Source organism: Citrus clementina, unplaced genomic scaffold (assembly GCF_000493195.1).
Source record: "Citrus clementina cultivar Clemenules unplaced genomic scaffold, Citrus_clementina_v1.0 scaffold_9, whole genome shotgun sequence".
Taxonomy (NCBI): Eukaryota; Viridiplantae; Streptophyta; class Magnoliopsida; order Sapindales; family Rutaceae; genus Citrus; species Citrus x clementina.
The window spans coordinates 22,186,203-22,258,291 of record NW_006261964.1 but is presented as its reverse complement, the minus strand read 5'-3'; the positions used below and the strand labels follow the sequence as shown (position 1 = coordinate 22,258,291).

General features: G+C 33.1%; 1 protein-coding gene and 1 non-coding gene across 2 annotated transcripts; both read left to right on the top strand.

Annotated features, from left to right (window-relative positions):
- Nucleotides 1-22,134: 22,134 nt before the first annotated feature.
- Nucleotides 22,135-22,241, top strand: LOC112101578. Its single transcript, XR_002907609.1, has one exon. It is a non-coding gene; the product is annotated as a small nucleolar RNA R71 (small nucleolar RNA).
- Nucleotides 22,242-41,828: 19,587 nt separating this feature from the next.
- On the top strand, nucleotides 41,829-53,340 carry LOC18031916 (SNARE-interacting protein KEULE). Its single transcript, XM_006421172.2, has 21 exons — nucleotides 41,829-42,025; nucleotides 42,273-42,331; nucleotides 42,417-42,498; nucleotides 43,974-44,052; nucleotides 44,915-44,965; nucleotides 45,073-45,169; nucleotides 45,337-45,369; nucleotides 46,245-46,370; nucleotides 46,468-46,659; nucleotides 46,756-46,839; nucleotides 46,933-47,031; nucleotides 47,117-47,193; nucleotides 49,021-49,117; nucleotides 50,201-50,326; nucleotides 50,408-50,503; nucleotides 50,679-50,798; nucleotides 50,907-50,984; nucleotides 51,878-52,068; nucleotides 52,643-52,733; nucleotides 52,814-52,903; nucleotides 52,983-53,340. The coding sequence occupies exons 1-21, from the start codon at nucleotides 41,953-41,955 to the stop codon at nucleotides 53,034-53,036; spliced, it is 1,995 nt and encodes a 664-aa protein (XP_006421235.1). The 5' UTR covers nucleotides 41,829-41,952; the 3' UTR covers nucleotides 53,037-53,340.
- The last annotated feature ends 18,749 nt before the right edge of the window (nucleotides 53,341-72,089 follow it).

The following is a 72,089-nucleotide window of genomic DNA, read 5'->3' as shown; positions in this document are numbered from 1 at the left end:
AGTAGAAAAATGAGTTTAAACCCGATATCTGGGACACATATCAGGAGAATTTCCTAGCTCTCAATCCCCAAGCGCGAAAAGCCAAGAATCTTTCTAAAAACCATCATGAGATTTACCCTGGGCGATTAAAAGGGAAGATTTAGCCCAAGCACGAGCATAATACCAACCCTTGATAGGGAGTCTTTATCACCAGAAAGGCTCATTAGTTGGTAAATTCTCTGAAACTGACTAAATGTGGGATCTAATAAACCCCTCAACTTCCATAAGATGTACATGCCAATCATAGCACACTAGACACTAGGGGAAAGCTGTGTCGGGGCACAGTTCAAGCAGATCAGCATATATCTCAAGAAGGGGTGTAGTAGCAACCTAACACCATAGCGAAAATATTCAGGATGAAAGGTAACGGCCCCAGAAGGGGGTTAACTGGTGAATTCACAAATTTAAGGATTCATAAGCTTGATTGAACTTGGAATCTCATACTTGGCTTTAAGAGATGGAATAGATTTATCAGAAATTGCATTCCCCACCCGATCAATAGACCAGTCGGGTTGGAAACGTGGTTGGCCATCAGGAACAAATGACACAGGAGCAAAATTGGTCAGAGGATATATGGCAGTAATAATCATCATCTTCAAGGTACTCATTGTAAAGAGGGTTAGAGTTGTTTTCAAAATCAGAAGACATTGAAATTGTTGAAAACAAGGAGAAAGAAGAGAAAAAAACACTCACTGAGTAAGTAAAGTGAAAACCAAATGGTTGAAGCTCCACGAGATGAGAAAATGTGCAAATGATGGTTTATATAGAAAAGAAGAGAGAGAAAAACCATTTGAGCTCTTATACTTAAGGTGAAACCAGAAGCTAAGAGCTGAGGAGCAGCTATTATAGAAAATATAAAGTAGTTAATAACACGCGAAGTATTGCCCCCAACAAGTATGCTCCTCCAAGAATGGGGAGTAGGGGTTCTACCTAAGGTTCCACCCCAGGATTGGGGCCTTAAAAAATATGCTCCCCAAAGAGTAGAGGTTTTACCTCTAGGAATGACCCTAGAAAGGGTGCTCCCCCAAGAATGGGGAGCAGGGATTCTACCCCCAGGATTACACCCCAGGATTGGGGCCCAGAAAATATGCTCTCCCAAGAATAGGGAGCAGAGATTTTACCTCGAGAAATGAGCCCCAAAAAGTATGCTCCCCCAAGAATGGGGAGTAAGGATTCTACCCCATGATTCCACCCCAAGATTGGGGCCCCAAAAAATATGCTCTCCCAAGAATAGGGAGCAGAGGTTTTACCTCCAGGAATGAGCCCCAAAAAGTGTGCTCCCTCAAGGAGCAGGGATTCTACCCCAAGGCTCCACTCTTAGAATTAGGGCCCCAGAAAATATGCTCCCCCAAGAATGGGGAGCATGGATTCTACCCCAAGGTTCTACCCCAAGATTTGGGCCCCATGAAATATGCTCCCCCAAGAATAGGCAGCAGAGATTCTATCCAGGCACTAGTAAAAATGTCGTCATTTGCGACCAAAATACTGGTCGCAGAATATACAATTTTGGTCGCTAAAACTTATCTACGATAAAAAAATGGTTGTCGCAAACTCGCCACATTATGTCTGTCGAGGAATCTTTTCCGTGACCAATCTTTAAATCCGTCACTGGTAATGTCTTTCTGCGACCAAAATACATCGTCACAGATTAATTCGTCTTTTGTCGATTATTATATTTTGCAGCTACTTAATTGGTCGCTGAAAAGTTTTCTACAACCAATAACTATTGATCGCAGTTTTCATGTTTCTAAGACAAAATTTAGCTGTCGCAAAATCATGTTTTCTACGATGAGCAATTTTTGGTCGTAGATTAATTATTTTCAAGGTAAGGTAATTCATTCACTTTAGAATATTTTCCGTGGCCATTTACTTTGTGGCTAAATCTTTAAATGTTTGTTTAATTTCTTTTGAGACCACCTATAGTGGTTGCAGAATATAAAATTTTGTCAAATTAATTTTATTTTTTGCAAAACGAAGCAACATATTGAAAAGAATAAATGTAATCAAATATGTTAAATCTTACATAATCAAATTTAAAACATTAATGAAATTATGAAGAAAAAGTTTGACTAATTGAATAACTGGAATAATAATTACATATATAATGTTGGATCATGTTTCTCTTGTCAAATGACATACAAAAGAAGAGTAGTTTGGCAACATATGACCAAAATACAAAAGAAACCAAAAGCCAATGATCATTGACAAGTTACTTCCACTTTAGAACACAAAAAAGAGATACCAAGTAACTAAACTGAAAGTCATGGATCAAAAGCATGCAAGTTAGGTAATCAATTAAGAGGCAGTGAACAAGAATTTCTCAATACGATCCAAGCGCTCTTGTTACTTTTTCATGTGCTCCTGTAGCTTATCAACTATTGCACGTGTATCGGTTAATTCAATTTGGCATTTTTTCAACTCATCACATGTCTTACCCAACTCAATGCGAGTACTTTCTAATTCATTACGCTTGCTCTCTAACTCTTTTGCTTGACTATCAATGATCCCTTGCATTTCACTTTCTACTTGTGATGATGTTCTAGATCCAGAAGTAGGTACTGTAGGCCTAAATCCAAAGCCTCTAAAGTTCTTGCCAACAACAAGTTCAACAATTTCTTTAGGTGACAAAGGTGTACCATCTTCATCAACAGGTTCTTGTTCCATTTCTTTCATCTTTTCCTACATATGAAATCAGTCAACCATATAGTAAAAGAAAATAAACGTGTAGTATAGATTTCTTAGGCTTCTTTTAATATTTATAGCCAAAATGAAAAAAATAAATAAGAACTAATGTAAAACAATTGAACCACATTACAACTCATTAAATAAAGATAAATTTTGCCAATAGAAGTCTTTGAAGCTTTTATTCTAATTCAGCATTCCTTACTCATTTATAATTTGTATTCTATTTTATATAATAAACCTATCATTAAAATTTCAGAACTAATTAAAATATATTAAATATCCAATTAGAACAATGTTATTTTCATTTTATCATTCTTTCGATTTTAGAGGAAAAATGTTTCCAACATATATGTATTACAAAGAGAATCATAGCTTATTATACTTACATAGTCATGTTGTGCTTATGCATTGCTCCAACCTTTCTTGATGCTAAAATGTGTGATATAAACGAGTTCAATCTCATTAGGTTGCTCTCCAATGGCTTTCCTCTAGTTTATTATGCAACAAAATTAAAAAAAAAAGAGAAGTATCTACACTTTAGTAGAGGTAGAATAAAAACACAAATCATTATTCAAGTAACAATCACCATCAAACCACAAATACTAATCTACAGCTGATAATTTCAAAAGTTAATTTCAACCCATTATAGGCCATCATCAGCAATATCATCCAGAAAAAAAATTGTCTAAAGATTTATCAACTACTCTCAAGCATTAACACATACATAAACCATTCTAGAATTCTATAACAATAGCCTAATAGTATATTAACATAAATCAGAAACTAGAAAGTGTAAGACCATCCAAATTAGAGTGTAAATACAATCTTTAACTTACTTTTTTTTCATGATGGCTAAGAAATGACAATGATCCACCTCGGTGATTGTACTTGAGTTTTTTGCGATTACCAATATTTTTTCTTACTCTTTCCTTCATGTAAGATTTTTGTCTTAAAAACAAATCATTCATAGCTTCAACAAAATTAAAACTAATAACAAAAGATAAGTTACCTTAAACTCGTCACTCTCAAAGTGATTAAATAAGCAGGCTCAATCTTGTTGAGAGATCTTTCTATATGCATGTCGACGTGCTTCAGATGGTGTTGCATACTTTTTGAAGTGTTTGTGACAATTATATCTATGATATGAATATCGCTCAGCCATAGAACTATTCACATAGTTGAGTATGTGTGGCATTGACATGTCAAATTCAAATTTTGTCTAAAAAGGACAATAAAACAAGTCTCTCAGCTATTAGAATATTCACTTATTTAATCCTTAGATAAAAGCTATTTGCTTATAAGTTTAATAGTTATTTATATTAAATAAAATCTTTCAAACTCAATTTCACTTACCAATAATCGCTCACACACAACCTTTTTTTTTTATCAGGAATCGCATCCCAACTCTCATATTGTATTGGAGAAAACAGTCTCACAGCAACACCAATCTCATTAGCAAACCTAGAAGCATGATTACATATGGGTCTCTCTTCTTTTTCTGTAAATGATATATGAATCCTTTCTCCAGCTTATAATAATCGATCCAACCCCACTCCTCGAGACGCGCCACGTCCTTTTCTTTTGGTTGTTAAACCAACTGCATTATAATAATAAAAAAAAATAAAAAGACTACAATTAGATGAAACATATTCGTCATAACATTTCTACTCATAAAAATAGCAATACCTTCTAGTAGGACATTAGAAGATGAGTTAGAAAATGGAGGAATAATATTGGCAATGGTCTGATGCCTCCCAGGAGCCATGCAATCTGCGTACACAATAAAATATTGAGATTATATAGATTATAAGATAAAAGAATGAAAGAACAATTTAATTTATGCACATAATTCATTAAAAGTAAAAAATTACTTACTTGAACTTAGCATCACATAACTAATTATCTACACTAGTGTCATCATCACTATTTAAAGTTGGCTCATCATCATGATTGTCACTTAATGTTTCATCTTCATCAATGCAATCATCTATGAATTCAGAATCATCATTATGTATGATATGTTCTTGAGAAGGCACAAAATTTGCTTCCAAAATAGTTGGCTCTGCATCTTGCCTACTAAATTGTTGTTTCAAAATTAACATCTTCTATAACAGTATGAATTGGTGTTTCAGTATTGTTTATATCACCTTCTTCATTCCCTTCTATCTCTGGGACATCCCATATATGTCTATGTTGTGATTTTTCCACAACTTTCCAATGAGATCCAAATTTAAGGTTATTCATATAAAAAATTTGTTGTGCTTGAGTTGCCAAAATAAAAGGATCATTCTTATACCATTTATGGGACACATTTATGCAAGTTAAGCTAAGATCTTTCTGAATTCTTTTCCTCTTAGCATTTGTGTCAAACCACTCACACACAAACAATATCACTTGATTTTGAAACAAATATTGCAACTCAAGCACATCAACTAAAACACCATAAAATTCTATTTCTTTATTGTCATGTTCCCCAACCACAACAATACTATTATTTTGAGTTGTCAATCGATTATCACGGTCAAAGGTGTGATACTGAACTCCATTAACGTCATAGCCTGAGTATAACCTAATACGGAGATCAGGTCCACATGCTAGGGCATACAATTCATTAGTAGCTGCAACTGACCTTTCATAACGCAATGATATCATCTACATGGCAAAAGAAGACATAATCATATATATAATCTACCTTAAATTATATAATCTATTTAACTTAAGCATACTTACATGCTCTTTAAACTACCTAGGAAAGTGCTTCTGTTGCCTTTGTAATAAATTAGCATTACTTTCCATCTTCAATTGTTTAAAGTGTTCACTGCATGTACTTATTAAATAAGAGTCAAAGCTACGAAAATGATAATTTCTTAGAAATAAATAAGCTATACACTCCACTTACTTCAGGTATGGTTGCAATTCTTCGCAGTTATTTAAGATATACCAATGTGCTGCTTCATGTTGTTGTTGAGATAGTTCGAGAAAACTTTTTCCCCCAAATGGGCAAGCCTTTTGAGCAAAAACTAATAGTCTATTATTATTTTGCACCTCTTGAGTTTCATCATTAATATGCCCATCATGATAAACTTTGTTTCAATATCACGAAGATACATTGAGCAAAATGTCATAGACTCATTTACAATATAAGCCTCAGCTATTGAACCTTCCGAATGAGCTTTATTTTTCACAAAATTCTTCAAAAAACCCAAAAATTTGTGGTGATAATAATAAAAACAAACTATTGATAAATATATGTGTATGGGAAAAGTAAATACTTAGTAATCATGTAAACTTATAGTTATTACCTTTCAATAGGGTACATCCAACTGTAACCAACCGGGCCGACAATTTTGGCTTCACAAGGCAAATGAACCGGCAAGTGAACCATCACATCAAAAAATGCTAAGGGGAAGATCCTTTCAAGCTTACAAAGAACTAAAAAAATCTCTTTTTCTAGTTTGTTCAGATCTGAAAATTTTAAGGTCTTTGCACATAAATCTTGAAAAAATTTACACAGCTCTACTAAGGCAATACATACATCATTCGACAAAAATGCACGTATGCCTGTTGGAATAAGTCGCTGTAATAAAACATGACAGTCATGACTTTTTAAGCCAGATAATTTACCATCATTTACATTAAAAACATATGCTGACATTGGATGCGTAGCCTTCAGGTAATTTCACCAACTTCAAGAACTTACAAAATTGTTTTCTCTCATCACTTGTCAAAGTATAACATGTTGGAGGTTTAATATATTTATTTCCTCTAAGCTGCAAGTGTAATTCCTTTCTAATATCCAGGATTTCCAAGTCTAAACGGGCTTTGTTTGTGTCTTTTGTCTTTCCCTCTATATTTAATAAAGTACCCAAAAGACTATCACATATATTCTTCTCTATGTGCATAACATCAATCTTGTGTCTTAATTTCAGACTCAACCAACAAGGCAGCTAAAAAAAAAATACTTTTTTTGGTCCAATTAAGGTCATTAGGTGATCGCTTCCTCTTCCTATCTAAGTTGTTTTCATTTTTTCCAAATTTAGTACGAGGTAGCTGCTGCAATTGGCATAAAATATCATCTCATGTTAACATTCTAGGTGAAGACCCATGTTCTGGCTCGCCATCAAATTCTCTACTATTTCGCCAACTATAGCCAACACGTAAATAACGACAATGACCCATATAACAGATTTTGTTTATTAATTTTTTTGATTTGGTGTCTTTATTACAAACAGGACAAACCTTGTACCCTTTCGTACTCCATCCAAACAAGTCACCATAGGCAGGAAAGTCATTTACAGTCCACAACACTGCTGCATGCATGCGAAAATATTGTTCCTTCGAGACATCATATGTTTGTACACCCACATCTTATAATTCTTTCAATTCTTCCACCAATGGACGTAGATATACATCAATATCTTTTCCAGGTGCTTTAGATCCTGGAATAAGTAATGACATCATAAGAAAAGGTTCTTTCATACATTTCCAAGGTGGGAGATTGTAAGGAAAAACCAAAACTAGCCACATACTATATGAGTTATTCATATTTCCAAAAGGATTGAATCCATCAGTTGCAAGTCCTAGCCTAACATTCTGAGGTTCTTGAGCAAACCAACGATGTTTCTGATCAAAATCCTTCCACCCTTCAGCATCTGCAGGATGTCTTAGAACCCCATCTATGTCAATACGTTTTTCTTTATGCCATCGCATATCAACAACTGTGTGCTTTGACATAAACAACCTCTTTAACTTTGGTTTCAATGGAAACTAACGTAACACCTTTTGCGGAACATTTTTACCGTTCCCATCATTATTTTTATATCTTGACTCACCACATTCTGGACAGTGATCTCTACCTTCATGTTCTTTCCAAAATAGAGCACAATCATACTTACACACATGAATTGTGTCATATCCTAACCCCAAATCTCGTAACATTTTTTTAGCATCATAATGAGATGCTGGAATGTTGGCACATGCTGGAAAAGCCTTTTCTAATATTTGCAACAACATGTCAAAAGATTTATTACTCCATCTATTCAATACCTTAATGTGCATCAACTTCACTAGGAAAGTTAAGGCTGAAAATGTCTTGCAACCAAGGTAAAGTTCCTTTTAAGCCTCATCAAACAACTCACCAAATTTGTCAGCATTTATATGAACACCAGATGCATTACTATTATTTAAGTCATCTAAACCACAATCCATTTGCATGGGCCCCCCTATTTCATTCAACATCTCTAACATCTCATCATCTTCTACCTCTTCAATATGAGAAGTATCATTAATTGAACTTGGAGTTTGAATATAACTTGATAAATCAATTTCTTCACCATGAAATACCCATATTTGGTAACTAAATGACATACCATGTCTATACAAATGTCTTTCGACATCATCCAATGATTTCAACTCCATATTCTGACAATTTCTACGTTGACATCTAGTTTTCCCTTCTTCATTTAAATGATTCTCAGCCAAATTCACAAAAGCCCTGACACCATCCACATATTTCTTACACAAACGATTTGAAATTCGCATCCAACTTTTATCCATCTGTGTGTTCTGTTAATATTATTTTAGTTAAAGGAAATATTTAGTTTCAAGAAGCATGCAACGATGATACATTACTCAAATTAAACAACTGTGAATTGATAGATATGTTTTTATTTAATTATTTCATAAAGAATTAATTATAAAAAAAATAATAAAGAAGCCTATAAAAAAATAATAAGGACACAATTCTTCAAAGTCTTATAAAAAAAATAAAGATTGAATTTTTCAAAGTATCGTCATATTACCTGACTGAGCAAAGGACTTCAATTTTTGGCAGTGAAAAAACAACTATTCCATGTGAAATTTTACTCTTATGATAACAGAACAAGACCCAAAGTTTATTTGCAAACAATACAAATAATAAAAAAAATAATCATTTCATATTATGCAGCCATAAAAATTACTAAAGGAACAAAATAACCCAACAATCTAAGCCTAGCAATTTCAACCAAAAAAAAAATTCATGCAAAATAAAACCTTAGGCGTCCTTTGTTTGGTCTGCAGAAATTTGAAGCTTTGTCCCCTCCTATTTCAATAATTGCAGCAAAATTATCTTCCATAATGTGTAGTTACAAGCTAATTTAAAAGGTTTGGAGTTACATTGTTAGAGATTTTGGTTCTGAATGTGTAACAAAAAGCAAAAAATTGACTTTGTAGTTTAGCGAGACAAACAAGTGAGGGAAAGTAATTTCAGGGGATTAGAAGAGGAAGACGAAGCTGTGACTTTTGTACTTAAGTTTTGTCCTTTAACATATCTTTTTATAAAATAATAATATTAAGAGGAAGGCAAAGTTGTTGCTTTTGTACTTAAGTTTTGATCTATAACATATCTTTTTATAAATAATAATATTAAATTTTCTCTTCCTGAGACTAAAAGTGGCGGCACCAAATGTCCACAATTGATTGTGAAATAGGGTAAAAATATATGGCGGGTATTACACTGATTCTCCCGCCAATTAAATATTTGCTAATTTTATTTATTAAAAAAAACTTATTTTGCTAGCTTACTGATAATTAGGATTTCTTACAAAATAATAGGACAAAGATCCTTCTTAATTATTTTTTTTCCTAATCACTCTTAGTTTAATGAATGGTCAATATTGATTTTAAATTTTCATGTTGATAATTACACTAATTTTTTTGTTAGATTTAAAAAAATTAGGAAAAAATCATAATTTTAAATTAATATAACTTTATATGATAATGTTTTAATATGAAAATTGATTATAATATTCTCTCAAAAAAATGTATTTCATGTAAGATAACATATATATGACCATTTATTCTATGCAAATTACAATAGTATTTGTGGACTATTAAATTAACTCTTTTGGAATAATTGAGATATATTGTTTAGTATATAATTAAACACAACCAACCCGCAGATTCAAAGTCAACAAGGCTGCTAACCATGCATGTGCATAAAGCAAAAGCACCTGGGGGTGTGTGTACATGTATATCATGAGCAAGCATAGTAATGAAAAAAAAACATAGAGTTTGTGTTTAAAAGAATATATTTGTGAATAAAAATAAAGAAGTAAAAAAATAATTGTCTTTTGTTCTATAAAATAATGATGAATTATTTATTCTTACAAATACAAATAATATTTGAATATTCTACAATGGAATCATCAACTTATCCTAAATGTTGACTTCAACATTATTTATCATATGCTTGTTTTCTATGACAGTAGAATTATTGCTTTCCGATCAAATGAAATTCCACTACAAAAATATAATTCGTTGCAAAATATGAACTTTCTGAGACGAAATTGATCTGGCCACAAAAACAATCTCTTCGGCTATAATCCTTTTTGCGACTAGAATAATATTTGTCGCAAATTTATCACTTTTCTCGACCAAATATATTGGCCACAAAATCTTATCGCAGAAAGTGTAGTTACTACAGCCAAATTATTGTGCTGTTGCAAATATATGACATTCTGCGACCAATTAATATTTGTCTCAGATAATATTATCTGTGGCCAAGACATGGTCGCAATAGATGAAATAATTGTCGCAAAAAACTTTACACATTTGAGTTTACCCATCCTTTATAATCCATGACCATTGATCGGTATGGTCGTTGAAAATAAGATTTAATGGCAAAAATCATGTAGTCGCAAAAAGATTGGTCGCAAATGACGGCATTTCTACTAGTGAAGATAGGGGCCTCAGAAAATTTGCTCCCCGAAGAACGGGGAGTAGATGTTCCACCTCTAGGAATGGGCCCCAGAAAGTGTGCTCCCCCAAGAATGGGGAGTAGAGATTCTACCCCAGGATTGAGGCACTAGAAAATATGCTCCCCGAAGAACACGGTGCAGAGGTTTTACCTCCAGGAATGAGTCCTAAAAAGTGTGCTCCCTCAGGGAGCAGGGATTCTACCCAGGGTTCCACTCCTAGGATTAAGACCCTAGAAAATATGCTCCCCCAAGAATGAGGAGCATGGATTCTACCCCAGGGTTCCACCCCAAGATTAGGGCCCCATAAAATATACTCCCCCAAGAATAGGCAGCAAAGATTCTACCCAGAAAGTGTGCTCCCCAAGAATAGAGAAAAGGGATTCTACCGCAGGATGAGCCCCAGAAGTAGGGATAGCAATTTTTCTCGACGGAATGGGATCCCATCCCATTTGGGATGGGATTGGGATATATTTTTGTCCCATAAAAAAATTTAGTGATGGGAGTGGGACATTTTTTTATTCCAATTACATATATGGGACGGGAGTGAGATTGACAAATTCCATCCCACCCTATCTCATTGTCGATTAAGAATAAAAAATTTTCCAAGTGGGATGGAATCCTCCAGGATCCCATCTCTTTTGGGACGAGATTGAGACATATTTTTGTCCCAAGAAAATATAGGGACGGGACTAGCACATTTTTTCATCCCACTTGCATATATAGGACGAGACTGAAATTGGTAAATCTCATCTCATCATGTCTCATTGCCAACCCTACCCAGAAGCCATGCTCCCCAAAAATAGGGAGCAGGAATCATGTCCCCCCAAGAACATGGAGCAAGAATTAGGCTCTCCAAGAATGGGAAGCAGGAGTGGAGGATGACAGAAGTCATGGTTCCAGACAACCCTTGACCCAATTCTAGATTTTGGATCACACAAGAAAAGTCAAGTCCAAGTAGAGGAGCTATCGTTGAAGGATAATAGAAGGTCATTGCTTAGCCCAAAAGCAAATTAAGTAGAGTTTAACTCATATACAACTTATGGAAAAATAGAAATACTTTGTAATTAAAGTCCTAGAAGATAGAGGAAATTTAGATTGAGTTCAAGTTAGAAAAGGACTTTACTATAGAAGGCTATAAAAGCAAAGGTCTCTCATAGTGTAAGGGATCGGAAAAAAAAATAGCAAAGAGAGAGAGAGTCAAGTTGTAAGTGCGATCTTAATAAAATATTTGCCTTTTTCTGCCCGTGGACATAGGTTAAAGGCTGAACCACGTTTATTCTCTGTGTCTTTTCGTTATATCACCCCGCGTAAATTAATTTTCTAAGTTGACTAGAGATATGCGTCAACAATACCAATGGAATCATGGATGCAATAAACTCTATAACATAATATGCTGAAAGCATATCCCTAAACGAACCGATTATAAAACAAAATCGTGCTTACTATAACTACCTCTACGATAGCAAGGGACACAGCACTCCAAGTAGCTCATCGAACTGCTAGTGGATTCCCAGCTCCTAGTTCATTAGAAACCCTCGTATTATATATATTGCAATTAATATTCCATTCAATTCTAGCATATAAAGTTGCATAATGTTGTCAAATGTAATTGATAATTACTTAAAGATTGAAAATACTTGGCAGCTGCTTCAATCCCATTGTTGGTAAATTTTATAAGCAATATCTCTCAATGCCAATGTTCAAGTATACACAACAAGTAATAAAGTGATAAGTACTCAAGATCGTCTCCACAGGGATTGATGTTATTCAAAATGCTATAGCTCTCACAATAACGCGACTCAACTTGAAACCAAAGCAAACAATTGTCAATTAATTTTTATTGTAATCAATAATTGAAAATAAGAACTAATAAAACAATACTATAATGAAATAACATAAGTTGAATGTGTTTAAGATTCAGTTGAGAATATAGTAGTTGAATGACCAAATTCTCCTAATGGGGTGACTGTTGTTTACCAAATTAGCACCAGTTGTTCAATAAGCGCTGCAGTAATGGGTAGAATTAATCTGCATCCGCAGCTATCGCATGTTGGAAATCTCATACCATTAAATCTACTAACAATAACCAGTTGCTTATATATTTATGGTACGACATGATAACCTTTAATCTCTTTACCCTACAAGGTGAACACCTATGTCTAGAGTGTCACAAATCTTCACTTCAAGTATTGCCCTTATGGGATTCAAGATAACCTAATCCAGGAAACTCAACTTAAAATCAGGTAATACTCTAATAATGTCCGCTAAGACATGCCTTTTTGCTACTCTATCTTAACTGTAACTATTAAATGGGTGGTCAACCAAAATAACAGTTATAATCATAAAACTATTAGAGTATATTGCTACAACAATACCATAACAACATATAAAAACAGTCAAGAACTCATTGGATTATTTGGCACCCAACTACGAATACTTTAGTTCATAATCTGAATGAGAAAAGTAAACATAAATATCTTGGTCTCAAAATACATTAAATCAATAAAGGAAGAAGACAAATACATGTTGAGCACAATGAAAATCAAAGTCAAATAATTCTGCCCGATGGTCCAAAGTTGCCGAAGCAGCTCTTCTTCAATTCTGATCTTCTTCTCGTTCGTTCCTTCTAATTGTTCTAATGATAATTCCTTACCGCCCTTCTATGTGGTGCTCGCCTCCTTTTTTATATTGCAAACTAGGTTAAACCAAGGCCCGTGAGCATGTATGTGTTTGAATTATGAAACATGCAGATCGCGCTTTTATGGTTGTCCCGCGCCTAAGTTTTCTCCCACATTATTCCCAGATTGCTACAGTACTAGTTGCTCTAACAGCGGCCACAACACTGCTTTACTCTCAATTATGCTTTGCTTATTTTGTGGTCAACTTCCTTTCTCCTCTTGTTCTTCTAATGCTTCAACATCCTTTCATGAATTTAAAACCTACAATTTAAAACCTGTTTTTAGCACAAATTATTATGATTCAAGCAAAACTTATTAAAACTCAACTAAATGAATGTTTATGCAAAAGGTAATCAAAATGTAATGAAAACACTTTATTTGTTCTCTAAGTGACCTAAATTTAAGTCTAGAATTGATGTAATAACTCTCATTTCTTATAGTTATCACACCCCCAAACTTGAACCATTGCTTGTCCTCAAGTAATGACACTTACTAACATTTCCCGCAAACAAATATGCACATATCTTTAGCTCTTTTATCAAATTTGTAAGGATTCTTCCACCTTCAAATCACAAACCCAATCATACAAAATGCCCATAGTAAATCGGTTCTAGACTTAAGTTTCTTTCCATCCATAGTGTGTGTGTGCTCTTTCGGTTGAATTCCAGATATGCTATAGCATTACCTAGGGATTGTATGAATTTCAGCAGTGAGAATACTTTATTCATAAATGGGGTAACAAAAACTTTCACATACTCAACTGTGATAAATTTAGGATTTTACAAACTAGGGAATATTCAACCTCCTCACTGTACATTTATCTTTCATATGAATGTCAATCAATTGTAATGATGACACCCAATTACTCAAACCATGCCCAGATAAGAGTTTCTGCAGCAGTACTATCATATAATCTTATCTAGAAGTATCTTTCACTCAAGGCTGGACATGGGGCTCATGAACATACCTGGCTATTCAATGCCTTAGACAGAGGATTGCTCTTTTTTTTTCTTTTTTTTAATATATATGCTACAGCATTGCTCATAACTCTTGCTACCTGTGAACATAATTTTGCATATGGGGTTCATACTCAGACCTGGTTACTCAGCAACTTGAGCCATTGGGAACAAATTGTATTTAATAGAAATCATGGTTAATCAAACTTGCTTCTCCCCCCCCTCCAAACTTTAGGATCTACTCTATTCTTCTGGCTTTGCTCTAGCAGTCTCATACAATTCAACCAAAGTCTAAGTGTCAAGACAGAATTTCACTTTTATCTATAACTTATCTCTATTTGGCATGTACATACTGAATATCACTCAATTTATCTTCATTAGGTTTTCAAATCCATACACAAATACTAGATAAAGAGCTTCACACCACACAAACATGAACACATGCACACAAACATAAATATATGTATTCGGAAACACAACCCCCCCCCCCAAACTTGAGAGGTGATATGTCCTCACAAGCACACAAAAAAAAGGCACACACTGGACAATGATATGGGAGACTTTAAGAAAATACCACACAAATAAACCAATAGAAATTTATTTTTTAATGAGAAAAATGAACTAAAAATGATAGAATACTCCCCTGTGGTGGGGATTGCAGCACATAACGGGATGTTCTCAATGTTTCTTGGAGGCACTGCGCAGCTTATCTTTTGGTGAAGTTTGTGGGGAAGTAGCTGGCAATGTCTTTGTCTTTTTCGTTGCGGGGCTAGTGAGAGGAGTTGTAGCTGGGGTTGCTGTAGCAGGCCCTTTAAAAGTACTGCCTTTTCGTTTGGTGGACTACCGCGGGCTGGTGCGAACAGGCTAGCTAGGAATTTGCTGGGGAGAAATTGAAGTGGATGCATCAGCTGTCTGGCCCTCAGCTGTGATGGTTGCAATCATCGCCAATAGTTGCTTGGCTTGCTCAGGTGTAGGCGTAACTTTGGCTGCTGCAGCAGCTAGCTCGGCATCAACTTGCCCCATGTCATCTTCAGAGTCTGGAGGTGTTGCCATTTTTGCTTTACCCTTGTCTTTTCCCTTGCTCGCTAGGATCGGAATAGATGGTTTCTCTTCTTGGTCTTCCTCATCTTCTTCTTGAATAATGTGTTGCTTCCTAGTTTTAGACTGGGCTGGGATGGTTGGTTCCTCACGTTCTTTATCCGAATTGTCCTCTGCCTCTGAGGGTGAGCTATCAGTCTCCGACTTGTCACATTCGTCCTCAGGTGGGTCAGATGTTACAGTATCTTCTGAGTCTACCGTTGCTTGTGGTTCAGCTGTGGCTTCCTCTGCTGGTGCATTTGTGGCAGTGGCTTCGTCACTAGCTTCAGCTGGAGCATCTGTGGTGTTAGTGTCAAAATTGTATTACTGGAGCAGTGAATCAGGGAAGTTCTGGTGAGTGCGTTTCATATACAGGGCAAACTGGTGTAGTTGGTTGTCCAGGTGCTGGAGGTAGTTCCAAAACCGATCGTTCTCCCACTGCTGTGCTTCCGCACATTGAGTTATACTTTGGCTGAGTGCCTGGATAGTCTGTTCTAAGCCAAGAGCTTGTCTTGTTCCTATCACGGCAGCTGGTTCAGTAATTGTTCCAGCACTCTCACCAGCAACTCTCTCAATTGTGCGTGCTATAAAGGCACCATTATTCTTAACATGATCATCTCTGGCGTCAAGACGAACACCTGAAACTACACAAATGCTGGTGACAAGTGAAAGAAATAGCAAGGCTGTAGTTCGGTGAGTTTTGACTGCACACTCTCAGATTTCTTTTTCGATGATGCTACCCACATCTATAGGCAGCCCTCGAACCGGGACATATAGCAAAACCAATCTCTCTTGTGACACCGTAGTAGTGTGAGTGGTGGGCATAAGCCTAGATTTCAAAATTTCACCCATACCTTAGCAATTAGTTTCAAATATATCGTATTAACTACACGCCCTTCCTCGTTAGCCCATGATGCCCCTTCGATGGTAAGAGTTGTGAAAATGGTGGTCCACTTTTTTGGGGTTAACTTATCACGCAACTTAGCATACTCACACGTGATTTCAGCAGGTAAATTATAAAAAGCATTGATAACTCTGGAATCTAATGGAACAAGTGTGTTTCTTACCCAAATGTTGTGTTGATCAGGGCTTACCAAATTGGCGTAAAATTCTTTCACTACTTGAAGCACAAGATCACGAAGGTGTTTGCAGAACTCTAAACATCCTCGCTTTGCTGCAGTATTATGAATTGTTTGTACAACTCCAGTGAGTTGTTCTGGGAATTGAAACCCTTTCTCTTCCAGAATCTTACGCGGCTCTATGAATTCTTCATATTTTTTTTCGGCGTGGTAACTCTGGAAGCGTGATGGATCTTTGAGGCGGCTGGCTATTTTCTTGTATCTCGGCATTTCTGTAGCAGTAACAAATTGATGCTACTATTCCTGAGAGTAAAAAGAGAGGAAAAGGTTTAAGAATTAAGAGAGTTGGACTTGCGAAGGAGATGGAAAATAGTGGCGTAGAGCGCTAAGTACAGTGACTCCTTTTTATAATGGACTTTAATTTGAAGATAAATATGGGAAGTAGAGATAATTGATGGAATAAAATATTTGAATTAAAAGTGCATAGCCCCAAAATTAGCGGCCATTGAAATTAAAGCTTTAATTTCGGGAATTTGTTTCCATAATTGCTATCCGTATCCATGCGTCCATTTGTCACGATTTCATCTCCAACGGTAAGTGAAAGGCTCCAACTTTAATTTACAATAACAGTAAATTGAGTTGCGGCATCACCCATTCGCTTAGTCTAACAACAAATACATACTCCACAGTAAGGCTTCTGACATCTGGCTCACCTCCACGGTTTGCCATCATACATTCTCACTTGTCAATATGGAATGCAATTATCCCACTTACTTCAATCTAAAATTAATTCGAAAAAAAATAAATAGATTAAATTAAAACAAAAATAAATAATGCAATAATGTAAAAAGATAAACATAAGTAGTGAATATGAGAAAATAAAATAAAATAAAGAGGTAAAGAGGAATAGCTGTCTACAAAACCAAAGGATATCAAAAGTGGTTTGAAGTGGCTATCTCCTCAATGGGCTGTCTCCCATGAAGCGCTTGATTTAAGGTCCTTCAACATGACCTTCTTTCTTTACTCAATAGTTGGGTTCTTTAAGGAGTAACACCTCTTTGGAACATGCTGCTACTGGATGTATGTAGTGCTTAACCCTGTGTCCATTAACCTTGAATTCTTGACCTGTTCGTTCATCTAAAAGATCAATAGCTCTATGAGGATAAACTTTGAGCAGCTTAAACGGGCCAGACTACCGTGACTTCAGTTTTCCTGGAAATAATCTTAGTCTTGTATTGTGGAGCAACACTAATTGACCAGGGTGGAATTTCCTATGCTGAAGATGCTTGTCGTGCCATTATTTTGTCCTCTCTTTATAGATTCTTGCATTTTCATATAGCCGTAATTCATCGAGCTCACAAAGTTGAAGTTTTCTTTGATCTGCTACAGCATGCGTATCCAAATTTAATTTCTTTAGTGCCCAATGTGCTTTATGTTCTAGCTCTAATGGCAAATGACAAGCTTTGCCATAAACAATTTGGTAAGGGGACATGCCGAGTGGGCTTTTGTATGTTGTTCTGTAGGCCCATAGAGAATCATGTAAGTATAGGGATCAACCCTTCCTTTTTGGGTTCACCACTTTTTCTAAGATCTTTTTAATTTCTCTGTTGGACATTTTAGCTTGACTATTAGATTGAGGGTGATATGTTGTAGCTACCTTGTGTCTAACTCCATATTTTACCATTGCTGCAGCAAAGACTTTGTTGCAAAAGTGTGTACCCTCGTCATTGATAATTGCTCTAGGAGTGCCAAATCTGGAAAAAAAATGTTTTTATGAAGAAAAGCCACCACTATTTTAGCATCATTGGTTGGTAATGTTGCAGCTTCCACCAACTTAGATACATAATCCACAGCAACCAAGATATATAAGTTCCCAAAAGATGGGGGAAAAGGTCGTATGAAATCTATTCCCCAGACATCAAAAACTTCCACTTTCAGAATGTTGGTCAATGGCATTTCATGTCTGCTAGTTATGTTCCCTGTCCTTTGACACCTGTTACAAATTTTAACAAACGCATAAGCATCTTTAAAAATAGTTGGCCAGTAATAACCTGATTGCAGTACTTTAGCAACTGTTCTGTGACCACCACAATGTCCTCTATATGCTGTAGCATGACATGATTCTAGTATATGGGGAATCTCTCCTTCTGTAACACATCTTCGTATTATTTGTCTAGGCACAGCTTATATAGATGGGGGTCATCCCATTGGTAGCTCCTGACATTATGAAGAAATTTCTTCTTCTCTTGAAACTTCAGCTCGGGTGGTAACAATCCACTTACTAAATAGTTAGCAAAATCTGCATACCATGGAGACTTTGACTGCTGCAGCATCTGTGCGTTCTGTACCACTAACAGTTGTTCATCAGGAAAAGTTTCAGTGATGTCTTTCCTGGTCAAGGTGCTTGTGCCTGCTTCCAACCTTGACAGGTGATCTACTACTTGATTCTCAGTCCCCTTTCTATCTTTGATTTCCAGATCAAATTCTTGTAGTAATAAGATCCATCTGATTAATCTTGGTTTGGCATATTTCTTCGAAATTAAGTATTTGATGGCTGCATGGTCTGTATATACAGTCACTCTAGTACCTACCAAGTAGGCTCGGAATTTGCCAAAAGCAAATACTACTGATAGCAATTCTTTCTCTGTAGTGGTGTAGTTGATTTGAGTTTGAGTAAGAGTTTTGCTTGCATAGTATATGGAGTGAAAAACCTTATCCCTTATTTGCCCTAGTACTGCTCCCACAGAATGGTCACTAGCATCACACATCAATTCAAATGGTAAAGTCCAGTCTGGAGATATGATAACTGGAGCAGTGATCAAAGCTTTCTTTAATTCTCCAAATGTTTGATGGCACTCTTTGTCAAAGTGAAATGGTTTGTCATGCTCTAGCAATGAACACAGAGGCTTGGCTACTTTGGAAAAATCTTTAATGAATCTTCTGTAAAATCCAGCAGGGCCTAAAAAACTCCTAATACCCTTTATTGAAGTTGGAGGTGGCAGTTTATCAATTACCTCTATCTTGGCTTTGTCTACCTCAATGCCATCCTTGGATATCTTGTGGCCCAGCACTATTCCTTCTTGCACCATGAAATGACACTTCTCCCAATTGAGTACTAGGTTGGTCATCTCACACCTTTTAAGAACTTCTTCCAAGTTGTGCAAATAATTACTGTATGTTTCCCCAAAAACTGAGAAATCATCCATGAAAACTTCCAAAGTCTGTTCCACCATATTAGAAAATATAGACATCATGCACCTCTGAAAAGTTGCTGGAGCATTGCACAACCCAAATGGCATTCTTCTGAAGGCAAATGTTCCATAAGGACAAGTAAATATAGTCTTCTCTTGATCCTCTGGAGCAATAGTAATCTGGTTGTAGCCTGAATACCCATCTAAGAAACAATAGTATTGTTGTCCAGCAAGTCTGTCCAGTATCTGATCTATGAACGGAAGTGGGAAATGGTCTTTCCTTCTGGCTTTGTTGAGCTTCCTGTAATCCATACACACTCTGCATCCAGTTACTGTCCTTGTAGGAATAAACTCATTTTTCTCATTAGCCATTACTGTTATTCCTCCCTTCTTTGGGACACATTGAACTAGGCTCACCCATGAACTGTCTGATATTGGGTATATGATTCCAGCATCCAGTCACTTGATGATTTCCTTCTTCACTACTTTTTTCATAATAGGGTTTAACCTTCTCTGGTGCTCAACTGAATTGCTGGAGCAATCTTCTAGCAGGATTTTATGCATGCAAATTCATGGACTTATCCCCTTTATATCTGTCATGTTCCATCCAATTGGTCTTCTGTATTTTCCAAGCAAAACTACCAAACTCTGTTCTTGACCTGCATCCAGAGTAGACGAGATGATTACAGGGAGTGTGTTATTTTGACCAAGATAAGCATATTTTAAATGTGAAGGTGACAGCTTTAATTTAAGACTAGGAGGTGATTCAATAGATGGTAAAGTTATTTTTACTTCCCTGTCTGAAAGATTCAGATGCTCAATGAACCTGGTGTGCCTCTCAGATTGCTTTTCTTCCATCGAATCTATCTGAATTGCTGCAACATCTTCCTCTTCTACATCATCAAAGGTATTGATTCTATCAAATGTTGTACTGCAGCATCTCTCCATTATGTCTGCTACAACAACATCCACTACACTCAAGAAATTGAAGTCTTCTACTTCATCAGGATTTCTCATGGCCTCTAGTACATTGAATGTGACTTGCTGATCATTCACTCTCATGGTGAGCTCTCCTTTCTGAACATCTATAAGAGTCTTTCCAGTTGCTAGGAAAGGTCTGCCAAGTATAATGGGTACCTCTTTATCAGCTTCAAAATCTAGTACAATGAAATCCACTGGAAAGATGAATTTATCAATTTTCACCAGTACATCCTCTATTTTTCCTTCAAGGTGTGCATGAGATCTGTCAGCCAATTGTAGGGTGACTGTTGTTGGTCTGCATTCCCCTACTCCAAGCTGCTTAAATACTGATAATGGCATTAAATTAATACTAGCCCCTAAGTCACAAAGTACTCTGCCAGCATACCTGGTCCCTATAGAGCAGGGTATTGTAAAACTCCCGAGATCTTTCAATTTTGTGGGGAGTTTACTTTGGAGCATATGATTGCTTTCTTGTGTTAAAGCAACAGTTTCAAACTCTCCCAACCTTTTTTTTTGTGCCAAATATCTTTTAGAAATTTCACATAATTTGACATTTGTTCCAAGGCTTCCACAAAAGGTATATTTATATGCAGTTGCTTCAGTACTTCCAGGAACTTGCTGAACTGCTTGTTTTGTTTTTGTTTCTGGAATCTTTGTGGGAAAGGTGGTGGGTGTTTAAACTGCTGGTTAGATTCAGGAAGTACCAAACTTTGCTTGTTTAAGTTGGTGCAGGTTGTGTCTACTGGAGTTGCACCTTCTTTGTCAGCATGTTCTAGTTGAATTTCTTTTGAAGTTGTTGTAGCTTGGCCCATGTAAGCAGTGTCTTGATGAGAAGTTTGCTGTAACAGGCTTTCTTTTTAGTTGGTTTTTGTGCTGAATTGCATTCCATCCCATTTTTTGTCACCTCAACTGGGATATCAACATTCTTTCCAGATCTCAAACTAATTACTTTGTAGTGTTCTTTGCTCTCTCTCCTAGGAACTTCTACATTGCTAAATAGGCTTCCTTGAGTTCTGCTATTCATTGTTGTGGCTAGTTGTCCCATTTGATTCTCCAGATTTCTCAATGATACAGCTTGACTCTGCACAATTGCTTCATTCTTTGCAATATACTCCTTAATCAGTGTTTCCAATGAAGTGATTGGATCCTGACTAATTTGCTTTTGCCCTTGATTCTGCTGATGAAACCCAGGTGGCTGTGTATTTCTATTTTGTCCATTGAATGCTGGAGCATTTCAATTTTGATTGCTCCATGAAAAATTTGGGTATTGCTTCCAGCCAGGGTTGTAAGTATTAGAATATGGGTTGTTCTGAGGTTGTCGATTGAAATTACCCACATAGTTTACTGAAGCTGGATTCCCAGGACAGTTATCAAAGTCATGTTCTTCACCGCAGTATACACAAGAAAGTGCAGTAACTTGCTTTACTGTTGCTGGAGCAGATGTCATGGCTTTTACCAAATTAGTTAATGAAGTAACTTGTGCTGATAAAGCTATGATTGCATCAATGTTATGTACCCTTGCTGATCCTCTTGCTGCTGGTTGCTTGGCTGAAGGCCACTGGCAATTATTATTAGCAATTCTTTCCAGAATTTCATAAGCTTCTGTGTAGAATTTGGATAACAAGGCTCAATTTACTAAAGCATCCACCATTAACCTTGTACTTGGATTTAACCCATTATAGAAAGTTTCCAATTGCATGCAACAAGCAATACCATGATGGGGACACCTTCTGAGCAAGTCCTTGAATCTTTCTCAAGCCTCATACAAACTCTCATCTTCCAGTTGATGGAAGGAAGTAATCTCATTCCGCAACTTTGCATTTTTTGTTGGTGGAAAATATTTCATTAGGAATTTATCAACCAATTCATTCCATGTAATGATGGAATCAAATGGTAACGAATTTAACCATACTCTTGCTCGATCTCTTAAAGAATAATGGAAGAGCCTTAGCCTTAAGGAATCTTGTATTGCTTCAGCAATCTTAAAAGCATCACTTACGTCCAAGAATAATTTTAGATGAAGATGAGGATCCTCATTTGGCAATCCATTGAATTGTCCAACTGTTTGCAACATTTAGAACATCACTGGTTTTAACTCAAAATTTACAGCGTCTACTTTAGGTCTGATAATGCCAAGATGCACAACTTGAGGAGTTAACACAGCATAATCTCTTATGGCTCTGTCTCTGTCATCAGCCATGTAAATACTATTGTTGTTGCCTGGCTGTCTCCCGTTAGCATGTTCATTCTGTTCTTCTTGAATGTTGACTGGTTGTAAGGGCCCGTGAGGATTTAAATTTCCTTCATCTTGCAAATTATTCATGTCTGAAATAGTCTTCGAATTTCTTTGTTCTCTTAGCAATCTCCTGACAGTCCTTTCAATCTCAGGATCGAATTGGAATACCACAGATCCGTCTTTGCGCATGCACGTACTGATCTGCCAATCAATAGAAAGAATCAAGTCAAATTTACTTAAAATGCTATAGCTCTCACAATAACGCGACTCAACTTGAAACCAAAGCAAACAATTGTCAATTAATTTCTATTGCAATCAATAATTGAAAATAAAAACTAATAAAACAATACTATAATGAAATAACCTAAGTTGAATGTGTTTAAGATTCAGTTGAGAATATAGTAGTTGAATGACTAAATTCTCCTAATGGGGTGACTGTTGTTTACCAAATTAGCACCAGTTGTTACAATAAGCACTGCAGCAATGGGTAGAATTAATCTGCATCCGCAGCTATCGTATGTTGGAAATCTCATACCATTAAATCTACTAACAATTACCAGTTGCTCATACATTTATGGTACGACATGATAACCTTTAATCTTTTTACCCTACAAGGTGAACACCTATGTCTAGAGTGTCACAAATCTTAACTTCAAGTATTGCCCTTATGGGATTCAAGATAACCTAATCCAGGAAACTCAACTTAAGATCAGGTAATACTCTAATAATGTCCGCTAAGACATGCCTTTTTGCTACTCTATCTTAACTGTAACTATTAAATGGGTGGTCAACCAAAATAACAGTTATAATCATAAAACTATTAGAGTATATTGCTACAACAATACCATAACAACATATAAAAACAGTCAAGAACTCATTGGATTATTTGTCACCCAACTACGAATACTTTAGTTCATAATCTGAATGAGAAAAGTAAACATAAATATCTTGGTCTCAGAATACATTAAATCAATTAAAGGAAGAAGACAAATACATGTTGAGCACAATGAAAATCAAAGTCAAATAATTCTGCCCGATGGTCCAAAGTTGCCGAAGCAGCCCTTCTTCAATTCTGATCTTCTTCTCGTTCGTTCCTTCTAATTGTTCTAATGATAATTCCTTGCCACCCTTCTATGTGGTGCTCGTCTCTTTTTTATATTGCAAATTAGGTTAAACCAAGGCCCGTGAGCGTGTATGTGTTTGAATTAGGAAACATGCAAATTGCGCTTTTATGGCTGTCTCGCGCCTAAGTTTTCTCCCGCATTGCTCCCAGATTGCTACAGCACTGGTTGCTCTAACAGCGGCCACAACACTGCTTTACTCTCGATTATGCTTTGCTTCTTTTATGGTCAACCTCCTTTCTCCTCTTGTTCTTCTAATGCTTCAACATCGTTGCATGAATTTAAAACCTACAATTTAAAACCTGTTTTTAGCACAAATTATTATGATTCAAGCAAAACTTATTAAAACTCAACTAAAATGAATATTTATGCAAAAGGTAATCAAAATATAATGAAAACGCCTTATTTGTTCTCTAAGTGACCTAAATTTAAGTCTAGAATTGATGTAATAACTCTCATTTCCTAGAGTTATCACCCATACAGTATCATGAAGTGCATTCTGGTGATTGCAAGGCTGATCACTAATATAGTAACAAATAAGACAAATGGTCTAAAAGAAAAAACAGTTAATCAATTAGATGTTGAAATAGGAGCTAACAATATATATATTGTTAATGATAAAATCAACATTTGATACAGAAAGTCCCAAAGTTTCTAGCCTATGATTAGGTTGATGGCCAAATGATAAAATCAATATTTCTATGGATCACCATCTGAGACTACAACCACAATATAAAAGACAAAGAAAAGGATAAGAAAGGAAAAAAAAATATATAAGAAATTTTAAAAGATTAAGAAATAATAACAAAAAATTACCAAACCAATAGAGCATAAGGTAGCCCAAAGTGAAAGAATTTTTTTATTGCAAGAAATGCTTCTTGGATAATCTTGCACGAGCTTCTTTGCATCCAAAAGAATACATGATGTACGATAAAACCAATATCACATTTAGCCATTTAGTTTAGCTAGGGCTGTAATATATGACACGATGAGTATTTGAGCACTTTATCTGAGACTGATGGATCTTGGCCTACTACAAGTAACAGTTTATCCATTAAAACCAAGGGAACCAGAGTATATGAGAAATAACAATCAAACTAGAGCCAACAGGCCAGGCAACATGTGGCATAGTATGGGCACAACACGTGTCCGTCCTGCACTGCACAATATGAGCACGTGTCCGTATACATGACATAAATGAGCAGGTGTCCGTACAACATGACACAAGCACGTGTTTTAAAGCACGCACTGCACAAGCATGTTTGGCAGGGCATACAGCATGACACGACATGCACATGGGTTAGGCTGGATTGAGAATTTTGGGACTGTGGGCCTTAAAAGGACAATATGATTAGAAAATGGGTTAAACACGTTATGTCAAAAAGCCAGCAATAAGTACACTTCTTTAGTGGACTAGCACGCGGCCTATAAGACATAAAATACCAATGAGCTATCAATAGCATGCAGGTTAAAGTATATTAAAATAAAAAATTTTAACGAAAAACAAACTTGAAATTTTATAATTTTACAAATATGTTGAAATTGAGTCTTTTAATGTATTTTATTAGTATAGATTTTTTAAATTCATTAATGTCTTAGTTTCAAAAAAAGAAAAACTCTAGTTGTTTTAGTTTTACAATTTATTAAATGAATAAATGATATCATGATTTTAATAAATAAAATTATAAATATTATTATTTTATAAATGATAAATCTGAACTTGTACGACTTTAATATTTCATTTATTAAATCATAACTTAGTCAAACGAATATGTTTCATTTATCAACGAAATATTTTTCACTGTCTAGACGCAAAAAATAAAATTGTGAATGAAATATGTTTTATTAAAAAATCAAAAGTTAATTGTTAACAATTATATTTTAATTTGAAACTTTTAAACATTAATATTTCTATTTATTGTAAAACATTAGAGTTATTTTTTATAAATTATTAATTTATTATATTTATTTTAATATTATTTTTCTATTTATTGTAAAACATTAGAGTTATTTTTTTTGAGTTAAAAGAGTTAAAGTGTGTTATAATTAAAAGAGGGTTTTGATATCCTTTATTAAACATTTAGGGGGTCTACATGATTGTCTTCCTAAAGCTTGGGGCATAGGTGTCTTTTTCCTTTTTTATTATTATTATTATTATTATCATTATTATTACTATTATTATTATTATTATTATTATTATTAATTATTAAAAAAGAAATAGCATAGGTTCTAACTTATTAATTAGTAACTTAATAGTTAGTTATATTCTCTTAATATTATTACTCTATTATTATTGAATGTTGAGTTAAGTTTTGAATTTTTTATTCTATTAAATTTGAATAAAGGCACATGAGCTAAAAAAAGTAAATAATTTAAAAAAAAGCACACCAACAACTTGACATGTCCTCTTAAAAAACTAAAAAGAAAATAAAAAAGCTTGTCATGCTTTTTCTTGGGCACGATCCACCATGGCATGTGTGAGCTCATTGCCATGTCCCATATTGAGCCCAAGCCAAAACAAAAACAAAAATTAGGCACAACATGACACAACCCATTCACTTGGTGGGTTTTGTTGTGCTAGCCCATTGTCCCTCATGGTTCGGTAAGATCCACTGGCTATCTTTACTTTTTTTCTTAAATGCCTTTTTTATGTACGACAATAATGCATCAATAAAAAACTTTCTTAGAAGCACTCCAAAAAATTCCTTTATTTGATTAAAAAAATTTTTTTTTTAATTCTAATAGCAACTAAATCATCCTCTTCCTAATATTTTCTCTTGTACCACCTCAAGAGATTTTACCAATTAAAGTAGATAACAATAATGAATATACAAAACATATTTGCTAAACCCCAAATCAATTTTTTAACACTCTACCTCCCCAAAATTTGACTCAGATGGTCAGTCAAATAAAGTTATTTAAAAGCTACTCAAAGAACCTTGGAGCAAAACATTTTTGGTTTTTGATATATGTTTATTTGATTTTAGATATGTGTACATGTAGTCTACTTTTCTTGAATCTTTTATCCATTTTGAAAAATTGATCAAAATATATTTTACGGCTATACTGAAGTTATAATACCTAATTATCCGGGAAGTTAACACTTTTTCCCCTATATTTCTTAGGTTTTAGCACTTGCTCTTCTGTAATTTTCATAATACCTTTGTTACTCCTTTGATGTTAGAGTCAATATATTATTTTAAAGAAAAAAATTGGTTGTTTTCTGGCTCAGATGATTTTTTTTTTTGTAAAATTTGACATTAAGGGTCGGCTGGATATAAAGAGTAAGTGCCTATTTGATATGACTTATCTAATGACTATAAGTACTTATTTAATCCGATAACCACTTCTTAAATTTTTATTGGTATTTGTTTTCTCAGTAGAGTTTTTTAAGTTTAAATAAGCTAATTTACATAAGAAAAGCTAATTTGAGCTTTTGGGAGTACATGTTAAAGAGCTTTTCTAATATATATGTAATATCAAAAAAACCCTAACAACATTTCACTAATTACATAATACTTTTATTTATATACAAAACCTACACAATAAAAATTATTACCTCCATTTGATAGAAAACTAATTACTGCCGCTTCACTTTTTTTTTTTTTAATGTGATTGCCACCACATTACTATTATATACAAAACCCTATATTATATAAATTATTGCCACCATTTGATAGAAAACTCATAGCCACCACTTTGGTAAGGAGCATGGTAGGCACGAATGTTTTCTTCATAATGTTAAAATATATTTACACAACTAAATTATTGCCACCACTACTATTTCATTTTTCTTTTTAGGAAAATTATCTACCGTCCACCCGTTTTTTCTAACTTTTTCAAAAATACACAATTCTTTTTTTTTTTACTGAAATCCACCTGAAGTTACATTTCTTTTCATTTTTCCACTTCCATTTAGAATCCGTTAAGGAAATTAACGGAATATTGCTTAAATAACTTTTTTACCCTCAAATGTAAAAGATAATTTATCCATCGACCACATGTTTTTTTCGTATTTTTTCAGAAATACACAATTCTTAATTTTTTTTTCCAACCTCCACTTGAAGTTGTATTGTTTTACACCTATCCACCACTGTATCGTTGTGAAATGACGATTTCACCCTTATGATGTTAGCAAAGTTATAACGGTCTCCAAACGGAAGTGGAAAAGTGAAAAGAAATGTAATTTTAGGTGGATTCCAGCCAAAAAAAAAAGAATTGTGTATTTTTGAAAAATGGTGAAAAAACGGGTGGACGGTGGATAATTTTCCTTCTTTTTATTATCTTATTCAATAATACATGCCAATTATTAGTTTATGTTTGAAATGAATTTCATGTTTGTTTTTATTTGTGCATTAATTTTTTGATGTAATAATATTATATATCCTTTGTCTAGAATGACAACTGCTGTAGAATGACAACTGTTACCATTTCTTCTTTTGTTAAGATCTCTGTGAATGAACATTAGCTTGGTATCAACCAAGGGGTCACTTTAATAAGATTGGGTGGAAAAATCTTATTGTTAAATTTTATTCAGTGGCCGGTTGAAATTATGAACAAAAATGATTGAAAAACAAATAGGAAACCTTTTAAAGTGTTCTTAGTCATCATCTTCACCAATGGGTTGGCATAAGACATCAAATTCCTAAATGCATCATACTCTACAAAATTAAGTGGTAGCTCATGTTTTACAACCATTATCGCAATCTTTTGTCGAATAACAACCGGATCAAAATTTCTCATCTTAAGACAAGTTGTTCCATCATCTTTTTTCGTCACACTAAGAGTTTTTTGTAAATTGTCATCTACTTTGGGAACATGCTTTGCCTTACATCTTTTCAAGTGTCTATCCAAATGAGAGGTTCCGTTATTATTAGAGGCTACCAACCTTAGCTCCACAATGGTTACATTTCGCTTTCAATTCACCATCAATAGTTATCTTTGAGAAGTGTCCCCAAACATAAGAAGGTTCTCGCTTTCTTCTATTACTTCTTTGTTGTACACCATCATCATTAAAGGATGCCTCTTCCAACCTTTTGACCTCTTGAACGCCATCATTAAGGGATGCCTCTTCACCCACATGAACATCCAAATGTGAATTTGATCTCGGTGTATCAACTTTGAATTTTGAAATTGACATTATAAGCTAAATTAAATGTGTAACAATTCTAAGTTAATTTATAAATTTAAAATGTAATGAAACTAAATTTACATTACATAAAATAAATAAGCTACGAAATTGAATTAACTATTAAATTTAATTCAACAATTTAAATAAAACTACCCAAACATAAACAATTAACTCAAATATAAATGAAAAATAGCATGAACAAAAAAAATAACTAATTCATATCATATGATTAGGAACAAATAATTAAATATATGAATCATATGAATATAGATATACAATTAGGAAAAATTTAAACAAATAATAATATAATCATTTAATTATTTAAACAAATAATTAAATAAAAATTATTAAAGGCAAATATACAATTAGAGTGGCAGTATCAGTGTGGCATGAAATTAAAGGCAAATATACAATTCGGGAAAATTTGAGTGGTGTTGGTGTTCTGAGATGGTGGTTGGTGCGGCAGCAAGCGGTGCCGGTGATGGAAGTTATAGCAAGCCAACAATTGTTGGGCTCATGGCGTGGTGTGAGTCGCGGTGGCACAGTTGTGCTCAAATTGGTTGTAGGCTAGTGGCGTGAGCATGGCTGGTGGTTACTGGTTAGTAGCAGCGGCTGCCTGCTTCTCTTGCGTTGCATTACAACTTTGGATTTACAAATAGCAAATATTATGTGTAAGTGTGTTGTGTGCTCGTGACTACTGACTCTTGAGTGTGTGAAGTGTAATTGTGTGAGGTTGAGTGTGTGTGTTTTGTGTTCGTGTGTGCACTGTGTAGGCAATGTGTGTGTGATTTTTTTTTATTTGTTAACAAATCGAGGATGTTGTTTGGGGGAAGAAATGGAAGTATAATAATGAAGCGCCACATGTCAATTTTATCACCAGTACGATACCTGACATATACTAAGTATACTTGATAATTAAGCAGGTACACGACGTACACCACATCAAAACCAAGGTAGCTAAAGAAAATTTCCAAAAATATTTACTACATGTGATATCTCCACTGCCCAAAGAAAATGTTTTATTAGACAATAATAAATTAGAAATATCTTGTTGAAAAAAAAGGACAATTGGCTATCACACCTACATAAAGTAAAAAGTAGCACACAACTGCCCATACAGCTTTTGCAGAGATATCTTCGACCACCTATAGTATACATCATGTCTATAAAACAAAAAACCCTTCCAAATAACTGCCTCCTTCTTCTTTAAGTATGCTTCTAATAGCCTAAAAAGCATAATAAAGGTGAAATAGATGAAACTATCTCAGAAAAGAGCAGTACAATCACCACAAATCATGCACATATTCAGAGGATAAATATTGATCTAAAACAAAATCGATTTATTAAAAATAAACTTAAACAAACGCTTATGCAAAATGTAACTAAAATTGCAATAAAAACACATTATTTACTCTCTAAGTAATATTAGTGTAAATCTAAAAATATCATGATAAATCTCATTTCATAAAGTTATCACCTTGCAATACCTGTTCTTGAACATTGTCATTAGTAGAACAAAGTAGTTTTAAACGCTTGAGAACTCCATCATTCTCTACTATAACTCTAGCCTTCTTAGTTCATTCGACAACAATGCATATAAAGGATTTTAGGAGCCCAAGCTTTTTGAAACTAAATGAATTTAATACATATCAGAATGTAAACATTTAGTGTAATCTTAGTTAGAAAATTAAAATAAGAAAATATATAAGAGGATTTTAGGAGACCTGAAGTTTTGGGGGTTCTCACTTTCAAGAAACCAAACAAAGAGTGGAATAAAACCAATATTTATAACTTCCTACACTGTAACTTGTGGTATATAAAATAGAATGAAATGGTTTGTAATTGATCAAGCAAGCACATAATTGGAATCGACAATGTAGTCCATGGGCCAATTTCTCACTAATCAACATGTATCTTTGGAACCAAGAAATAGCCTTAAGTTGCTCATCATCATCAGATGACAAAATGCCTTTACCATAGATTTCAGAACATTCTCCTATATTCAAACATTTAAAAAAAAATCATAGAATGAACACTTCATCTACTTAAAAAAAAATCATAATACCGAACCCAACAACTAAACCATACTGTAGACTTAAAATTTAATTTTGGAAAAAGAAAAACAATGACAAGAGCAATAGTGGACAAATCTCACTGCCTCTTCTTCATGAGAACCTGAGCTAGAGTAATCGTACTCATAATAGTTATCGTTGGAGTCGGACAAAGTGTCCCGACAATCGTTTGAGGAAGAAACCACCATGAGAGAAGCATCTCTCATTGAATTTGTAACGAAGAAGACTCATTAATAGGAGAAGCTTCTTCATCGTTGTCGAAATTTGTGACTAGTTGGAATCATTGTCGTTGCTTCTTCCCATCAAGTTCATTCCAGTCCTGGATCGATCACTTTCTCTGCCATTCGACTCTACCAATCACTGCATTGTGATCGTCCCATCTCAAAATCTAAATATTTTTTAGATGAGAAATCTATATATACATAATACAACATTGTATTATGTTTATTAATTTGAGGTTTTGATGAGAGAATAGGAAAGAGTAGTGCAATTCAAGCCAAGGTAACCATCAAATTGCATTCGTAAGATATACAAAAGAATCTCTTGCAATCTAACCTAAAACAAAAATTGAAAAAGAAAAAAGTAACTATAAACAAATTTCTAGAAACACCAGCAGCAACATTAGATTATCACTCTTTCTCTAGTTACAATGAACATGTTTTAGGAAATTAAAGCAAAAGTACTTGTGAGGGCACTTTTATAAATAACAAAATTTACATACACATAAATAGTAAATGAATTAAACAATGGAGAATAAACATAAATCCAATTAAGCGAATATTAAACAATGAACAAAAAATGAAAAGAGTAACTGAAAATTAAACAATTCCAAAAAGACCAGATCAAATTGGCAGTATCAAATTTCCAAAATGACTCACTAGTTATAGAAATTGTATAACACAAAAGCACTTTCGCTCCCGGTGATTATATATCTCTATAACAAGAGGCCATATACACATTATGTTTGAGAAATGAAAATTTACCAAATGCCATATCACAAATAGATCTATATATTCTTGAAAGTAGAATTTCTCAAACATTTGTGATATGATATTTGGTATTATTAATTAATAATTAAAACTAAATAGAATTCCTCAAACATTATTTCACAAAGGAAATTCTCAACTAAACAAGCAGAGAAACACAAGTATAAGCATAACACAGAAAGAGGACATAGTTAGACTCTAATTTAGAAGAAAATGACGACAAAGAGAACGTTAGAAAATTTAGAAGAAAACGGCGACGAAGAGAAGAAAGATGTAGAGAGGTAGCAACAGCAACAAAGAGAGAACTCACAGATTTAGAAGAGAGCGTCAACAATAGAGAGAGTGTCAACTTAGCAAAGAGAACAGCAGCGGGGGAGACAAAGCAATAGCGCCGGAGAGAGAGCACCAGCACCAAAGATATAACAGCAGCACTAAGGAAGACACATCAACAATACCAGAGAGAGAGCAGTCGCGAGGGAGAGAGAATGAGAAGATCGTGAGCAACAGCTAGGGACAAAGAGAACAGAAACACCAATGATGAAGAGAGAGCGATGTGAGAAAAGAAATAGAATGAGAAGATTGTAGGAAGATTCTAGGAGAGAGAAGACGGTCTATTTTGGGATATTTATTTGGGAAACTATCATCGGTATACCCTTAAATGTTACCGGTATCAAACGTACTACAACACTTTTCGCTTATATCACTCGTATACCCTAAGTTGACAAAAGACTTCTGGCATCCACCTTTCCGTTTACTACCGTTAAGAACTTAACAGAATTTGAGCAAAATGATTATTTTACCCTTTAAACTCAAAATGAGGTAAAAAAATAATTTTGCCTTGAAAATTAATGTAAATTTTCAATACACAAATTTTTTTTATTTTGTTATTAATAATACATTTTTTATTAAAAAAATGAATTATTAATGGTCCATATTATTAACAATTATCCATAAAAAATATTCATCTTATACCATAAAAAATTATTAACAACATATTATTTATAATTATACATATTATACCATAAAAAATTTAAGTTGGAGCTTGGAGGAGTAGATCTTCAATAATTTAGGTTAAATTTTGGAGGAGTAGATTCGGTTGTAAAGTAGTTTTTTTTTTATAGCAATTATTAACAATTATCTGATAAATGGGATGACATGTCATTTTTATCAAAATATATCATATGACATATCGTTTTTTACTATGTAAATGGGATAACATATCTTTTTTAAAAAGACTAGATTACCCTTATGATGTCAGCGCTCACAAACAGCAGTTAACGGATCGGTGGACGGCAGAAGTATTTTGTCAACTTAAGGTATACGAGTGATACACTTAAAAAGTGTCGTAACACGTTTGATACTGGTGTCATTTAAGGGTATATGGCTGATAATTTCACTATTTATTTTAGTAGTTCATTTAGAAAATTTGTATTCTTTCTTTGATAATTTGTTTCTTGATTTATTCCCTGAATGTGTATTACACTTGCAGAAGGAAAATGAAAACGAGGCCAAGAAAGCTCCTAAGATGTTATGTCTTTGTTTTAAAGAGCGAAAAAAAAGTTACGCCGTATTTTAAATCAATGAATATTGCAGTTTTACGTAGAAAATGATTACAGTGCCGTAATTAAATCTTAGGGTTATAATTGTAATTTTAAATGAAAATGGGTTTTTTGAGAACTTTAGAGGGTGCTAATAGCTCATTCCTTAAAAAAAATAAAAAATTTAGAGCCGAGCTGAAGCCTGGCCCGGATAAGATAGGCTAAGCCTTTCCATGGATTCACAAGAAAACTGGGAGACGAGGTTGGGCTAACCTGGTCAGGCTAGGCCCATCTATCCTACTCATTATCTCGGGGGAAAGGGAGTTGGTGTTCTTGCATTGGCAAGCAACAAGACTCAAAAAATCAAAACTCAAAATCTATTAACTGGTATCCAACAACATTGGCTACAAATCCCTAAGATTTATGCTGAGCAATTCAGATTCTTCGTAATTCACCTGTTGCAGTCCATGTTTGGGTTAGTAATCAGTTGATTTGTTCGAGGGCCCAAGAGCTATGTGACTAAATGCATTAGTCTTTTTTATTTTAAATGAACCAATTTGCATCGCCTCGCTTCAGTTCCATCTCAGTATCTATTTATTTGAGTAGTAACCTATGTATTTATCTGTTATTGATTTTTAATTATTAAATATGGAGAATCGTTTTTAATTAAAAAAAAATGTAATCTATGTAATTCTGCTTGCACAGGAATGGTTTTCCTTGCGAAGCAAGGAATCCACGTCTTCTAAAGATTCATTAATCTTGTTTATTTATAGTCATAGTACAAAGTATTGTTGAGCACTGCACATCGTAATGGCTGGAAAGGAGCAAGATTTAGATTTTGATAAAGGTGGGGATGCTTTTGTTATTGAGTCACGTAAAACAAATAATAGGTCTAAGCAAGTTGGTGGCGGTCGACCCCCTTTGCTGCCACCCTGAGCAACAAGTAGACAAAAACAGTGTAAGAGTACGGTGGTTGACGGAGAATCGTTGTAACTAGAAACGTCTGAGAATCGAATGGAGGGACAACTACAACATAGTTTCCCCGTATGTCTTAACTGCCTCTTTCACTTTCGGGGCAAGAAGCTTAGCTAGAGGTAGATTGAAAAGGTTAAGAGACTATGGGTTCCGAAGGAGGCGGATGAAGACGAAGATGTGTACTTTTCCTTTACTGGGAAGCACAGTAAATTTAGGAGGATCTAGGAGGCAGGTTTTATTCTCCCATTGAAGCGGAAAATAAGGACATTACTGGTGTGGAAGGGAATCTAGAAATTGCTCGTGTTTCCTCCTATGAGAATGGAAAAAAAAGCAGGGATGACGACAATAGAGTCAATGTCAAAATTGCGGTGGAATCTTAACATACCGGGAGTAATAAAAATCAACCAGAGGTTAAAGGTACGCACGAGGTTGGGTGGAAAGATTCTGCACCTACACCAAAAGATGAAGCAATAACTTCAGAAGGCTCCGCTAATCAGGCTGAACAAGTCCTCGGTTCAACAATATGACTTGCTACCACAGTGGTAATTTCTTTTATGTTGTTTGCTTAAGCTACTATGTTTTGAATAAGTCTTTCTGCTTAATCAGACTAGTGTTTTAATAACATATTTTTAGTTATTGTGATTGCATCTTTTTTTTTTTTGATTTTGTGTATAACTTTCTCAATGGTTTTATATTTACTTTTCATCTTTCTATTACTGGTTACTATTCCTTGACTGATGATTCAATGAATCTTTAATTTCTTGGAATTTATCTGCCCCACATCGAAATAAGCTACATATGGTCCTATGATCACTACTCAGATGATTATATTAATTTAATTATATAATTAAGAACCAAATAGGGTGTCTCTATTGTTTTAATAAGATTATATACAACAGGTGACATTTTTCTCTTCAGAGATCCTCTTATTGATTACAATTTCTACAAATGCAGGCCTGACATTAGCCTCCTCTTTATACAACCACCTTCTGGTACCATAATGTCCAGCCTGAGACTTGTGACTTGCTATATCTGTTTGTAACCTCTATGCCAAAGCCTAATCAAATGCAGCCTTTTCATTGACTTAAAACCTTCCTGCGCATGAAGTAGAACTTTTCACCTATTCCTGAAGCAACTATTAAAGAGCTGGAGCATAGCAAAATTTAACCGTGCTCCAAATGCGGCTCTAGGTATAGGCTTTTGTAGACATTCCAATTCTTCCCAAATGGCCATGATCTGTTTTGTCCAATTTATGTGTTTTTTGGTTATATTCAGGGCAATTCTCTCAATGATATTAGCCAATTTTATATTTTTCCTTAGCAGTCTTTTTTCTTGCAGGAAAAAGCATGTATTCCACCAAATTCTCCTTCCCTGCAGACTCATAATTTACAATTGGTGCTATACTTCGAATGTGTTCTATCTTTCAGTTCTTGTATAGGAATCTTTACTTACATGTATATGGATTATATTTGTTCCATTGTGGGGTAAACTTGTTGCTTGCAGCATCTTTGCAGCACAATCCTTGTAAAGAGGAATTCGAATGTGAAGACTGAGTTCTTCTACTTTGTAAGACTGATGCCTTCATCAAATTAGAAATAGAAGGAACGGTGAAAAAAGTCTTATTGGTTAGAACCTGATATTAGCAAAGGTTATGATGGCAATGAGAATAAAGAAATGGAAATGAATGATGTGTTTACTTGCTTAAATGAGAGATGGAATGGGAATTAAAGTGGTGAGTCTCACATAAAATTAAGAATGACTATTAGAGTTCTTATTTTTATAGGGGAGGTGAAAATGAAAATTTCATTCCCTAAAGTGACTATATTGCTCCTACTTAAATCTTTAAATTCTCATTTTATCCTTTCTTTTATTATTATTATTATTATTAAGAAAAATTTATTGTTGTTGCTATTAATAATAATAATAAAATTATTACAATTAATATTAATTATTATTTTTTGCTAATAATAAGAATAATATTATTATAATAATTAATATATTTTATTATAAATCAAAAGTTAATTGTTAATTTCTTTGTAAGTCCAAGTTAATAATTAAATATTAACTCTCAAGAAAATTTAATTGTTGTTAGGGAAAATCACACCTACACCCAAAGGTTTGGGAAAAAGATCACGTAGACTCCCAAATTTTCAATAAAGGATATTAAAACTCCCTCTTGACTGTAAACCCTTTGTAGATAGTAATTAAAACAATTGACTTTATAATTTTTTAATAAATTCAAATATAATTTAAATAGTTTAATTTGTCTAGTGCACTAATAATGTTAGAATATTTTTAATATATAAAACAATTTAAAAAATGTTAATGAATAAATTTATTTTAATAAAATATTTGTATTTATTATAAAGATTTTAAAGAAATCTTTTGGTTAAATAGATGTTGCGATTAATAAAATATATGTCATTTATTAATAATATTGAAATTATCTCATATAATATTGAAAATAATTTTAATTTTTATGTATTTACTTAATATTATATTTCAACTTATTATAAAATTCAATGTGTCGCGTTGTGCCCAAGAAAAAAATATTAGATGTGGCACAACATAGCATGTTCACTTAGTGAGTTGTGTTGTGTTGGCCCATAGGCCCACATGAGCCGGTACAGATTGTTGGTCATCTTTTACTTTTTTCTTAAATGCCTTTTTTTATGTAATACAGTAGTGCATCAAAAAAAAAAATCTTAGAAGCACTCCAAAATTCCTTTATTTGATAAAAAAAATAATTTTTTAATAAAAAATTCTAATGGCAACCAAGTCATCATCTCCCTAATATTTTCTCTTGTACTACATCAATAGATTTTACTAATTAAAATAGCTAGTACTAACAAAACTACGAAATGTATTTGGTAAAGCCTAAATCAATTTTTTGACCATCTACCTTGCCTAAAATTTGAATTTAGGTAGTCAATCAAATGTAATTATTTAAAAACTAATCGACAAGGTGGAGGGGAAAAACATATTTGGTTTTAGATATATATTTATTTGATTTTAGATATATGCACATGAAAAAGATATATGTACATGTTGGATCTCTTATATCGAACTATGTTTGACATGTTTACTTAAGTCATAAAACCCAATTATCTTGGAAGTTAACACTTTTTCTCCTGGAGTAGTTCTTAGGTTTTAGCACTTGCTCTTCTGTACTTCTTATACCCTTTTGATGTTTAAGTCAATATATTATTTTAAAGAAAAAAAATTGGTTGGTTTGTGGCTCGGATGAGCTTTGGTGCCGTGAAAATTTTGAAATGAAGAGCCGACTGGATAAAGAGTAAGTGGTAAAATCTGAAAAAGAAAATGTAATAATAGGTTGTAAACTAATAGTATCCTGTATCAATCAAAATAGAGATATTTATAAATTTTACAATATTTTTTATCCCATAAAAAATTAAAATCTTAGGAGACATTTATTTACAGATTTAGATCCAATTCTAAGCTAATCTGTGTTTAACTCTTTATAACTACCACATGTGTATATAGCAATATACAATTAAAATTTGAGTTAGACTATTGGCACCCCTCCAAACTCCTTTTATAACTCCTTTTGTAACCCCTCTTATATTACAATTACATTTAAGGATTCGAATATTTCTCACTTTAAACTCTTGTACTATGTCTCTCTTGAAAAAAAAAAAAAAAGAAAGAAAGAAAACTCTTGTATTTTCTCTCTTATTAAACTCACACACGTCATTTTTTCTCAAATTCTCTATACATTTTCCTTCAATAATTAGAATAATCTATTGATTATGAACAAAACATTAAAGAAATTATCTGGCTTTTTTCTTTTATGCTCATACTGGAACTTTTTAAATCATACTCTTAAGAATATTTTATTTAATTCATTGATTTTTATCAAGAAGGTTATCGCCCATAGAAATTGTTTGTGAGGAACGAGAAAATAATAGAAAATTAAAAGATTCACAAATTAAATTTATTTGTTTAAAAATAAGGATATTTTTGGCACTAAATTTAATATAATTTGAAAAAGGGGTTTCAAAAGAATTTAGGAGGGATGTCAATAGGCCAACTCTTAAAATTTTAATTCTTATCTAATAATTACTAACTGTATCTTTTAAAAAGTTAGCAAAAAACTCAACATAGCACTGAATCCAAATCTTTTAGATCAGTAATGTAACAACAATTTTGAAAACTAGAATGCAATTGAAAGTTCAAGTAATTTTAAATAATTTTCAGGATCGGAATAATTTGATCAAACACTAGTGCATATATACGTTTGCTTAATCTATTAGAGAAAAAGATTGATTACAATCCAAACATTTAGAAAAAAAAAGATATATAAAATTTTCTAACATTTTAAAAAAGACATTTAAATCCCAAATTGGTAACCGATTCAATTTGGTTAAATAATTAGAAGGTTAACGTGGCAGATTCTCTTATTAGTAACGAGTTAATTTATCCAAAAATGGTTCTCCAAAAATCGCAATAATCAATCAATTACTAACTAGAAACTCTTCTCCCATATAAAAAAGACACACATGTAATGAATTATTTAGTAGCTAAGTACCAAAGAAACATTTAATGAATTATTTAATAGCTAAGTACCAAAGAAACGTTTTTTTGTTGTAAATTCCAGAGTCGTTGCAGGGAAGAAGCAGAAAAAAAAACTGGTTTTCATCAACAGTGATTTTGTGGATTCTGATAATCAGAATGGCGGAGACGACGGCACCATCACAAGCGGAATCAGCGGTTTAGACCTTTTACACGGAGAGGCCATATGACGAGGAGCCTGAGTCCTTCCACGTTCGTATCCTCTCCTCTGCCCTCGGCGGGTTTTTAATTTAATTTAATTGCATTTTGATTTGAATCGATTTGGTGGCAACTTGGTAATTATTTGCTTTTAACGGTGTTGTGTTCCGTTCGATTTGTGTGCAGCGAGGAGGCTGCAAAGGATGCTCTGTTGTACGGTTATAAGACGGCTGCTAGTGGATTCTCGGCTAAGCTGACTCCTCGGCAAGTTGATAAGATTTCCAGTAATGATTTTCTTTTTTAATTTTATTTTATTTGGAGTGCAATCATTGATTGTTGAATGTTGAATTCTTGTAACATTGCATTAATAAACTCTTTTAGGTTTTGATGATAGCTGGCACTTGGCAGAATGCATTATTTGAGGCAACTTTTTTGGGAGGTTGGAAGTTGAATGATGTGAAAAAGGTCGCAAAATGATGTAATCTTTACTGTTTTGAAACAGCGAGTTGAGTTAAATGTAAAAGCTTTAACGCGGTATCAGCCAAGAATGAAGCAAATGGAGTTGATGGAGGAGGAGGAGGAGAAGATATTGACAAGACGAGCAATTGGGAAAAAGAAGATATTAAATTGAGTTTATATAGTAAAATTTCAACTATGTTTGTAATTTTATTAATAATTTATGGGTAAAATGAATAAGTGAATATATTAACTTATATGTTAGAGGGAGATAATGGTAATTATAAGTTGAAAATGAATTTTTGTTAAAATTAATAGAATATGTAACAAATTGAAGTTTAAATGTATTTTTTCAAAACGTTAGAGAGTTTTATATTTTTTTTAATAAAAATTTGGATGTATCAGCCTTTTTTCTAATTTATTAATCATGGCCAGGTATTTTTTATTATTAAATGTCATAAATCCAATTCCTAAACCTATTGGGCAATTCCTATTATATATATATGCATATTTCTATTCCTATTCTTATCTTAGTAGTAAACTTCGCACATACAAGAAAAAGAAGAAAAAAAAAAGTAAACTTTGCATGTTACAAGCTTAGCCAACAAGTTTTCTAATTAAACAACAATCCCTCTTAAGGCTCTTACTCAAAATAAATAGACATGTACGTACAATAACAACGTGCAATAACAACAAAATCAAAAAGAGCCTTTTCTCAGTTCTCTAATTGAGTCGTTTGATTGAGTTTATTAGAGCATTGAAAATTTTAATTTCTAACAATCTAACTGATGGCTGGCCTTCAGTATTACTTTTTTCCGACCGATTTCTACTATCCTCGTCCTCGTTCGCCACCGCCGTCAATGACTACGGAGCAAACTCAAAACACCAACGGAGCCAAGGCCGACGGCGATCTTGAAAAGCCGGCCACCAGAAGACAAAATTTGCGGAATATTAATGGCAAAGCAACTAGCGTTTCCATGCAAATAAAGAAACCGCAAAAGGAGCAAATCAGCGTCAAAGTGCAAGATGAAACTAAACAAATCAACCACTCTAATTCTAATCCTAGATCTACTAATCAGCATTATTCTTGAATAATATATAGTTGCAATATATCTCTTTAATTTCAATTTCTTTTCTCTTAATATTCTTTTAGAATGTATCTTAGTGGGAATATTATATATGTACACTCATTTATTATTTACTTGAAGCTATTGATTTTTAGTTGTTATTTCTTTCAAATTTAAAGATATATGATTCGATTGATTTGAAAGTTTTCAATTTTATTATAGCAAATGCTAAGTTACATGTAACTTACAGCTGCTCAACCCAATGACTGACGACTGGATTTAAAGAAAAGTATTGATGTTGGATTTAAGGAAAAGTAATAACAAGGTTAATTAGTTGCAAACTGTAACTTAGGGAGTTCCTTTTATTATGGGATCCCTATTAAAATTGATTTTATTGCACTTTTTTTAATCGATATTCGAACAAATAAAATTTTGATATGTAAAGGTTTTATATGATTTTTTCTCAAATTTTGAATTTAATAAATATAAGTAAATAAATAATTAATTAAAGGGAAAATCAAGAGTAATTAGCTAGAAATAATTACTGCAGAACATAAAATCAAGAGTAATTAACTAGAACTGAGTACAGCTTGTAAACTCGCACAGCTAATTCTAAAGTGTTGTACGTTCTAGAAGTTAAATTTAGAACTCTTTGTAGTAATCTATTCATCCCATCTCTCATAATTAGCTTATCTGTATATACCTATTTTGGATATAATTATTAGGTCATCTAAAACATCAATTAATAAGCCTGGATGCACTTTTCGTCCATGTTCACTAAAGTTCCGGTAATAATTATTAAAAAAATTGCATGCTTCAAAAATATTTTAAAAATAAAAAAAAATGTTGTAGTTTTTGGTTTTTAAAATTAATTATATTTTAATATTTCTCTTGTCAAAATAAATAAAAGAAAGAAAACCATTGCATGATATTACTCTGAAATTAGATAAAACGAGGGAACATCTGACGTAAAACTAAACGCCATTGATATTTTGTAATTAAAAGAAAAATAAGGGGGTTAATTCAAAAGTAACTTAACTTCAAAAATGGATTTCGGTATTTGAAAAAAGACACACGTGTTTTGTTTTCCTTTCCTGATTATTTTTGTTTGAGCTTTGTTTCGATTTCGATCATTCTTGTTCAAGTGCTTCTTGTTAATAAACAAACGATCTCTTAATTCTTGATTTTTTAAACCTTGAAAGTCCTGAGAAACGATGTCGTATTCGGATTCTGACTCTTCATCATACGGTGGTGATTACAAAAATTTCAAACAAATCACCCGTGAAAGTGAGTTCTCCTTCTGTACAATTCTAATTATTATTACTATTATATTAATGATTTACTTTATAATTCTTGAAGCATTGTGTTAATAATGTTTGATACTTTTCGAAGAAACGCAGTGATTCAGCATAATATTTTTTAAAAAAATTTGTGTAATTAATTGAAATTAAAATGTTAGGAAATGACGTGGTGGTTACTGTTACATGGACAATTCAACTGATTTGTGTTTTCTCTGTTTGAATTTTGAATTTAGGGTTGTTGTATGAAATGCTTCGCTCTGCGAAAACTGGCAAATCAAAATCAACCTGGAAGGTACTTTTTAGCTTCTGTCCTGTTGATTTTATTCATTACTTGTTCTCGTTTTCATGTGGTTATTAAATGTTTTATGTATGTTTAGGTGCTTATAATGGACAAGCTTACTGTTAAGATAATGTCGTACTCGTGCAAGATGGCTGACATTACACAGGAAGGCATTTCATGTAAGAATGACCCAACTGAGCATCTTATGATTTTATGATTGCTTTCGATATTTGTCCGCAAGAACATTAAAAGATATCAGTTTTACTTTTTAGTAGTCTTTTGTCCACAATATGTTAAGGAAAGAAACCGCCTTAAATGATTAAAAATGCATGTAGGTGCTCTCCATTTGACCTTATGCTAGTATTGCTCAGGCTGGTGGTCATTTTCCCTACTGTTTGCTGGAAACCACTGTCGTTCCAAGGCCAAGGGTGTGCTGTGAAATGTTGATTTAGGAAGCTGATAGATTAGGTGACTCCATGACTACCATTTGCATTACACACACCATTATTATTTATGCAATTAAGGAGCTTTGCAGAGAATGTTACTCTAAGAAGCCGGAAGATTCTTTTATTAATTTATTTTTTTAATTCATAAAATTTGTCAGTTGTCTAGCTAGTTGAGATAACATTTTTCCTGTTGAAGCAATGAATAGGCTACTGTAAGGAACATTTCAATGGTTAAGAAAATTGAACTGGCGCTGCCAAGGTTCCAAGCTCAGGCGAGGTAGGAATTTAGTTACATCTTAGCAGGTAGAAATGATTTCTCCCCCTCATTTAGGATTGCTGAAGTCCCCTTTTTGTCTCGGAGCAGGTGGGATTTAAGAGTGCCGGTTGGCTCTTTTATCTTAGTGTTGAGACTATCTGCAAGAAAGTCGCTTTTTGGGAAGAAGAGTAAATTGAGAAATAGATTTTTTTTAAGAATGAGCCAATGAGGATTTTAGAAATTGGGGGAAAATAATTTAGAATCTGAGTGGAAGAGCTATTGTTTTACCTCCAAAAAAAAAGGTTGGAATTTTTCATGACAACATTTGGAATTTGTAGGTTTTTGGGGATATTAAGATAAAAAAGTAGATCGTAAGTTAGAATAGCTAAACTGTGAAGGGTAGGGCAAAATGAGTCAACACTTGATTAGGAAAGGAAACCATTAAGAAAGATTTGACCTTTTGGTTTTCCAGGCAGAAATTATGTGGAGGGAAAATACCCATAATTTCATGGGCGAAAAGAATGTGAGATAATAAAATAATCTATTACAAAAGGGTTAATGAGAGAAAAGGTATGATTAATAGTCTTGAATCTAGTTTTAGATTCTGATTTCACCAACCAGGTTCTGGGCGATTTGTGGTTTATCAAATGAAAAGGAGGTTTCTTGGGCTTTTTCTTGTGCAAGTCTTTATTTACTTGTTCTATGATGGGCTTTGATTTTTAATGAACTATTGTTGGATGACCTTTGATTTGTGATTGACAGTCTTAATTGCTATGTGTTGAGTTTCTGAAGTAGACTGTTGGTCTGCCTTGTTATAATACATTATATGAGATAAAGGTTTCTTGTTTATTCATAAGAAAAATAGATTCTTGTTTATTCATAAGAAAAGTAATTTTTTTTTAATATTGAATTTGGTCCTAAAAGATATATCTGATATTATTGTTTCCTGCAGTGGTAGAAGACTTGTACAGACGAAGGCAGCCATTGCCCTCAATGGAAGCCATCTACTTCATCCAACCAACTAAAGAGAAGTATCTTGATTTCTCTTTGCCTCAGCATTTCATATTCTCATAAAAGGATATTACTTCCCACTTTGGTTTAACCAATTCTTTTTGTTATTTGACAGCATTTCTTTTTGTTTTCTTTTTTGCTTGTATGACTTCCTTCGATTTTATCCAGTTGATTTGGTGAAGCTCTTTTTTTTTTTTTTTTTGATAAGGGTGAAGCTCATATTTTGATGCTTCTTTACTGAGTAGTTTCCATAGAGGGAGTTAGTCCTCAGCAAGATCAGATGCATCAAATTTTCATTTTGGGCAGTTTAATGGGAACTGCATTGCACTTTGGGTGTCAATAGTTGTGACACCTTAATGTGCTTTCAAGCATTTTTCTTCTCTATGCCTGTAAACCCATTGATAATAATTTCACTCTCGCTCACTCAGTCACTATCTTGCTCTCTGACAGATTGGTTACCTGATAATGCTCATTTAAGCTCTTAAATTTTGTTGAACCATTCTATTCAAATTGGAGTGGTATCGTCAGTGATGAGTTTAACCATTTAGTATCTTGTCCCGTTTCCAATTGAATTTGCAGTATAAATATCTTTTCTTTGAATATGATTAACAGTTTAAATATGTTCTAGCTAGTATGTTCCTGAATCTTCTCAACATTATACGTTTGTTACACTTTTTTCTAGCCCAGTTGACTCTCAAACTATAAACCTACTATATTTGTGACGTTGTGACAGTCATGTTATTTTGAAGAAATTATTAAAGTGATAAATGCTTTTTGGAACTGCATCATGGATGAGACATCTCTCTCCCCGTTCTCTTTGTGTATGCATGTATGCGTGCTTTTGCACATGTTGATTTATTGTTTATTTTGTTATTTTTGCAGCGTTGTTGCGTTCTTGTCAGACATGTCAGGAAAATCACCTTTGTATAAAAAGTATGTGAAATATTTTCTTATAATCCTAAGAGTTGTATACTGGCTTTTTCTTTCAGAAGTCCGGATTTTTCCTGTATTTCTGAATTAACACTTTTGTTTTTGTAAAGGGCGTTTGTTTTCTTCAGTTCGCCTATTTCAAGAGAATTGGTGACTCACATCAAGAAGGATTCAACCGTGTTACCTCGCATAGGTGCATTGAGAGAGGTTGTCTCCTGCTTATGATAATTTTTTTTGTTCTTAAAATAAATTATTGTGCAGAAGCAGCTAACAGTTTTCTGTTAATGCATATCTTTTTGCTTTCTCCGTTGTTGGGTTAGAATTTATTGTTACACACTGATAATCTTTTCTTCCATCTGGTCAATTATTTGCAGATGAATTTGGAATATTTTGCCATAGACAGCCAGGTACGTAAAATGACTTCATTAAGTTGAATTTTCTAAGGATCATAGATGATCAGGATTGAGGAAGTCTGATTCCAATTTCCAAAGTGACGTGTTTTATGATAGATTCCATTTTCACCCTTCACTAAGTAGAATTCATCATACATTTCACCCAAAAAAAAAAAAGTAGAATTCATCATATATACTTATATAGTAAAGGTTTCTTCAGTTTGCTAACTACGTAGATGTCAATAAATATCAAACAACCATGAATTTTATGGAAATATGTGGTTATTGCACAAGAGTTTACATCAAGGTTTCTTCTCCAGAACCCCCCACCCCCTGGCTCGCCTTTGTGTTCTACCATTTTTCCGCCAATTCTAAAAATGTTCTCTATTCTTTTTAGGAAACTGTTAGATCTTTTTAACTTAAGGAAGGCGGGTTCTAAAACTGTCAATGATGTGATGTCTGACATTATAAGTACCAGCCACAAGGCATCTTCTTTGCAGACTCCAAGTAGGTTCTAAAATATTTGTAATGTTAAGTATTATTAAATGTCTTAAGCGTGTGTTGTCAGCAAAAAAATTTAGATTTTTAAAGTCACATTTTTTAGGGAAAAATGATTTCTTGTTTTCATTTCTTCCACCAAGGGTAGGCATACAATGAAATCTTGATGGACCATTTTCTATGATTTCACCCATGAAATTTTGAACTTAGATTGCTGATGGCCTGTTCGCCAAGAAGATTCTCTCTCTCTTTTCCATGAAAGTTCCAGATATAACTTCATGCTTGTTTTTCCTAATTATGATCTGGTTACTCATTTTTATTTTTCTTAATGTTTTGAAGCCCCTGTGATTTTGTTGCCCTTGTTTAGTCAACTGTGATTTTCTTGAGTACAGGGTTTTGTCACTGATGATGAAAGGGCCTTAGAGGAACTTTTTGGTGATGAGGAAAGTTCTCAAAAAGCTGATACATGCCTGAATGTGATGGCTACCTGCATTGCTACAGTTTTTGCTTCATTGAGGGTAATTTTTAATGATTTGTTGAATTTGATTTTCAATTTGTTGAATTTGGTTTCAAGTGTGGTAAATTTCCTAAAGCATGTATATAATTGATCTTTAGGAGTTTCCTTTGGTGCGCTATCGAGCTGCCAAATCACTTGATGCAATGACAATAACAACTTTTCGTGATCTCGTTCCTACAAAGCTTGCTGCCGGAGTCTGGAACTGTCTTATGAAATATAAACAAACTATTCAGAATTTTCCTATGTCAGAAACCTGCGAGTTACTTATCCTTGATCGTTCTGTTGATCAGGTTTTGTGATGCATTTTTTGCATAAGAATTTCTGGAATGCTTACTGCATGCCTTGTCCGTGTTACTTGTAGTAATATGTTTATTTTCCATTTCTAGATTGCTCCTATTATACATGAGTGGACATACGACGCCATTTGCCATGATTTATTGAATTTAGAAGGAAATAAATATGTGCATGAGGTAAGTTCAAATTTTTGAAGCTCTATTTATTCTCTTGAATCCTCTGGAAGATCTCTTTTGGATATCTTATAGCAAGATAAAACTATGTATCAGGTTCCAAGCAAAACAGGTGGTCCACCAGAGAAAAAAGAAGTTCTTTTGGAGGAGCATGACCCCATCTGGGTTGAACTTCGTCATGCACATATAGCAGACGTATGTTTTTAGTTTTTACATTTTCTTTTCCCTCACCCCTGCTGTGTTTTATATAAATTTTATGAATGCTCTTTTTAATCGTCAGGCTAGTGAACGGCTGCATGAGAAAATGACCGGCTTTGTGTCAAAGAACAAAGCTGCACAAATTCAAAATGGCTCAAGGTTGGTGAGATTTCCTCATCATTGATATGGCATCATTGGAGAACATGCTGTACACGGGTTACATTCTTAGGTTTTATCATTTTTTTTAGAAGTCTGTTGATTTAATTTGTCAGTCTTTCGATTTATGATTTACATATTAGTTTTAGAAGTTTGGTGCTGCGAAGGTGCTGAATCTTGTTAAATAATAATGAAATGAAATGTCTGAAAGTTTGGCACTACAGGATGATGCTGATAGATTAGAAATTTGATAGTCAAAATCATGTCTTTTGCGTTGTCCCTTTATTAGATCTGCGAATACAAGGTGTAATGATACAGCGATATGTATTCTTTGGTTAAAAGGAAATTTAGATCAGATCATAAATTAGGTAAAGAACCTTTGGGCATTTAAATGAATTATCCTTGGACTTAATAACTTATATTAATGCCATAGATCATTTATGTATCCAGCTGATGGTTTTGGGAGTGTAAGGTTATGTGAACAGTAAGAAATGGTTGACATGTATGAATGTATGACATATAAATAGACAAAGGGTTAGAGTCAGGAGAGCTTCTTTAAACATAACTGATGACACATAAGTTGTAAACCGTTGGACTGATACAGTTTGGATGGTGTGAATTGGACCTCACATGTGCATTGGTTATGCATGTCAGATGTAATCTCCTTATCCTCCCAAATTCTATAAATCTGCATAAAAATTAGTTTGCAGTTTACATAACAAATCTGGTGCCACTAATCATGCTCTGTAGCCTATATTTAATTAATTAGTATTCACTTCAGTTTTAGCTAAACATTAAAGAAGATGGGCTGTTAAGTTTTAGCTAAACATTAAAGAAGATGGGCTGTTAAGTTTTAGCTAAACATTAAAGAAGATGGGCTGATTATCTTTTTTAAAGAATATTTCATCAAATATGAGGAAAAGAATTCATTAGAGGTTTTAGAATTTCTGTTGGTCCTTTCCTTGACGTTGTTATGAGATTTTCTTTGGACTTCCCTTGTTTATTGTTAAAATCTTGTGCTGATATGTTCAAGTCCTCCTCTGGGGATTTTGGTCTTGTTGTGGACATCTGGTCGCCATTTGTTTTCGCTCTCTTTTGTCCTATGCACTTCTGTTCCATGAGAAGCCTCTATATGAAAATACTGAGTGAATTCTGGTATTTTCTCCCTAGGAAGCATCTTTATGGGGCTTGTAATAATCAATCACCTTTTTACTCTTTTTGTATCCCTTTTTCTGGTATACTTTTGTTCTCGTCTGGTGGTGAGATGGGGTTTTTAATTAGGGAAGGACCAAGCAACTGAAAAACTCTGAATTAAATTCCCTTGACAATCACCATTTAAATTCTCTGAGGGTGAGTATGATAATGGTTGTTTGTTGTCATTTGTGTGTCTGAGTTAAGGTCCATATGGCGAAGACATCTGCACCAATGATATCTTCCCTTTTGGATTGCAGGATGGCTATTCTTACACCATTGATTATTTAATTCATGCCAGGAAACTTGTTTTTCTCTGATTATTTATTTGCAGTAGCTGTAGGTGTTTTTTTTTTTTTTTTCATGTGATTCACGTTGGACCTTCTGTCTAGATGACTCTTTTCTTTTTTTTTGCTGCACATAATTTGCTTGTAGCATATTTCTTACTGGCTTTTTGGTTTCCACCGATTTCCTTGTCTTGATTGTGAGATTGATAATGTTTGCTTCCATGTTGAAATCATTTACTTGTTTTTCTATTAGTCTTATGCTAGTAAAGGTCATATTTTTTAGGCTTGGCCAAGCTTATCTACCTTGTTGGTTACTTTAATGATATAGTTTTGACCTTTTCCTATCGTACAGAGATGGAAGTAATCTTTCTACTAGGGATTTGCAAAAGCTGGTTCAAGCATTGCCACAATACAGTGAGCAAATTGATAAGCTTTCTCTCCATGTAGAGGTTAGTTTCTGTTTTGCACCAATTAAGTATTTTGGTCTTGTAGCATGAACCCCCAACATATACACATCCTCACTAACAAACAGAGAAGAATAAAAGATGAAGGGAAGGAAACTCACAGACTTCACACCGTCATTTTCATATGCACAAAAGAAAAAAAGGAAAGAGGAAAGTTCTTGGTATCCTTTTTGTTTTTAGCTTTTCCCACTGATTTGGCGTTTTAACCCCTTTTTGGTAGAAGTCCCTGTTTTTGTGGATGGTCCTTTTTCTTGTGTGTACATATCAACAGTTCTTTCCTTACAAGGACCAGGACTCTTTTATTATGAGGATGGAGTGAAAAGAAGAGTGTTTTTTGTGTTTTTTTTTTGGTTTTTTTTTTTTTGGGGGGGGGGGTTAAAAAAATTCAATGGACTAAAAGACAGACATTGAGTTCATGTTTTCCGTCTTTTAGCTCTGTCCTTATGATAAAAAATGTGTGTGTGTATATTCTCCAATATATTTTTCTCTTTGATGCATAGCCCCTTAAGAACAAAGAAATCATGTGATGCAATACAGTCAACTGGGATTAACAATCTTTAATTAGACCATCCTCTTTCTGGATATACTTTTTTCACTGGCAGAAGAGATTGTTGGTCTAAAGTTTCTGTTGCAAAGTTTCATTCCTCTGATACTATGTTGATGTAGGACAGATGTCAGGAAAGAAAGGGATAGATGGGGAGGAAAGTAGATGAAAGATGTAGAATGGAGTAAGAGAGAGAATTGAGGGAGATAGAATTATTAATTATTAAATAATGATGAGCATATGAGTTATGACTAAAAGCCGGTTTATATCCAATCTATAATGGCCAAAATTCTCATAAATTAGGAAACCTTAGAAGAGGAACAAATCTAATTCAAAGAAGCAATTCAAATCTCAAAATCCCTATAGTTTTACTTCCTTTTCAATGCGGATCCCTATACTTTTATTCTTGAAATCACTTAAGAACTGCTTACATTTCTAGTAAACAATTAGAATAGTCTAATTGATCCACTGATTGAAAAGATATGTTGACTATGGCCATCACTTCATGCAAAGGTCTTGTGCAGATTGCAGGAAAAATCAATAGAATTATTCGGGAGACTGGACTTAGAGAGCTTGGGCAGCTCGAGCAGGACATTGTTTTCGGTGATGCCGGATTTAAGGATGTAATTAAATTTTTGACTGCAAAAGAGGTATGAACTTGTAAAACATTTGAATGGATGTATTATAGTTATGGGTAAATCTTATGCCAACAATGCGTTACTTCTATGCAGGACATAACTCGTGAAAATAAGTTGCGGTTGTTGATGATTGTTGCATCCATTTATCCTGAGAAATTTGAGGGTGAAAAGGGTCTCAATTTGATGAAGGTTGGTATCATCTTTGATTCTTTGCTACTGAATTATGTTTTTGGCATTTGCTGTAATGATGTTGAAAGTAAAATTTTCATCAGTAGTTTTTGGAGCGTTGATTTTTGACAATTTTTGTATCTGCATTATTTTTAACTTTTTTGTCTGAATATAATCTATCGTGGATCCCTTTCAGTTAGCAAAACTAACAGCCGATGATATGACTGCTGTGAATAATATGAGATTACTTGGGGGAGCATTAGAGAGTAAAAAGAGTACAATCGGAGCCTTTTCTCTGAAGTTCGATATCCACAAGGTAAACGTCTAATTGTGATTGACATGGTGCTGCTGATTATCAGTTAGATTTGTTTTTGTAACAAATAAATCATTTATTTCTCTCCACTCTTGCTTATCTAAATGTTAGAAAAAGCGGGCAGCTAGGAAAGATCGCAGCGGCGGAGAAGAAACGTGGCAGTTATCTCGTTTTTACCCAATGATAGAGGTAAATCTAAAGTTTTGTTAATTCGTTTAAACAATTTTTTTATTGAATGTGGCTATTATTAAAAGCTCAACTGTGGGAAATTAATCTCTATGTAATATATAAATATTATTACACACACACACACTGTCTATATATATATATATAGACAGTGTGTGTGTGTGTGTAAAGACAGATGGACGGATAGTTAAAAGGGGAGGGATGGAGAGAAAGAGGATGCACTTATTCCTATTATCAGAATGTTTTTCAATTAAGCTTTTTAAGAATTTTCTATAACTGTTCAATTTTGAAAAACATTAGATTTCACATTCTCATATGCTCCTTGCACTAACTATTTCTGATTGATGACTCTGAATTATGCCATTTACATGGTGCTAGACTATTTATGTCTTTGTTTACTTATAGATCAATTAGTTGTAAATATCCAAGGAGTTTTTGAAAATTTGGCATGTATGCACCAATGCACGTATTCAAATGTTGTTAAGCTAGACCAAAATACTTCTGACTATTACCCATGAAAGCTTATTATATTTGTTCTTGTTTATCAGCAAGCATATACAGTAGTCTGTATTATTTAATAAATCTCATTCCTTGCAAGGTTCTAAAGATTTCTTTATTTCATGGACCTTTTACTAGGTATTGTGAAAGATCTACATGACGTAAACTTTGTATTACTTTCTTGAATTGTCTAGGTTGTTAAATGAAGAAACAAAATTTTAGAAACTGCCTGTGAAAAATTTGAAGCTTTTCCAACCTGTGTTACTCGTATCTTGCCTCTTTACAGATTTGTAATGATGAATGCTTAGGTGTTTCATAATATCTTGTGGATATTTTTCTTTTAACATTTTGTCAATCTTTTTCACTATAAAGTGGATCTGCTAATTACCACATTTCAGGAACTTGTTGAAAAACTCGGTAAAAATGAACTATCAAAGGATGATTATCCCTGTATGAATGATCCGAGTCCAACATTCCATGGGACAACCCCCTCTGCATTAACAAATGAAGTTCCAGCTGCTCATTCAATGAGATCAAGACGGACACCAACGTGGGCTCGTCCTCGGAGCTCTGATGATGGATATTCAAGGTAATTTTATCGCTCTTTTGTCCATAGATGCACCTGTTTGATCAATTTGCTGTAGTCATGATTGTCTCTACAGGGGAAATCTCACTATTCGACAGCATGCCAGATAATTTGTTATTGAACCTAATCCAGTCTTTTGTTTTCATCTTGATCTGTGTTGTTGAAAGAACTGCTTGCTTGGCATCCATCTCTTGAACTTAAGGCACTCAGAGTTGTTTTCCTGCCCTCTTCTTTTCCCATTAAATAGTAATTATAGTATTTTCCTAGCTCTTCTTTTTCGTGATTTTCTATTGCATACTTTTCAAGTAGTTGAGTTGTGCGTCCTTTTAGTGTTTTCAATGCATTTAAATTTTTTCGAAAGCAATTCTTGTCAAATGTGATCTCCTGTGTGGTTGTACTCTTATGACTGATATGTTGCGCACTGTATTAGTATTTTAGTTTTGTTCCTTTTTTATTATAGTTGACTCATAGTTTGTGTTAAACAGTCTGCTTAGTTAACATCTTAAAAGGGTAGTTTTACTATTTATAATGGTTGATACGTGTTGAATAATTATTTTATTGTCTTTTCATTACACAGTGATTCAGTACTAAAACATGCATCGAGTGATTTTAAGAAGATGGGTCAACGTATTTTTGTATTTATTGTTGGTGGTACCACTAGATCGGAGGTATGGACTTTTTTTCTCTTTATTTATGAAAGTTTACATGTTTTTCATCATGCATAATAACATGGAATGTTTTCATTCAGTTGAGGGTTTGTCACAAGCTGACAGCAAAACTGAATAGAGAAGTTGTTCTCGGCTCATCAAGTCTAGATGATCCTCCTCAGTTTATTACGGTATTTTGAGACTTAAAATGTTTTTCCTTTCCACCCAAATGTGCCAGCCTTGTTTAACTTTCATTTGTCTGGTTTGCAGAAACTGAAGATGCTGACAGCTCATGAACTTTCATTAGATGATATCCAGATATAAACGGTGGGCAAAGAGACCTGGAATGCTTTAATTTCACTAACAAATTGCTGATTGATCCTCCTATATTTACGGTATATCACTCCATTCTCTTAACTGATGGTGCAAAAAATGTACGCTGTTAGATATCTGTAGTGGATATCTGCCTGGCTCAGGAGGTGCTTCCTGGTTTTGTATTATAATGTTTATGCTGGATTCAGCAAGTAATTCACATGTATAGTCCTGTTGTGTTTGATAGATGTAACCGATTGAATTCTACAATTAAACGATAGTGGAACCTTATGCCAACATTTTGTTTTCCTTGAGATTTTTTGGGTCTTTAAGACTGACCGTTGGATTACACATACTAATTCACCATGATTATCCACATGTGTGACTTGTGGATCATTAGCATCGTCTTAATTAAGCTAACATTTCCATCTAATTAGGGGGCTTCTAACGTTTTTATTTATTTATTTTGTAATTCACGCTTTACAATGATCCATACCACCGGCGGTGTGGGAATGGGATTGACCCGAAAACTGAAAAGGTGATTTTCAGGGGACAAGACTTTAACTTAGGAGTTCAACAAAGTTTATTTAAAAATCAAAATTGCCCATTTATAAAACACGTGGCAAACAAACATGCTCTTGGAAAGTCAACTTGGTTTTTTTTTCACGGACTTATTAGCATTGTGTCATCACTCTGAATTTATTAATGATTATAGGATCTGAGCATGATGTATGCCGTAATAGAAATTGAGCTCACGGGCATTGGGCATGCGGTATGTCGTAACAGAAATTGAGCCTGCATCATGATTGGATACTGGATAGTATACAACCAACTAATACATTTATTATATGTATGATTAATTTTAATATAATTATTATTTGTATAAAAAAATTTTTAAAATAAATATACATATATTATAACATCATCGTTTGTTTATTATATGATTGATATTATTTCTCTGATTTATTTTAGATTTTCTCTTAACTCTCAAGAAAGAAGTTCATGTAAATAAAGTATACAAAAGTGACGACGTCAAAACCAAGAAATTTCACCATTGGTTGCGTCGACATTACTATGATTTTCATTTTTTAGCCCGTTTTTTGGAAGTAGTTACAAGAAAAATATTTAATAAAAATCAAAACCATGTATTTGAACAACAGAATCTACGTTTATGTTGCCATTGCAAATCGCTACTACCTTCGAAGGCACACAGTAAATTTAAGTAAGTCGGTAAATTTAAGTAACTTCCATAACTATTAATGTCTTTGAAGGCACACGGTAAATTGAAGTAACTTTCAAGTCCTCGGTAGCTCAGCTCAGCTCAGCTCTCTATAAATAAACTTGAAGAATATGCAACAACAATGACAACAAACAATCTACAGGACATTCTCTTTTATCAGGTGATTGCTGTTGACTTGAGCTTCAACTTCCTTCAATGGCCGGCCTTCAATACAACTTTTTCCCGACTGATTTCTTCTACCCTCGTTCACCCACCCCTGTTACTACTGAAAAAGTGACACTACCATCGCAACAGTTCTACTTTTTCCCTACTGATTTCCTTTATCCTCGCCCTCTACAGCCCGTGAAAGTTGACAGCAGAAGAAGGGCAGCACTGCATATCAAGAAGAGAGACGTACCTCACACCTGGGAAATGGAATCGCCAGCAAGCAGCAAGCCTGGTTTTCCCATTAATAAACCAGAAGGTGAGTACCAACGGAACGACATCTGACGCAAATAATCCATTTCTGTTGTTTGATAAATTCCAGCTTTTTTTTCTTTGGTGCTCTCACATTGATCTCCTCAACTTATATGTTCCTAGTTGTGCCAAAAACATCAATTGTCAAATAACTAAGGCTTATACAACTTATGCAGCTGAAGGGCTTCCTCTTTGCAGTCCTTAGTGTTCGGAAAAAAAGTATCAATATTCAGAAATGAAATTAGAAGACGTCCATAATCATTCGTTCAGAAAATTAAAAGAAAATGTTTGAACACAGACAAACAAGATTAACTTAGTACACCATCTAAATTGGAAGATATGTAAAGCATTGAGTGGTACTTGAAATTTGTAACATTATACATAAAATAAGTTCGACGGCCATGGCATACAACAAGTTGGAACCACAAAAACTACTACACATCCATTCCTAAGTATTAACATCTAAAATTCAATTGCCATGAAGTTCGATAAGCCCAAAATTCTCTACAACAAAGGCCACCAACTATATCACTCGATGTCAGAAGCATCACAAATGAGACATCTTCGGCAGCATGATTTCTCTAAGATTCTCCGCAAACCTATTACATAAAGGAAAAGAAGATTTCTCACTTATATCAACAATGAAATCAATAAACACTTGAATGTTATTTTACAGAATCAGTTACCTCTTGGTACTCTTCAAGATGAGTTCTTCTTTACTTTTATCACTTAGGAGCCGTGCGAGATGAAAGTCTCATGCACGGTTTTGAATGAGAGAAAGAAGACAGAGATCTTTGGAGATGATTCCGTACTACAATTTGGGGATTTGTCATTCGGGGGGAAGTAGACTACTCAAGAATTTCACATTTCAGTTTCGTAATTTATAATTGAATAAAGAATTTTGATCATTTTCTTCGTCAAAGAATGTGGCATATCCAGAGAAAGACGTAGATTCCAAATCTAGTTAAAATGAAAACAAAAATCAAACATAGGTTTTGTGAGTAATGTTAAATCTCTACTTAGCATGTAATTGATTCACACCTCCAAGATAACCACACAGCCAACTTTGACTACACATCAAAGCCTCCAATGTATTTGGATCAAGTTTTCTGTGATGTGGGCTTACAAATCCACCACTAGTGCTAAATGCTGAACCAGAACCAACTGTGGAGACTGGAATTGCCAAGATATCTCTGGCAATTTTAGACAATGTAGGATACCTACTCATATTTGCTTTCCTCCAACCCAAAATATCAAAGTCCTCTGTTAATGGCAGGACATTCTCACCCAAATAAGAATCAAGCTCGGACCGAACTTGCTTAGCTTTTATGAAATCTTGAAAACCCAACATAATAAATTGGGTATGTTTTTTATAAGGACAGAACTCAGAAAGAGTGGCTGAAGAACTATCCAGATCAGAATTAACATTAGATGATTGACACTTTGATTGATACTCATTCGCCAAATCCTTAAAAAGGCTATGTACTCTCTGAACATGGAAAGAAAAATCACCACCAAAAAGCATAGGAAAATAATATTCAATCAACTTCATCTTGTACCTTGGATCCAATACACATGCCACAGCTAATATTCCATGTATATCCTTCCAATATTTTTCGAAGTTTTCCATCATGCTTCTTGCCAATTTTTTAATCTCATCAAAACTAGATGAAAGCCAATCATCTAATGACAATCTAATCTCATAAACATGTAGAAAAAACAAATTGGAAGTTGGATACTTGACATTAGAAAACAATTGAATAACATCGTATAAACTTTTCAATTTTTCTTCCAAGATGTGTGCCAATTCCCAACCCTTCTCACTAGGCAAACAACCATACTGTCCCTCATGTTGCTCTAATAGAGAGAACACACTTTTATACTGCAATGCAGTGGAAATCATGAGATATGTTGAATTCCAACTCTCAGCACAATCAAGCACTAATTTCCTATCACTTGTAATGCCTAACAAATGAGCAATTTCTTCAAACTTTTCCATTCTTTTAGATGATTCTGACCAAAAACTAACACTATCACGAATCTTAGCAATTGCATCACTAATCACACTCAACCCATACTTCACAATCAAATTTAAAGTATCGACAAAACAATGAATATGAAATAACTGCCCATGCATGATTAAATCATCTTTCCCGAGCTTCAATAAAAGATATTGAATCATTTGCTCATTATAACTACAATTATCAACAATGAGGTCAGATAACTTCCGATCGATGTTATGATCCATCAAACAGTGCAGTAATGTGTCACAAACTACTTCGGCTGTATGTGGAGTAGACACAGGAATAAACCTACAATAGTAAAAGATTAAATACACATACAAATAACTTCAAATCTATTCAGAATGAACAAAAAGTGAAAATATTACACGTTTAGTAACTGAACAAAATTCAGTATCTTACCTCAAAAGATGACTCTGTAATGTCCAAGAGTCATCAATGAAGTGTGCTGTAACTGCCATATATCCTATGGATTGGTTTTCTACAGTCCACATTTTTGCCGTAATGGCAATCCTACTCTGATTGCAGTCCAATGCACTCACTTTCTTAGCCCTTTCATACTCATATATATCCATAATTTCCTTTTTAATTTCATTTCAGGACACTGGTTTCCACAAAGGTTGAAGAGAGGATAACACATCATTAAACCCTTCGTGCTCCACAACACTCAGAGGGTACTCGTGCATGATGATCATCCGTGCAATCCTTTTCCTCGTAACATTAGGATCAAAACAGAATGCATCTGATTTGGCCTTTCCTTGATCATGCTTAATGGTTCTCAAAGGCGTCGCGTACTGTGTTATATCCTTCTGTCTTCGATCAGTTATCACCTTTTGTCTTCGCAAAAGACACGCCTTCATATGGTCACGCAAATGTCTTGTTCCGTCAGTACTCCGTGCTACTAAACGGTTTTTGCAATAATTGCACAACGCCTTTTGCACCCCATTAATTTCTTTTCTCTCAAAATGTTGCCATACGATGGATTTCAATCTCCCTGTGGGTTTAAACGACATCTTTCCACAATTGGCATTATCTACCGCACCTTGATGAGATGAATCATCATCATCATCCACTACTATTGGTTTGGGTGTGGGAGTTGACATATTTAAGCTACAACAACGAAATTCATTGCCTCAGTTCAAAAACTGTTAGTCAAATAATTAATCAATTTATAATTTATATAAAATAATGAACCGAAGTATAAAAGTGGTAAAAAGTAAATTTTTTTTTTTCAAAGAAATGACAAAAATTACCAAATAGTAGAAACTGTCCAGGCTTTGAAGAAGAAGTGAACGCGGCCGGAGACGGCGATTACGGTGCCTGAGGTTTGTGGATGTAGTCGCATTCACGTGGGGTTTGATTTTGATTGATAATAACTACAAATTTCTTTGATGCTGTTTGTTTCCACATTTTGGGGCTTAGCTTTTGCTGATGGTTATCGACTTGTCTTGGCCGTGTGAAGATTTTCTGGTGAGCTCGTGGCCGGCGGCGAGGGGATGTTGATGCTCACTTCACTTCACTTTACTCCGCCGCGCCTTGGAGTTTGAGGAATGGTGTGGACTTTACCGAAACGACGCTGCTTGTGCTAGTGCCTAGGAGTTACTGATTTAGTTTTCTATTTTTTTTTAATTTAATGGAACTTACCCAAAAAAAAAGCATTAAATTCGGGGGCGGGGCGGGTCCGGAATTGTTGTCTCCGCCCTGGCGCGAAATAAGGTGCCGTATTCGCGGGAAAATTTATCATCCTTATTTAACTAGCAACAATATATTATAATATGCGGAATGTATTATATAATATTATAATATACAAAAGCAAAAATATATTATATAATATGCAGAGTTAAAAAATTTCAATGGATTCTCTGCTCTGCTGTGCATATTTATCATAAAATATTTCATGAAACTGAAAAGTTAAAAGCTATCCGGATTTTTTTGGGTTATTATTATTGTTATTGTTATTATTATTATTATTATTTTGGCAAATTACATTAAAAATGCTAAATTAGCAAACATTAAATAGCATGTCAAGTTAATACTAAGGACAATGCTTAATACATGAGCATTAATTAGGAGAGCGATTAATAATATAAACATGAATTTAATCCAATAATCGACATGGAAATAATTAATATATTGAGTATTTAAATTTATGCAACCTAGTATTCATTGTGAAATTGGTTTCATATTTTAAGATCAGAGTTGAAATCAAGTCAATAATGGATCGTGAAGGACCTTAAGTTGCTTAAGGGGATTTAGATTTAGTGTTAAACTGACTTTTGCGATTGATCCAAATCTTGTTTGAGGAGTTTTATTAAGGGAAATTATCATTACACCACCTTGATTTTGTCTTATGTTCATCTAACCACAAAAAAATTTTAACATGTTCTCTACACTATGTTTTTTTAAATTTGTATCAACTAGCTACTTTTGCATTAACACCGTTAAATAATTTAAATAAAATGACAATTTTACTCCTAAATAAATTAAAAGACCATTTTATTTTATAAAAATTTTGAAAAATAAGAAAATTATTATTATAAAAGTACCCCTAAATTCAATATAAAAAAATCCCAAATAGAGGTGCTCAGCTGATTTTTATTAACTATAGATTTTGTAAAATTTTAATAATTATTTTTATTAAAATTAAAATTTTGCAAAATTTTAATAGAAATAACTGAATTTATTTATTAAAAATTATAATTTTACAAAATTTTATTAAAATAATTAAATTTATTTATTAAAAAATAAATCCCAAAATTTTATTTATTTAGGGGATTTTTATTAAATCCCAAAATTTTGCAATTATTTTAATAATTATAATTTTTATTTAGATTTTTATTTAAAATAAAAATTCTAATTTTGGGATATTTTTATTAAACTTAGGGATATTTTTATAATAATAATTTTCTTATTTTTTAAAGTTTTTATAAAATAAAATGGTCTTTTGATTTATTTAGAGGTAAATTGTCATTTTATTTAAATGATTTAATGGTGTTAGTGCAAAAGTGGCTAGTTAATACAAATTTGAAAAAAAATGTGGTGCAGAGAACATGTTAAAATGTTTTAGTGGTTAAATGAACATAAAACAAAATAAAGGTGGTACAATGATAATTTCTAATTTTTTAATGATACGTTTCATGATTAGTGTTAAAAATTGTATGTTTATTGAGGGGTAAAAATGTTATATTGTGCTTATAATATAATTTACATTTGTAATTATGTAACATATTATGAATTTCTAATTATTTTTTAAATATTTGATTTTGTGTATTTTTGTGTTTATTAGGTAAAAATAATAATTTCATACTATCTGAGGCTCCAAACAAATATACGGATGTCAAATTTGGATTCCAGAAGTCCGAGAAGTTAGGCCATCGTCAAGAAGGATTTACGACTTTTGTTGTAAAATTATAAGTTTTTACCACATTAAATATGGTAATTGTGAAATTATAAGTTTTTATTATGTTAGGTATGATAATTGTTAATGGAGTGTGTTGAATGTGCTTGAATGAATTAAATTAGGTTTATGTTTTATTAGTGGGACAAATGTAAAGTTAAGATGTAATTAGTTTTATTTATTTCTTTGGTGTGGATTAATCATGTATTAGTATAAATAGAGACAAGGGAACACAGCTCTACATACATTTTCTTCTCTTCTTTCCCCTCAAATTCTTTTTCCTATCTCTCTTTATAATATTTTTCAATAAATAAAATGAGTTTTATTTTCAATTTTCAAATACTTTTTAAAAATTTTTATTTTAATAATTTCCTTTATTTTCAATGACTTATCCTTGCTGCTTTACAATCAAAAAGTGCATGACTTATAGTTTCCACGCTCTTGTTGCATCTTTGACAGATAGGCTTTGGCAAACACTTCATTTTCCATGAATTTTCGGCTGCTGGCAAAATATTTTTTATTGCCCTCTACATGAAAATCTTAATCTTCTCAGGCAGCTCCAAAACCCAAAGAACATTGTTTATCTCATAATCATAATCAATTAGGAAATGGGGATGAAGATGACCTGAAATTTTTTTAATTCTTTGGTCAATGCTTCAGCTAAAAATGGCCAACGCGCACATGGGTCGTGCCGTAATTTTTTTTATAAGGGCCTGGCATGGTCCAAGGCACAAGCCCACTCGTGCCGTATTTGGCTCGTGCCCAAAGAAGGCCCATTAACTTTTTTTCCCTTCAACTCCACATGTCCAACGTGCTTAAAAAAAATCACCTGTTTGACATACTTTTTTAAACCTATCAGCCTAATAATAATAATAATAATAATAATAATAATAATAACAACAACAACAACAACAACAACAATAACAACAACAATAATAACTTTTATTAAGAGAGCAATTAACATTTTATTATCAGTTTACCATAATTTCATAACTATATATATTTAATTTCATAATAATTAATCATAACACAACAATATATAAATTTAATTCCAAGGATCATGTAATGATTAATGAAAATTAAAATTACAATCCTAAAATAACGATTAGAAGAAGTCACAACCACAAGATATCAATTATAACAAATCACAGGTCACAACTTACAAATATTTAGTTCATAATTTATTTTTTGTGTATAAATATGAAAAACATTCATTCAGAAATGAAACATATCTCCATTAATTAAATTATGATTTCATAAATGAAATATCAATGTCGTAAATTTTTTAGTTATCATTTATAAATTCATGATATTTATAATTTTATTTATTAAAATCATGATATTTATTTATTCATTTAATAAATTATAAATAAAAAAAATTAGAATATTTAATTAATCTAAGACTTAAATTAATTTTAAAAGCCTATGCTAAAAAAATTAAAAATTTAATTTCATTAAAAAAATTAATTTGTAAAATCTTAACATTTTATATTTACTTTTTATTAAAAAATTTTATTTTGATATACTTTGGCGTATGTGCTATTAATGGGCCATGGGCCCCGTGCTACCCTACCAATGAAGTGTGTTTATTACATGCCTTTTTGCATGTCATACTTTGGTCCATCTTTAATCGGGCCCTATTTTTAAAGCCTGCGTGCCTAAAATTCTAGGCCCAACCCGCCCATGTGTGTGCCATGTCGTGCCACGAGCCCTGCGGAAACATGCTCGTGCTGTGTCGTGATATACGAACAAATGTCATACCTGTGCCGTGCCGCGTGCCACCCGACCCATTAGTCATCTTTACTTACAGCCTAGAGCTAATGGGAATTATATAATAATAAGGATTAATTTCGGATTACTCCATCGTGAATTAATTACTATCAAATCATCTCCTTATTTTTATAAGTTTCAATTTACCCTCAATTTTTATTAAGAAAGTAAAAAAAGTTTCATCAATCCACATGTATTTTTTTTCTTATCTATTGAACAAAAATGGGGTACCTTGAGATTTTTAAAAGTGAAGCACTAATTTAAAGATAGTCAATTCATAAGAGAACTAATCCAAAAACTACCCCAAATAATTAACAAATTCGGAGGGATGTTATTATTAACCTACAAAGAAACATGAATAAATAAGAATAAACATGATCATATAACAAAGAGGTATATCAATTAGTTCTTGTACCTCACAGCCCAAAATTAAATTCCAGAAAGCTTGATCAATGATGCAATTCGTGTAAAAGCAGAAGCAGCAGCTCTCCTCAAAATTATATGGCATGCTCCCCAGGAATTATGGAGAAAGATTTTAATTTCAGTCTCGCCTTTGTTTTGTTAATATTTGGTTATTTTATTTCATTGAATTCATTAGCTTATAATTTATACGTTACGATTTATTTCCTTGTAATATCTCCTTTTACTTTTTTCTTCCTAGCTCTAATTTTTGATATTCCAAAATTTACCTTTTATCTTCCCTTTTTTTAAGGCATTTTGGATAGCTTTTACAGCTCAATTTTTCCAATTCCAAATATCAGAACCTACCTTTCTACCTTTTTTTTCTCGAATAAAACATGTAATTTAGACTCACCGCTTAATTTTTTTCATTTATGTAATTCAAGACTCTGATGATAAGTGGGAGAAAGAGTGAAATTCAAATCTCTTTTGGAATGGAAGACCCCCATCCACTGACTCCAAGACCCAAGTTAGCCTGACGGTTAGCTAAATAAATCGCTTCCGTCTTCACATGACGAATTTGAACTCAATGTATATATATATATACATACATATTAAGAAACGTTTTCTCAGGATAAAGCATAGGCTGCCTAGATTCTTTATTTTTACCGTTCGCCCATATAATCATGTTAAGAGTACCATATTCTATAATTTGGACACCATTGGATGGCCATATTTCTTTTATAACTATTGTGAACTTTTTAATCATCTTACCATATGTCCTAAAGATAGGTTTATAGTACACTGAAGTACCGTAGTTGTATATATGCATATATATGTGTCCGTTAAAGTTACATTAATTTTTTACATCATCGGTCGATCAAATGAGACTATGGTTGATTAAATGAGATTATCTTATAATTTATTTTTAAAAAAAAAATATATAGGGATGAGTAAAGATTTAATTATTTTTTTAATTGTTACCTCTCACATCATTGTGCGTAGCCAAATAATCTTTAATTATTTTCACTCCCAAATGTACTTTCCAAAATTTTCTACTTCCTTACTTATTTTTTACCTTCTCTTTTCCATATCATCCTCACTCATTATTTGATTATGTCTCCACAACAATCTCTTCTTTAACCGTGAAATAAGAGAAAAAAATGAAAAGGATAAAATATTCCATTGGAGATATTGTTTTAAATTATAGGAAAAATGACAATTACACCCCAAGATTAAGAAAAATGGTCATTAAGAACTTTTTTATTTTCAATAAGAGATACTAAGACACTACAGTAATTAAAAAACTGACGTTAAAATTTTTTAATTAATACAAATATAACATAAATAATATAATCTGTCTAATAATATTAAAGTACTTTTAGCATTTAAGATAACATTAAATTTTTAAGTTATTATATTTATGTTAATAATTTTTTTTGTATTCATTACCAAGATTTTAAATAAGTCTTTGGGTTATAAGATTTTACAATTAACAAATATCTCACTATCAATAATATTAAAATTATTTTTTACATAGTATTCAAAAATTAATTTTAATATTATGTTTCTATTTATTCTTAAAAACTACTTAATATAATAAATATGTCTAATAGATTGTAAAATATTAAAATATTTTTTAAGTAGTAAAATTAGTTTAAAATGTATATATTACTATATTTTTTAATGTTATATTTCTATATGTTATAAAATATTGGAGTTAAATTTTTTGGGGTTTATAGAGTTAAAGGATGCTATTGTCAAAAGGAGATCTCGGTGTCCTTTATTGAAAATTTAAAAATTTTTGTGATCATTTTCTCAAACTTTAGGGTTGTAGGGTCCTTTTTTCAAATGTATATTTTCAATATACATAGTGTTAGTTAAGTCAATTTACTGACGTGGGATCCCAGAAATTGGTCATTTCTCCTTCATATTAAAACTCTCTTTGCCATGGAAGTCCTAATTGTAAATGATTTTTATAATATAAATAAACAAAGAAAGAAAGAGGAAAAAAAATAATACGTAAAAAGTTTTTTACCACTACTCTTATCGAAGTGCGAAACCAAAGTGGAATGTTTTCTTTCATAAACAATCTTGGAAAAATAAAATAAAATTTCACACTTGTCATTCCCTTTCGAAAGGAAAAACTTCAAGATGCACACACTCTTTTCGATATGAGTCTCAAACTCAATTATTAATTTCTTTCTCTTATTTGTTTTTTGGTGAGCAATGATGGTTTGCAAAATTAGACATGAACATAACTAAACAGCGATCCATTCGGATTTCGTTATATCAACATTTGTATTCTTCTTTTATATAAAATTAAAATCTTTACATAAGCTCCTCTATTGAAAGTACACTAATCCAAGAGTCAAAAAAACTGTCTGTTAATGGATGCAATTGTTTTCTAATAAATGCCGAAAAATTTAGTAGGGAAAAAAATTGCTCATGAGGTGTCAAATATCCTATTTCAATATTGATTTTTTTTATGGTGACAGATAGGGGTGGGCATCGGTTCGGTTTCAGGATAAATTTTCAGTTTCGGTGGTTTGGGTCCTAAATTCAAAAAATTCATTCGGTTTTTAGAGAATAAAAACCGAACCAGAACCGATAGTTCGGTTCGGTTTTGGTTTTTTGGTAACGGTTCACTTAACGGATCCAATTAACAAATCGATTTTTCAGTTTATCTTAACTTGCACACAAGACCTACTATAATCAATGTATAATCAACCAAAAAAAAATTTACAAATTTGTATAAGAAAAAAAAAATGACAAAAATTTGGACTAAACTAAATAATTATTAGAATCATTGTCACTGTTTTTAATATCAAAACTTTTAGCTCAAAATGTAAATAAAATAAAATAAGTTTGTGTGCCGTAATATAGCTTATCAAAAACATAGGGATCAAATGTTATCTTGCCTTGTTGACTTTTGGATAATGACTCTTTTGAAAAGTTTACAAAATATGTTAGGTCATAATAAAATTTCTATATGTAAAATTTTCTAAATATTGGGTGATACTAAAATTTGATAAAAGAGAGGGAACTAAATGATATTATCAGTTCGGTTTGAGTTTTTTAAAGTTTGATATGAAAACCGAACCGAAAAAATCAAACCGAATTTCTATATTCAAATTTTTTGAAATAAAAAGCCGAACCGAAACAAAAAAAAAAACAAAACGAACCGAATTTTTTTCGGTTCCAGTTCGATTTTGCTCACCCCTTGTAATAGATATAGTACAATTTGAAATTTATTATAGTCTAAATAGTGCATACACTCATGTTAGGACCGGCTCCACCGTTAGGCCGAATAGGCACCCGCCTAGAGCCCAAAAATAAGAAGGCTCAATTTTCACAATTAGTTAATATAATTATATTTCCAATAAAATTAAGAAGGCCCAATTTTCACAACTAATTATTTAATACAATTATCTTTGACTTCCCAAACGGTAACTACTTATTTAATACAAACAGTAATTAAATATTTCAATTATCTTTCCAATAAAACTTTCAATATTCCTTTTACAATTAAACACCTTAAAAGCAACGCCCAAATTCTTGGGTTTTTTTATTTAAATATACCCCATTTGTCCTTAAATGCCAAATCTATACCCCATTACATACACATACCTCATAAAAGTGTAAAAAGTCAAAAATAACCTAAAAAAAACTATCTATTTACGTTTACTTCCTCTCTCATGACTTCCAGATAATAACACAACCAAAGTCGAGTTTACTCGACTTTTTACCTGACTTAATTAAAAGTAAATTTTCATTTCAATTTAAGTCGAGTATTCTCAACCAATTACCGAACTTCAATGAAAAGTCAAGAATTTTTTCTGAATGAATATTGGGTAAGGTTAAATTAAAGTCGGGTATTCTCAACTCTTTACTCGACTTACTTGAAAAAATCGAGAATTTTTCAGATAATTTTTTATTTCAATTAAAGTCGAGTATTCTTGACTATTTACCTGACTAACATGAAAAAGTCGAGAACTTATGCTGAATTACTAATTGTGTATGGTTTGATTGAAGTCGAGTATTCTCGACTATTTACCCGACTTCGAAGAGTTGGGTTTAGTTTTATGAGGATTTAGTTGTTGTTATTTTTGTACTTTCTTTAATTTTTTAGAGTATATATGTGTAAAATTTAAGAGTGTTATAATTTTAGGTATACATTGGGTATTTTGAAGGAAATGGGGTACATCCCACACAATTCTCCCCAAATCCTTTGCCTTTTCAATTCTCTCTTCCTCAGCAAGAAAGTCTAGAATATTCATTCTCAATTCCATAATTCAAGCTTCATCTAATCATCTCATCTCCTTCCAGTGATCAAATTCGAAATTATTGGATTCTAATTATTTGCTCCCATTGATTGAATTTGGCATCTCATCTACTCCAATTAAAAACCCATTACCTATTCATCATCGTTTTTTCTACGTGCACTCATTCTAATTATTTCGTTTTCACTTTTCAAGTGTTTGTGTTTTTTATTATTTGTTCATGTTTTTGTTTGTTTTCATATATAATATTAGTACTTTATAGGAGAATATTTGTTGTTTGTTAATTTATTTGTTTATTCGATTCTGTTTGTTATTTAAAATTGAAGATGTCAACTAGGAAATATGCACCTGGGTATGAAAAACTACTAAAAAGAAGAAGAATTGAAAAACTAGTTGAATCTCAAAAGGGGGCTCTTGATAAGTTTGTCACATGTAGTAAAAAAGATAGAGATTTAAGTGAAGGCTTAGTAATTGAACAAGAACAACAATCAGCTCCAAAAGAATTAGAAAAAGATGAAGAAAATAGAGTTGAAGAAGAAAATTTAAAAGAAACTGCAATTGATAGTGGCACAGCTAATGTAGAAAATTTATCTATTCCACATAACATATATGATCCGGGAAGATGGAAAAAAACAGATACAAAGTTAAGAGATAGTTTAGTAGAAAAAGGCCCAATTAGAGAGTATGATGTAGCTTATCCAAAAGATGAAAATCTTAGGCATTTTTCTAACACATTTAATGTTAAAATACTACCAAATGGAGAAAAAAACGTGATAGAAAATGGTTAATATATTCAAAAGATTTTGACAAAGTATATTGTTTCTGTTGCAAATTGTTCAATATAAGTTGTAGCAAAACTCAGCTAGGTGATGAAGGGTCAAGAGATTGGAAAAATCTTAGTGCTAAACTTAAACGACATAAAACAACTAATGAACATATAACTAATATGAATGCATGAGTTGATTTAGAAACAAGATTGTCGACAAGAAGAACAATTGATAAAGATGCTCAAGAAAGAATAAATAAGGAGAAAGAACATTGGAAGAAAGTACTAATAAGAATTATTGCTCTTGTAAAAAATCTTGCAAAAAATAATTTAGCATTTCGTGGAACAAATGAGAAGATCTATGAAGAGAACAATGGAAATTTTTTAAGTTTCATTCAAATGATAGCAGAATTTGATCCAACAATACAAGAGCACATTCGAAGTATTAAAACAGGTGAAATTCATAATCATTATCTTGGCCATAACATACAAAATGAATTAATTTTGATGCTAGCACATGAAATAAAAAAATCAATTGTTAACAAAGTCAAGGAAGCAAAATATTTTTCAATTATACTTGATTGTACTCCAGATGCAAGTCACCAAAAACAAATGTCTCTATTACTAAGATGTATAGATATTTCAAAAAATCTAGTAAATGTAGAAGAATACTTTTTAGGATTTTTAAAGGTAGATGATTCCACTGGAAAAAGGTTTGTTTAGTGAACTTGTGGATGTATTAAAAACACTTGAGCTTGATATTAATGATGTAAGAGGACAAGGATATGATAATGAATCTAATATGAAAGGAAAAAAATCAAGGTGTACAAAAAAGATTGTTAGAAATAAATCCTAGAGCATTTTATACACCATGTGGTTGTCATAATCTTAATTTAGTACTTTGTGATATGGCTAATTCTTGTTCTAAAGCTACTTCATTTTTTGGAGTTTTACAACATATTTATTCATTGTTTTCTTTTTCAACAAAGAGATGGAAAATTTTAAAAGATCATGTACCTAATTTAACTGTTAAATCATTATCACAAACTCATTGGGAAAGTCACATAGAAAGTGTTAAAGCAATAAGGTTTCAAGCCCCACAAATTAGAGATGCTTTACTCCAATTGGCAGAATTTGGTGAAGATCCTAAAACAAAGAGTGAAGCTAAATGTTTAGCAACATATGAGTTGGAAAACTTTGAATTTTTATTAGGTATGACTATTTGGTATGATATATTATTTGTTGTGAACACTGTTAATAAAAACTTACAAAAGCAAGATATACAAATCGATGGTGTCATAAATCAACTAAAAGGTCTTACATCTTTTTTTGAAAATTATAGAGAACATGGTTATGTGTCGGCTATTGTTTCAGCTAAAGAGATTCCAAGTGAAATGGGAATAGAGCCAAAATTTCAAGAAAAACGTGTAATTTGTGGAAAACCTGTATTTGGTGAGAATAATAATGGAGAAAAGATTTTGTCCCATGAAGATTCTTTTAGAATTGATTACTTTATATATATTGTCGATCAAGCTATTTCTTCTATCAAGATTAGATTTCAACAGTTTGAATTATATGAAAGCATTTTTGGATTTTTATTTAGTTTTGAAAAGTTAAAATCATTAGATGATGATAGTTTGAAAAATAGTTGCATGCATCTTGAAAAGTTTTTGAAACATGATATATTTTCTGATATTGATGGATTAGATTTGTTTTCAGAGTTAAAAGTTTTGAAAGAAGTTTTACAAATTAAAATAAATACTCAACTTGACATTCATAATCATATTAAAAAGATAGGATCTTTTCCTAATGCATTTGTTGCTTATAGAATATTATTAACAATACTTGTAACTGTTGCTTCAGCTGAGAGGAGTTTTTCAAAACTGATATTGAGAAAATCTTTTTTAAGATCAACAATGTCATAAGAAAGATTAAATGGATTAGCTATGTTATCAATTGAAAAAGATTTTTTAGGTAACCTAAATTTTGAGGATTTAATTAATAACTTTGCATCTAAAAAAGCAAGAAGAATAATTTTTAATTGATTAATTACTTGTGTTAGTATTGCATTCAATAAGGATCAAAACATGAAGCGGTTGGACTGTTGGAGCAATGATATAGTCACATTATCTCATGGGTTATGGTCCTATCAAATATGTGATTTTGTGACAGAGATGGAGTTTTCAGGATATTTACTATTTTCCTGCTACAGTTTGAATTCCCAGGAGACAGTAGCATTCATATTGTCAGTTTTTTAAAGCTATTAATTTACATGCATTCTTTTTATTTGAGGGCTTGTTGTTGGTGTTGAAAATGTTGGTCAACTGGTGCTTGTATTATGAAACTTGTAAAACTAAATGTGATTTTATTTGTAATATAAGTTAAATGTCTTTCTTATGTTTCATTAAAATAAAATAATGAGATTATTTAATGGTTTTAAGAATTGTTGTTTTTAAATAGAGAAAGGTCCCATACAAAAATTTCGCCAAAGGCCGCTAATGTGCTAGAGCCGACCTTGACTTATTTACAAATAAAAAATCTACTCTGAACTTGAAAATCTACTCCTACTTATATATGCATATTCCTTTTCTCCGTGGGAAAAAGAATAGAATCCCCCTTAAGGGATCGAACTAGTGCCCTCAGCTCAATATGAAGCTTCAAATATAATGAGAATGGCATTTTATAGTTTTAAAATATTAGGTCCTGTTCATTCCCACGATAATCTTATAATGAGATTCTCTCTGTTGTTTATTTGATGCATGGGTGTTTGGCACCATTAATTGTCAAGAAAAAGTTGTCATTTGTAAAATTAATTTTTCAGTAGTGTTGTTGTTGAAAAACAAGCTGCAAGTCCTTAACTACCGCTAAAACAAAGAAACATTCTGATGGATATTAAAAATTTCTGTTTTGCATCCATCATAATCACCCACAAACTCAGTTATCTTTATACAGAATTTTAAGGACAAGCAAAAAAAGGAAGATGAAAAGCTAAAAAGGAAAGGGCGTTACTTTCCCCAGGATGTTCTCCATGATATTTTCCTCAGACTTCCTGCAAGATCTCTCGTCTAATTCAAGAGTGTATGTGCAGATTGGTTTGATATAATTTCTAATTTGAATTTTGAAAAGGTTGCATTCGACATCACGCATTAAAAATCTCAATTGTAAGTACATCTTTTAACGATATTCTTATGCCGTGACAAGAGTAGGCATTTCGTTTTGCTGTTGGCAATCTTAGTTTCGCTTTCGCTTGGTGTGCAAGTAAGTTCATTATTTAATTATTATAATTAACACCAGCATGCCTATATTTATCAACATGCATACTAAATGTCATTTCTCTATAATGCATCAAGCCAGAAATATAAGCTGTTGGTGTTGAGCTTTGCACTTTTTTGTTTTTGAAAGGAAAGAGTAACTTTCATAGATTAAACTAGGAGAACAAGTACAGCAGATGGGTTGGGCAAGTTTCCAACCAAATAGTAGGTTCCACAACTTTTAAAGCTAAACCAGCTAAAGTATGAGCAATACTATTACAGCTTCTGGGGGTATGTTGACAAGTGACTTGGTTCAGACGTTTCAGCATTTCATGAACTTTCGAGATAGTCCAAAAAATCTCCACCTTGCTACTCTTCTTTCTTGTGATTAAATTCACCACGTCTTGGCAATTTGATTCAATAATCAGTGGGATGCATGCTGCATTTTCTGCAATTTCCAGCCCCCAATTTGCTGCTTCAGCTTCTGCAGCTGCTATACTGCCATAATATCTAGACTTCTTCATAGTAGCACCTATAAACTCTCCTTTGTGATTTCTGATGGCTATTCTCAGTCCAACCATTTGGTCTTTCGTCTTGATGGCTGCATCCACATTCATTTTAAACCATCCTTCTGGAGGTGGTTTCCAACTTGGCTGAGTAGCGGCTGCCTGGAGAGGATTATTTTGCCGTTGAGGGGCTTTGATTCTTCTATACGATTCCACAGTTGCTTCAGCTTTAGCTACTGATATCTGACCATCTTCATTCTTTTTTAAAAAAACAAAAAGGTTCCTTAAATGCCAAATAGCCCAGCATATTGCCACAATTAACTCTACTTCTCTTATAGTTCTTCTTTCCATCAACCTCTGCAGTATACTCAACATATCTTGATTGGCAATATGTTCTAGATCTTCTTTAAAATCAATAAGCTTCCACATTTTCTGAGCTGCTTTGTATGCAAACAGAGCATGGAAGACATTCTCCCATTTGCTGCCACATCTTGGACACCAGGGATCTTGCACAATTTTCCTCTTCCATAAGTTCTCAGTAGTTGGCAACAAATTCTGAGCTACTCTCCATATGAAGATTTTTATCTTTGCTGGGATTTCAAGCTTCCATATCACATTCCAATCAGTTAGTCTGGAATTTGAAGTGCTTGGCCAGTTTGGAAACTTGAGGTGGAAGACTATTTGATAATCGCTCTTAACAGAGTATATACCTTGCTTGTCATAAGCCCAGCGCATCTCGGGAGGGGAATCTGCATTATTCTTTCCATATCCTCAGGCATAAAATGCTGTCTAATCATGTTTTCATTCCATTTGTGCTCTTCATTGATCAAGCAAGATACTGTAGCTCCATCAAGTAGGGTTGGTTGAGATAAAATCTTAAAAGTCATAGGTCTAGGAATCCAATTGGTATTGTAAATCTGCACATTGTCCCTATTTCCAATTCTCCATCTTAAGCCTCTGTGCATTACCTGTCTTC

Bases quoted from the DNA above. Each gene is read 5' to 3' on its own strand.
- LOC18031916 (XM_006421172.2), top strand. From the start codon at position 41,953: ATGTCGTATTCGGATTCTGACTCTTCATCATACGGTGGTGATTACAAA. The intron at 42,332-42,416 runs GTACTTTTTAGC...ATGTATGTTTAG, and splicing joins AATCAAAATCAACCTGGAAG to GTGCTTATAATGGACAAGCT. The intron at 52,734-52,813 runs GTATGGACTTTT...GTTTTCATTCAG, and splicing joins GTGGTACCACTAGATCGGAG to TTGAGGGTTTGTCACAAGCT.